Raw genomic sequence first — 62,925 nt, 5'->3', positions numbered from 1 at the left:
ATTTCCAGACGCTTTTACTTTGACAGAAGATTCAACATATTAAGTTCATATTTTTTCTGAAGAGAATTACATAAATTTGCTCCCAGACTCTTCTAGAATGTTACTGTTTAGTGAAAATTCTATAGATATAATTTGAAAACTTCTTAAATACAAGAAAAATACGCGAGCGTAAAATGCTTCTATTGGAAACATATTAATCCAAATGGAGACAAGGGAAATTTTCTAATTGGAGACAAACAGTGTAAGTGAAACCGCGACGAAAGGCTTCCAAAACCTTACTGAGTTCCTCCTGAGTGCAGGATTTGTTCTTATTCCTGGTCTTTTCTCCTTTCACATCTAAAACAATACGAAAATCTCTCCAAAAAATCATATTTTCGGAGTTCCCTATTGAAGCATTTGCAGACACTTCAGAAAAATCCTTTTTGTTTACGAAATAGGTAATTATTTCAGTTGAAAACTTCACGTACCGTTAACAATAAAGATTAGCACTTAATTTAACTAAAATTAGCCAGGAATGTGACATTAAATGTTAAATTAAACGAATAAACAAATGTCACCTTATTGCGTTTTTCATTGGAAAGCATGGTCGATCGATGAAAAATTCGACGGTGAAAAGGTACACTTTTAATTTTTCTGAGAAAGTAACAAATTAAAATTTGTGAATATGAATTGATTTTCGCTTTATTTGTAGCAAAATTAACTAAATAATGAAACTGTGGTATAAAAAATATATAAATATAATAATTTAGTACTGTATTAATCATGAAAACAATGACGTTTCCATTTGGAGTAGCGAAGAATTTCCATTTGGAGCAGATTTTGAATTAGCTTAATTTACCCTACTAACATCTTTTGAAAGTTTGAGCTCATTTTGACTGTTGATTTAGTTGCTATTCCCAGTTTTGTGTGACAGGTCAGAGAAAAATCAACAAAAAAATTTTTTGCAAAAAAACGCATTTCCAATTTCCACAAAAATACCGATTTACAGTTATCTGTCTAAAATAAATTTATTTTTTTCTGAAAGATATGTCGTTCTACTTTGTGTATTTTATTTAGAAAATTTGAGATTTTAACGCACTTAGAAAAAGAATTTAATAAGTTTTCGGATAATATAATTCACCAAAGGAGAATGGTCAAATCCGGTCCCGGAATCACCACGAACGGGACCTATGTCATTGGATAGACATTAGTATAGGTAACAACTTTTGTTCTGGGATCAATGTTCTAAACCATGGAGGAACAGTTCTAGAGCATAAAAACTATTAGGTGAGATTCTTAACAATCTCACCTACTATAATCCTAACAAAATTTCATGTCGTCCGATCGACCTCAAACTTGGCCAAAATGTGTTTCAGCACTTCCTGATCACGAATATATATGTGGCTATTTTACGTTCCCGGCCGGCCGGCCGCTCTTTGGAGCTTAATAGCTCCTAAACTAAAAAAGATATCGACTTGCGGTTTTCGGCAAAGGTTATATATCGCATGAAAATTGCAACTTGGTGCATTGACCCCCCACCCCCCACCCCTCCTTCCGTCATTTTGAAGACCCCCTTTTTTTGTTTTCTCAATAACTCAGCCCCTATGGCATTCAGCGGGCTCAAATTTTAGTATGTTATAGCTGGGCCTTAGAGCTTTTCATCAATACCAAACTTAAGGTCCCCCGACCCCCCTGACCCGAGCTATAAGGGTCCAAAAAAATTTCTTAAAATGGCCATAACTCCGGTTCTAATTGTCAGAATTTAAAAAGTGAGGGCTTTTTGGAAAGCTCTCGTGAAATGCCACTTCCCCTTCTAACATCGCAAGTTCATAAAATCACCGCTAGGGGCGCTATTATTAAAAAGAAAATTTTTAAATATAATAAGTTAAATAACTCAAAAATTCCATTGTGCATCGGGCTGAAATTTTAGTATGTTGTAGCCGTTGATTATACCTATCAAACAAAAAAACCTTAAGTCGATCCATAACCCCTGACCCGAGCTATAAGGGGTCAAAGTTCGAACATTGACCGGCCTCTATCTCCGGTTCTAATTAACATAGCGGCCTAAATTTTACCTTTTTGGTTTCGTCCCGATGAGAACTTTCAGATGGAAGTTCAAAAAGTCACCACAGGTGGCGCTGTGATAGCGTCAAAATTCATCGAAATTCAAAGTCACTTTTCTCAAAAACGGCATTGTGCAAGTTAATGAAATTTTAGTATGTTGTAGTCCAGTCTAAGACGTTTCCAAAATGGTGCAAATGTGCGCTGTGGTTTCAATAGAACCGGAGATATGAGGGGTCAAAGTTCACAAAATTCAAAAAATCATATCTCCGGTTCTATGTGACCGATTTTGATGAATGAGGGCTTAAACGAAAGATCTCACCAAATGCTACAACTTTCTAGAATATTTGAACTTCGTGGGACCAACACCAGGGGCGCCACAGTCGATAAACCAATTTCAATATCACATAACCTCAATTATCTCGACTGTCGCTGAACCGATTTTGATGATTACTTCAACATAATTGTAGAGCACATTTGTCTCTACATTTCGTCCATACATCATTTTCCGCTCAGACTACGCTATCACTACGATTTTGCCGTTTAAGTGTGAAAAAATTGATTTTTCCAATAATAACGCTTTGAAATCACTCAGATGCCAATTTGACTGCCTCTACTCCACCAAGACACTTAAAATAGGGTTTTAAATGGAAAGTCCCACAAAATACAACAATTCTTTGATATAGTTGAAGTTCAACAAATGACTACTTTTGGGTCACTCTGGATGAAAAAACGAGTTAAGAAACAAAAAACCTCGCTTATCTTGGCTTCTGAGTAATCGATGAGATCATGTTCTATGGGAAAATTATAGAGAACATTCTGGTCTACATTTCACCCATATATTACTTTTGTGCCAGTTCATCCAAATCCTTGACATTTTGGTTTAAATACAAAATTTGTATAATTTCACGAATTTGATTCAAAATAACTGAATGGCGACTCACAATTTCAGCTCCAAATCGAATTTGCATGCACTCCGAGTTAGCTCACGTTTTGAATCTCACCTACATAAGCCGGTTAGGATTATCTGTCCCTTTTTTGCAATGATGAAGAATGATCAAAAGTATATGGGCGCTGGTTCATCTTCATACAAAGATTAGAGTAGACGCATTTTGAAGATATTGATATAAGGTTGAGAAAAATGCCGGGACCCAGGACGATAAACGCTGGGAGTCCTTGTAAAAAGGGTCATTATCCTTCCGAAAAATTGTTGTTTTGACTATGAATTATACAAGAACTGCTTAACTGATCTTGATGAAATTCAGTATAGGGTCACTGCATATTTTAAACTTTTTATTTATGCATACCACCCCCTCCCTCCACCCTCCGTTCTGACAGCCCCCATACAAAATGGGGGAATTTTACCTTATAACTCCTTTCTAAGACGATGTAGAAAGCTTATATTCAACAAGGGAACAAAACTTGTGGAAAACTTTTCAACCATGCATGTTAACCCGCTCCTACACCATCCCTTCTAGTAATCCTATACAAAATGAGAGCATTTTTACCTCCTTTCTGAGAAGAAGTAGTTAGTTTGTAAAAGATTGAAAAGAAATGAATAACTAATAACGTTAACAATAATTTTCTAGATTTTATATGCATTTATAGACATCTAGTCGAATTACAACTTTCTTCTTCCTCTTAGAAAGGAATTATAAGGTAAAATAGTCTTATTTTGTATGGGGGCTACCAGAAGAGGTGATGGACGAAGAGTTTGGTCATTATGGTTAAAGAGTCTTCTTTAAGCCTTGTTCCCATGCTGTATTTCAACTTTCTATCTTTTCTCAGAAAGCAGTTACAAGGTGAAATGCTCTCATTTTGTATGAGGGCTACCAGAAAGGGGGACAGAGGAGGAAGATATTATATATGGTTTAAAAGTATTCCATAAGCTTTGTTCCCTTGTCGAATTTCAGCTTTCTACCTCCTCTTAGAAAGAAGTTATAAGGTAAAACGCCCCCATTTTGTATGGGGGCTATCAGAATGGAGGGTGGGGGGAGAGGATGGTATGCATGGATAAAAAGGTTAAGTCATACAGTGACCCTATACCGAATTTCATCAAGATCACTTTAGCCGTTCTTGCGTAATTCGTTGTCAAAACAGCGATTTTTTGAAAAGATAAAGACATTTTTACAAGGACTCCCAGCGTTTATCGTCCTGGGTCCCGGCAATTTTTCAATCTTATATTAGTACCTACAAAATGCGCCTACTCTCGTTTGTGGCGATTCCGGGACCAGCGCCCATATTGTTTTGACCATTCTCCGTTCATTATTAGAAATATTTTTCAAAATTTTATTCTTGTTGATTACTTGCGCAATTTTGTTTGAAGTAAAGGGGCACAAAATAGATAAATCGTTCAAATTTTTGTTAAACAAGGGACAAGCAAGTTAATCCCTTGTCATTCTAATTTCAGGAAAATTTGGGTATCGTTTAGAATGACAAGGAGTTAACTCATAAAAAACATATTTTGGAATGAAAAAAAAAAAGATAATAAAAATGTTTTATATTAATGCTCAGACCAATAGAGAACAAATAAATTGCTTTTGTTGAGTCAATAAATTAGGATAATTACTTATAATTATAACAAATTGAATCTTTCATGTTGTCTCCTGAAAAATGGCTTAGATTGATTTGACCCCTTGTAATTTCCAAGGAGCGATATGATCGTGTGATTATGAAGAAATCACACCTAAAACGCCTTCAATACCGGGATGATGAAATGGCAAAAGCCCTTCACGATGCCAAGGCGAAGACCTAGCATTAGAGAGGCAGCTTGGGTATACAACGTGCCGTACGCAACACTGATGGTAAGTTAAAGGGAACCACTCCGGAAGAAAGACGTATCGGCGCTTCCGCAGTCCTTTCAAGAAAATACAAGGAAGCGCTGGAAGCTTGGGTCCTTTCACGGGCTACTGTGGAACATCCAATAATCAAAGATCAATTTCTCGACAGTGTGTAAATTTTGTGCAAGATTTTTTTTGCAGGAGAAATTTTGTTCCTCCAGCTTACCGGACTGATATTCTGGATAAGCGTAATGTTGTCCCCTTTCAGCATTATCTTTCCGAATTGTCTGCGGTTCTTTTATTTTGATATTAACCTCCTCTGAGTCGTCCAGGACGAGATTCATGTACTTTTCGAAGCCCACAATGTGCCCCTCCAGCCGGGTGTTTATATTCTCAAAGAAATTTGTCCATTTGTTTTATTTCATAGGAAAATATAAAATTGTAATACATGTAAAACCTATTTTTTCCTTGATCGATATTCTGGAAATGGTCTTGAATTAGGACATTTACCCTACAGCTTTGCTCGTAAACATAAAATCCTACAATCTTCCAAGCATCTACCCGCCAAACAATGACGTCATAGTCGTTCATTTGTGCAGAAAAAAATCCCTCAAACTTTATTTAAAACATCACAGCATACCCTATATCTTCTTTATAAAAGAATAAAAGTACAACTTACCCTCAATTTAATAGTAAACAATATTAAAACGAAGGACCAAAACACAAAGCAATTACACAGTTCTTTTTGTTGCCAGCCACGCGTTGTATTTGCTTGTCAGCAAGTTAACCATGAAAATGTGATGTGACGCTCGCCAAATTTCCCACCAGAGGCACGGTATTACAGAAGTTCTAAATAAGAAATACTAAATTGAATTTCAAATAAAATACTGTTGCGACTTGCGACTGTTGCAATCGAGAGGAGGACTCAGTAGTTCCAACGGTAGAATAATTTGAACAAAAAGGGGTGGCAAAGCGTCCGAGGCTTTGCGAGCTGCTCGAACTCCCGAGAAAGAGCTCTGCCTTATATACCTTTTCGCAAGCATTCTGATGTATAGAAAATTATTGTCGAATTAAATTTGACTATAAATCACCACAAAACCATCTTGAAGTTGAAAATTGTTCAAGAAGACGGCTTCAGAAAATCATTAATCTTTTAATTAATTAATTGAACAAATCGGGTGAAAATTAATCTTCAACCTTGAATAATTCAAGATGGCGATTTTTCCGGTGATAGGTGTCTAAGGACGAAATGTTCAGATGGACTACCTCCATAACATATCCAAAAATGAAGGAAATCGTCAGGGCCAATTTTTTTTAAAATTAGAAAAACCTCATTTTTTGCCTATTTTTGGGGGATAGGGAACGCATGAAGGGGGAGGGGGTAAAACCAAAGAGATTACTTTCGAGATAATGTCATTTGAGGTGGGGTCACCGAAGACCGGAAGTTGATATCTCTTACCGTTGATTTTTTAAATGGGTCAAAAGACTGAAAATTGCGAAACACTGTTTTTTTTTTAAATAGGACTATTACCGTTACTTTCCCGATCCATCACCGGTTGTGACCGATGCAGTCGGGTTCAGAATTAAAAGATCTTTCAAAAATGTCCAAATTTGTCCAAATGCGTTGAAAATTAGGCCCTCCAGGGTAGTTGACCTTTGACCTTGAATAATTCAAGATGGCGATTTTTCCGGTGATAGGTGTCTAAGGACGAAATGCTCAGCTGGACTACCTCCATTACATATCCAAAAATGAAGAAAATCGTCAGAGCCAATTTTTTTTAAAATTAGTAAAACCTCATTTTTTGCCTATTTTTGGGGGATAGGGAGCGTATGAAAAGGGAGGGGGTAAAAACAAAAAATTACGTTCGAGATAATGTCATTTGAAGAGGGGTCACCGAAGACCGGAAGTTGATATCTCTTACCGTTGATTTTTTAAATGGGTCAAAAGACTGAAAAAGTGCGAAAAACAGTATTTTTAAAATAGGGCTATTACCGTTACTTTCCCGATAGATCACCGGTTGTGACCGATGTAGTCGGGTTCAGAATTAAAAGATCTTTCAAAAATGTCCAAATTTGTCCAAATGCGTTGAAAATTAGGCCCTCTAGGGTAGTTGACCTTTGACCTTGAATAATTCAAGATGGCGATTTTTCCGGTGATAGGTGTCTAAGGACGAAATGTTCAGCTAGACTACCTCCATAACATATCCAAAAATGAAGAAAATCGTCAGAGCCAATTATTTTTTAAAATTAGAAAAACCTCATTTTTTGCCTATTTTTGGGGGATAGGGAGCGCATGAAGGGGGAGGGGGTAAAAACAAAAAAAATACGTTCGAGATAATGTCATTGGGGGTGTGGTCACCGAAGACCGGAAGTTGATATTTCTTACCGTTTAAATTTTAAATGGGTCAAGAGACTGAAAATTGTGAAAAACAGTTCTTTTTTTAAATAGGACTATTACCGTTACTTTCCCGATCCATCACCGGTTGTAACCGATGCAGTCGGGTTCAGAATTAAAAGATCTTTCAAAAATGTCCAAATTTGTCCAAATCCGTTGAAAATTAGGCCTTCCAGGGTAGTTGACCTTTGACCTTGAATAATTCAAGATGGCGATTTTTCCGGTGATAGGTGTCTCAGGACGAAATGTCAAGCTGGACTACCTCCATAACATATCAAAAAATGAAGAAAATCGTCAGTGCCAATTATTTTTTTAAATTAGAAAAACCTCATTTTTTGCCTATTTTTGGGGGATAGGGAGCGCATGAAGGGGGAGGGGGTAAAAACAAAAAAAATACGTTGAAAAGATAATGTCATTGGGGGTGGGGTCACCGAAGACCGGAAGTTGAAATTTCTTACCGTTTAAATTTTAAATGGGTCAAAAGACTGAAAATTGTGAAAAACAGTTCTTTTTTTAAATAGGACTATTACCGTTACTTTCCCGATCCATCACCGATTGTGACCGATGCAGTCGGGTTCAGAATTAAAAGATCTTTCAAAAATGTCCAAATTTGTCCAAATCCGTTGAAAATTAGGCCCTCTAGGGTAGTTGACCTTTGACCTTGAATAATTCAAGATGGCGATTTTTCCGGTGATAGGTGTCTAAGGACGAAATGTTCAGCTGGACTACCTCCATAACATATACAAAAATGAAGATAATCTTCAGTGCCAATTATTTTTAAAATTAGAAAAACCTAATTTTTGCCTATTTTTGGGGGATAGGGAGTGCATGAAGGGGGAGGGGGTAAAAACAAAAAATTACGTTCGAGATAATGTCATTGGAGGTGGGGTCACCGAAGACCGGAAGTTGATATTTCTTACCGTTTAAATTTTATATGGGTCAAAAGACTGAAAATTGCGAAAAACTGTTTTTTTTTTAAATAGGACTATTACCGTTACTTTCCCGATCCATCACCGATTGTGACCGATGCGGTCGGGTTCAGAATTAAAAGATCTTTCAAAAATGTCCAAATTTGTCCAAATCCGTTGAAAATTAGGCCCTCCAGGGTAGTTGACCTTTGACCTTGAATAATTCAAGATGGCGATTTTTCCGGTGATAGGTGTCTCAGGACGAAATGTTCAGCTAGACTACCTCCATAACATATCCAAAAATGGAGAAAATCGTCAGGGCCAATTTTTTTTTTAAATTAGAAAAACCTCATTTTTTGCCTATTTTTTGGGGATAGGGAACGCATGAAGGGGGAGGGGGTAAAAACAAAAAAAAATCACGTTCGAGGTAATGTCATTGGGGGTGGGGTCACCGAAGACCAGAAGTTGATATCTCTTACCGTTTAAATTTTATATGGGTCAAAAGACTGAAAATTGCGAAAAACTGTTTTTTTTTTTAAATAGGACTATTACCGTTACTTTCCCGATCCATCACCGATTGTGACCGATGCGGTCGGGTTCAGAATTAAAAGATCTTTCAAAAATGTCCAAATTTGTCCAAATCCGTTGAAAATTAGGCCCTCCAGGGTAGTTGACCTTTGACCTTGAATGATGCAAGATGGCGATTTTTTTGGTGATAGGTGTCTAAGGACGAAATGTTCAGATGGACTACCTCCATAACATATCCAAAAATGAAGGAAATTGTCAGGGCCAATTATTTTTAAAATTAGAAAAACCTCATTTTTTGTCTATTTTTTGGGGATAGGGAGCGTATGAAGGGGAAGGGGGTAAAAACAAAAAAATTACGTTCGAGGTAATGTCATTTGAGGTGGGGTCACCGAAGACCGGAAGTTGATATCTCTTACCGTTGATTTTTTAAATGGGTCAAAAGACTGAAAAAGTGCGAAAAACAGTATTTTTAAAATAGGGCTATTACCGTTACTTTCCCGATCCATCACCGATTGTGACCGATGTAGTCGGGTTCAGAATTAAAAGATCTTTCAAAAATGTCCAAATTTGTCCAAATCCGCTGAAAATTAGGCCCTCCAGGGTAGTTGACCTTTGACCTTGAATGATGCAAGATGGCGATTTTTTTGGTGATAGGTGTCTAAGGACGAAATGTTCAGATGGACTACCTCCATAACATATCCAAAAATGAAGAAAATCGTCAGGGCCAATTTATTTTAAAATTAGAAAAACCTCATTATTTGTCTATTTTTTGGGGATAGGGAGCGTATGAAGGGGGAGGGGGTAAAAACAAAAAAATTACGTTCGAGATAATGTCATTTGAGGAGGGGTTACCGAAGACCGGAAGTTGATATCTCTTACCGTTGATTTTTGATATTGGTCAAAAGACTGAAAAAGTGCGAAAAACAGTATTTTTAAAATAGTGCTATTACCGTTACTTTCCCGATCCATAACCGGTTGTAACCGATGCAGTCGGGTTCAGAATTAAAAGATCTTTCAAAAATGTTCAAATTTGTCCAAATCCGTTGAAAATTAGGCCCTCCAGGGTAGTTGACCTTTGACCTTGAATAATTCAAGATGGCGATTTTTCCGGTGATAGGTGTCTCAGGACGAAATGTTCAGCTAGACTACCTCCATAACATATCCAAAAATGGAGAAAATCGTCAGGGCCAATTTTTTTTTTAAATTAGAAAAACCTCATTTTTTGCCTATTTTTTGGGGATAGGGAACGCATGAAGGGGGAGGGGGTAAAAACAAAAAAAAATCACGTTCGAGGTAATGTCATTGGGGGTGGGGTCACCGAAGACCAGAAGTTGATATCTCTTACCGTTTAAATTTTATATGGGTCAAAAGACTGAAAATTGCGAAAAACTGTTTTTTTTTTTAAATAGGACTATTACCGTTACTTTCCCGATCCATCACCGATTGTGACCGATGCGGTCGGGTTCAGAATTAAAAGATCTTTCAAAAATGTCCAAATTTGTCCAAATCCGTTGAAAATTAGGCCCTCCAGGGTAGTTGACCTTTGACCTTGAATAATTCAAGATGGCGATTTTTCTGGTGATAGGTGTCTAAGGACGAAATGTTCAGCTGGACTACCTCCATAACATATCCAAAAATGAAGGAAATTGTCAGGGCCAATTATTTTTAAAATTAGAAAAACCTCATTTTTTGTCTATTTTTTGGGGATAGGGAGCGTATGAAGGGGAAGGGGGTAAAAACAAAAAAATTACGTTCGAGGTAATGTCATTTGAGGTGGGGTCACCGAAGACCGGAAGTTGATATCTCTTACCGTTGATTTTTTAAATGGGTCAAAAGACTGAAAAAGTGCGAAAAACAGTATTTTTAAAATAGGGCTATTACCGTTACTTTCCCGATCCATCACCGATTGTGACCGATGTAGTCGGGTTCAGAATTAAAAGATCTTTCAAAAATGTCCAAATTTGTCCAAATCCGCTGAAAATTAGGCCCTCCAGGGTAGTTGACCTTTGACCTTGAATGATGCAAGATGGCGATTTTTTTGGTGATAGGTGTCTAAGGACGAAATGTTCAGATGGACTACCTCCATAACATATCCAAAAATGAAGAAAATCGTCAGGGCCAATTTATTTTAAAATTAGAAAAACCTCATTATTTGTCTATTTTTTGGGGATAGGGAGCGTATGAAGGGGGAGGGGGTAAAAACAAAAAAATTACGTTCGAGATAATGTCATTTGAGGAGGGGTTACCGAAGACCGGAAGTTGATATCTCTTACCGTTGATTTTTGATATTGGTCAAAAGACTGAAAAAGTGCGAAAAACAGTATTTTTAAAATAGTGCTATTACCGTTACTTTCCCGATCCATAACCGGTTGTAACCGATGCAGTCGGGTTCAGAATTAAAAGATCTTTCAAAAATGTTCAAATTTGTCCAAATCCGTTGAAAATTAGGCCCTCCAGGGTAGTTGACCTTTGACCTTGAATAATTCAAGATGGCGATTTTTCCGGTGATAGGTGTCTAAGAACGAAATGTTCAGCTGGACTACCTCCATAACATATCCAAAAATGAAGGAAATCGTCAGGGCCAATTTTTTTTTAAATTAGAAAAACCTCATTTTTTGCCTATTTTTGGGGGATAGGGAGCGCATGAAGTGGGAGGGGGTAAAACCAAAGAGATTACTTTCACGATAATATCATTTGAGGGGGGGTCACCGAAGACCGGAAGTTGATATCTTTTACCGTTTAAATTTTATATGGGTCAAAAGACTGAAAATTGCGAAAAAAAAGTATTTTTTAAAATAGGACTATTACCGTTACTTTCCCGATCCATCACCGGTTGTGACCGATGCAGTCGGGTTCAGAATTAAAAGATCTTTCAAAAATGTCCAAATTTGTCCAAATCCGTTGAAAATTAGGCCTTCCAGGGTAGTTGACCTTTGACCTTGAATAATTCAAGATGGCGATTTTTCTGGTGATAGGTGTCTAAGGACGAAATGTGCAGCTGGACTACCTCCATAACATATCCAAAAATGAAGAAAATCGTCAGTGCCAATTTTTTTTTAAATTAGAAAAACCTCATTTTTTGCCTATTTTTGGGGGATAGGGAACGCATGAAGGGGGAGGGGGTAAAAACAAAAAAAATTACGTTCGAGGTAATGTCATTTGAGGTGGGGTAACCGAAGACCGGAAGTTGATATCTCTTACCGTTGATTTTTTATATTGGTCAAAAGACTGAAAAAGTGCGAAAAACAGTATTTTTAAAATAGTGCTATTATCGTTACTTTCCCGATCCATCACCGATTGTGACCGATGCAGTCGGGTTCAGAATTAAAAGATCTTTTAAAAATGTCCAAATTTGTCCAAATCCGTTGAAAATTAGGCCCTCCAGGGTAGTTGACCTTTGACCTTGAATGATTCAAGATGGCGATTTTTCCGGTGATAAGATCAGTGGTCCTTCGAAGGAAAAGAGACCCCAACGAGGAGGCTTCAGTCACACGGTATCAGCCACGAGAACCTCGCAGTTTCGCCTGTTGACATTCGCACTCTGAAGACAATTGCCTTGTAGAAAAATCTTGGATATCTGCAGAAAATCTTTGGCCATTCACTGGGTATCCAGCAGAATTGAAAAGGAACTCCACGAAGAAGAGGACAAAGAAGCAGCTCCAAAGATGGCGAATATCAAGAGTCGAAGCGCATATAAAGGGCAACTTACCAGTGTAAAGACAGCCATATCCCGCTACCATGAAGATGAAAGTCTGTTGAGTAGTAACGGTGCTCGAGCGTACCTTGAGACGAATTTGGAGATTTGTGACAGAATCAGGGTTCGATACAATAGGGTACAGGATGAAATCATTAACCAAGCTGAATCAGAAGAAGAGCGCGAAAGGGAAATTGAGGAGCAAAATAATTTCCTATTGGAAATTGATGAAGCGGAAGAGAAACTGACTGAACTGATTGTCAATATCAAAGTCAATGAATCTGCAAAGAAAAATCTTTTCCATTCAACCGTCATTGAAGATGAACGAATTGACAAACTTCTCGATGGCTTCTCAAAACTCGTAGAGCGTATGGATGGTAGTGAGAATTCCAAGTATTCGAAACTCGAACCAGTGAAAATCCCCACATTCAACGGAGAGCATGCGCAGTGGCGTTCATTCAAAGAGATGTTCATCAATCTGGTGGACAGCAACAAGAAACTGTCAAAGACGCAAAAGCTGCACCATCTCAAGACGAAATTAACCGGAAAGGCCTTTGACGCCATTGATCATCTCGACATGTGTGATGAAAGCTACGACATAGCGTGGGAAACCATCACAAACCGATTTGAGTGCAAGAAAAAGGTCATAAACGGTCACATCGAACGCATCAAGAGCCTACCTACTCTGAAGAATCCTATCGTCGATGATCTCAGGAATATCTACGATGTCTCCACGACGACTATCAACGCAATGGACGCTTTGAAGGTCAACACTCGAGATCCGTGGATCATCTACGAAGTCCTGAGCAAACTCGATCACGAGACACAGATGCTATGGTCGCAGGAGCAGTCAGACGTGCCAACATGGGACGAGTTTAAGGTATTTCTAAATAAACGTTGTAAAGCTTCAGATTTATGTCCATCCACGTACACTAGTAATGTAAACAGTTCAGGTTCAAAGGTTCAAATTCAGAAACAAAAAATTGTAAAGTCCCTCACGATCTCTAAAGAAAATTCAAGTCAAAAGCATGAGTCATGTAGCGTTTGCAAGAAATCCGCACATAAGTTGTGGAAATGCGGTAAATTCAAGTCATTTCCTGCAGCCAAAAGGCTCGAAACTGTTAACAATTTAAATCTTTGCATGAATTGTATATCAGAAAGTAGATCCCAGCATGCTGTAGACAAATGCCCTTATCCTCCTTGCAAGCATTGCAATAAGTCTCATAATTATTGGGTTCACGATGCTCTCTCCCACCCCCCGCCAAAGGTTACTCAAGACAATCCTCAATCAGTTTCCGAGGATCAGAAGAAGCCAGCCGTGCTGAGTAGCTTTCTTCCGTCAAACAAGAGTGCCAATGGTGAGATTCATCGCTCTATTTTGAAGACAGCATGTGTAAGAATTCTGGATTCCCAACAAAATGTCCATGTGTGTCGCGCCCTTTTGGATTTTGGATCCGAGATTTCTGTGATGACAACCGAATTGTGCCAGAGATTGAGATTAAAGTTGCAAAAGTCCCCTTACACTCAAGTTGAAGGATTTCAAGGACAAGTAAGCAGCCGCAAGCATCAAGTGAATGCAATCCTCATCCCTCAGGAAGGAACGCAAATTTCTTTGCAATGTCAGGTTTCACAAAAGATCTCCACCAATTTGCCTACATCTCAGATAAACCCTCGGGATGTAAGGGTTCCCACGGGATTCGTGCTCGCTGACTCAGAGTGGCATGTGTCTAGGCCAATTGACCTACTCATCGGAGCAGCACACGAAGACGAAATTATGCTGGACGAAGTTTACAAAATGGGCCCAGGAATTCCATCACTCAGAAATACCGTCTTCGGTTGGGTAGTTTGCGGAAAATGGCAGCCTAATGGCGCACAATCAGCATACACTCCCCCCATTTGCCACACAATATCCCTGAAAACCATTGATGAGACCCTCAGGAAATTCTGGGAACTCGAAGAACTCTCAGAAGAATGTCCACAAACGGTCGAGTATAGGGAAGTGGAAGAATTATATTCAAGTACGACAAAAAGATCGGAAAACGGTCAGTACAATGTTCGTCTACCTTTGAAGGGAAACTTCGGTGAACTCGGATCTAACCGAAAGCGAGCTTCAAGGCAACTGAACTTCCTAGAGAGAAGGCTCTCACAGAATCCTCAACTATACAAGGAGTACTCTAATATCTTTGAAGAGTATCTGAGTTTGGGAATCATAGAGAGAGTGCCTCTGATCGAGCTTCAAGCTAAGTCATATTACATGACGCATCACTGTGTTGTTCGAGAAAACGCGTCATCTACCAAAGTCAGGATCGTTTTCAACTGCGGATCTGTTTCTGAGACCGGCATAAGTCTCAACGATGTTATCAAAGTGGGGCCTGTCGTTCAACCGGAGTTGATAGAGATCTTGTGGAGATTTAGACGATTCCCGATTGCACTATCCTGTGACATTGTCAAAATGTATTTGCAGATACAACTCAATGAGGATCACAGAGATTTGCAACGTTTTCTTTGGCGAACATCACCAAGTGAACCAATCATGGACTACAGGTTCAAGACCTTGTGTTTTGGCAATGCTGCGTCACCCTATCTTGCCACAAAGACGTTGATCAAACTTGCAGAAGATGAAGGAGAAAATTACCCACGAGCAGCAGAAGTTCTTCGGAACAATTTTTACGTGGATGACTGTCTATTGTCAGTGGAGACCACAAAGGAAGCGATCGAGTTGCAGAAAGATCTCATTAGTCTTCTCGGCAAAGCTCAAATGAAGCTATCCAAGTGGCAATCCAACTCTCCGACAGTACTTCAAACATTGCAAGAAAGCAACACAGAGGCAAAGGAAGTCTCAATCTCTGATGGCTGCGTGAAAGCGCTAGGATTGATGTGGAATCCGTCAAGCGACACCTTTTCATTTCAAGTCGATACAATGGTCGAGAATTTAGTTCCAACCAAGAGAAATATCCTGAGAGTGGTGGCAAGGATTTATGATCCGCTAGGACTACTAGCCCCCATCACAATCAACGCGAAATTAATCTTGCAGAATCTTTGGAAGAATGAGATTGACTGGGATACCGAGGTTGAGGGAGATATTTTGCGAGAGTGGAAAAAATTTATTGCCTCACTACAACACATTCCGTCTATGAGAATATCTCGATGGACATCGAAAAACGAAAATGTTTGTGAAGAGCAGCTCCACATGTTCTCGGATGCCTCCAACCTAGCCTACGGAGCCGCAGTGTACCATGTCACCAAGGATGTCTCAGGACGAATTTCAAGTCAGATGTTGACGGCGAAGTCGAAAGTTGCGCCAATCAAAACTAAGACAATCCCGAAGCTAGAACTTTGTGCAGCAACACTTGGGGCCAAACTGTTAGCAAAGGTCGCAAAAAGTCTGAAAATCAGCAAGGTTTATTGTTGGGTAGACGCCAAGGTAGTTCTTGCGCAAATTGCATCCGCTTCAAACAAACAAGACGTTTTTACCAAAAATAGAGTGACAACGATCAGAGAGTTGACAGCTGTTGAATGTTGGAGACACGTTCCCACAAAAGAAAACCCGGCAGACCTCATTTCAAGAGGAACCACAGCCATGGAGTTGGATAACTCATCATTGTATTGGGAAGGCCCTCATTGGTTAAAGGAGAGTGATTCAGCTTGGGAAAGCAAGGAAAGTGTTCCACCAGCAGTCGAGGAGTCACAAGACATTTCAGTCGCTACACTCACTGTCAACAAGTCAGAAGGAAATTACATTTTCACTACCCTCGTGTCAAAAATAAGCAACTTATCCAGAATGAAGAGAGTTCTTTTGGTAATTTGCAAAGTTGGCCAACTCTTGAGATTCAGAGCATTGAGGACTAAAGGTCATGCAGGAGCTCATCCGAATCAACCCACAAGTCATAGTGCAGCAGACTTAGTCTGGGCAGAGAATCAGTTGATAAAATGGGACCAAGAATCTCATTTTCCGGAGCTCATTCAGGATCTCATGAACAACAAAGCAGTGACCATCAACAGCGCAGCAATGAAAAAGTTGCACCCGTTTCTGGATGAGGAGAGAATTTTAAGGGTCGGTGGCAGATTGGGACATTTGGATGATGACTACAACACCAAATATCCAAAAATTCTCCCACGCAGTGATTTGACAAAGCTTATCATCCGAGAGATGCACTTATCACTATTGCACCCCGGGCCACAGCTATTGCTAGCTCATTGTCGAAGAAGGTACTGGCCAATATGTGGACGTCATATTACAAGAAACGTTGTCCACATGTGCAAGGCGTGCTTCGTGCACAAAACTTCTCGAGAAAACCAGATAATGGCAGACTTGCCTAAACACCGAACTTCGTTGGTAAGGGCATTTTCCAGCGTGGCCATTGATTGCTGCGGGCCATTCTTCATTAGAACAGGCGCCGAGTCCCGTGGACACACTCAAAGGATCGACATAGTTGTCTTTGTATGCACCTCAACCAAGGCAGTCCACCTGGAAATTGTAAGCAGTTTGTCATCAGAAGCATTCATGAGCAGCTTCAGACGATTCACTTCACGTAGAGGAGTTTGCAAAGAAGTGTTCTCAGATAACGGAAGGAATTTCCTAGGAGCATCACGTGAACTTCAACGTCTGTTAGCAGAAGAAGCTCAAACCATTCAAGACCAAACAATCAACCAGAACATTACCTGGCACTTTCAACCGGCTCGTTCTCCGCACTTCAACGGATTAGTCGAAGCAGCAGTGAAGTCAGCAAAGACTCATCTCAAGAAAGTTATTGGCGAGCAACGACTAAATTATGAGGAATTTTATACAATTCTCACACAGGTCGAAGCCGTGTTGAATAGTAGGCCGATCACCATTCTGTCGGACGATCCCAGAGATCCACAACCATTGACTCCGGGTCATTTTTTGCTTTTGGCACCACCGACTCAGCTGCCTGATGAAAATCTTGCATCCGTGAGGATGAACCACTTGACAAGATGGCAATTGTGTCAGCGGATTGTACAAGATTTTGTGAGAAAGTGGAGGCTATCCTACTTGCACACACTTCAAGAGCGTTCGAAATGGCACACGGAGAAAGTGAACCTGAAGGTGGACGACATTGTAATTCTGCACGATGCTTCCATAGGAAACACCAAATGGACGACAGGAAGAGTTGTTGGAGTTCATACTGGAGCGGACGGGAAGGTGAGAGTTATTGACATAAAAACCCCGACAGGCACCTATACCAGGTCAGTGACTAAAGTCGCCAAACTTCCAACATGTGAGAGTCACAATCTCCCCCGGGAGCATGTATAGAATTTCCATTCTATAGGACCTCTTAAAAATAAGAGACAAAAGACGGTTGGATTTTGAACATGCATGGAGGGAGAGAGAAAGAGGAAAAAGTGGTGATTGAGATCAGCTGGAAAGAAAGTAGGGGAATAAGGGGAACGAGTATGGGAGTTACGTAAGAGACTTGAAAATCAAAGAGACGTGAGGAGAAGTGTATTCGATTTATTTGTGAAATTATTATAAAAATATTAACTTTAAAATACAGAAAAACGACAGTGACGTAGAGTTAAACTGTGTTCAGTCTAGTAGTGGAGAGATTGGTGGAAGTGGGTGGTTGGTGAAGGTGGAAATTGTGTTTCACTGCCTCAGTGGATTTGGGGAAGGGCATTTGGCGGTCATCGAGGAAACGTCTTCTGGAAAATCCAGCCGCCTACGTTCCGGATCACTGTTGAAGACATTTAATAAAGGAATATATATTTCCAGGTAAACTGGGCAGGAAGAAGAGGGTATTAGATATCACAGAATCCTATCACAGAGAAATTATTGTTTACCACAGGTACGTGAATATCACAAACGGTAGAAGGAAGCCCAAGAAACACACAGTCCCTGACAGATTTATAACACCACAATATATTTATAGGTAATTCTCCACAGTGTCTAAGAACGAAATGTTCAGCTGGACTACCTCCATAACATATCCAAAAATGAAGGAAATCGTCAGTGCCAATTTTTTTTTTAAATTAGAAAAACCTCATTTTTTGCCTATTTTTGGGGGATAGGGAGCGCATGAAGTGGGAGGGGGTAAAACCAAAGAGATTACTTTCACGATAATGTCATTTGAGGGGGGGTCACCGAAGACCGGAAGTTGATATCTTTTACCGTTTAAATTTTATATGGGTCAAAAGACTGAAAATTGCGAAAAACAGTATTTTTTAAAATAGGACTATTACCGTTACTTTCCCGATCCATAACCGGTTGTGACTGATGCAGTCGGGTTCAGAATTAAAATATCTTTCAAAAATGTCCAAATTTGTCCAAATCCGTTGAAAATTAGGCCCTCCAGAGTAGTTGATCTTTGACCTTGAATAATTCAAGATGGCGATTTTTCTGGTGATAGGTGTCTAAGGACGAAATGTTCAGCTGGACTACCTCCATAACATATCCAAAAATGAAGAAAATCGTCAGTGCCAATTTATTTTAAAATTAGAAAAACCTCATTTTTTGCCTATTTTTGGGGGATAGGGAGTGCATGAAGTGGGAGGGGGTAAAACCAAAGGGATTACTTTCACGATAATGTCATTTGAGGGGGGGTCACCGAAGGCCGGAAGTTGATATCTTTTACCGTTTAAATTTTATATGGGTCAAAAGACTGAAAATTGCGAAAAAAAAGTTTTTTTTAAAATAGGACTATTACCGTTACTTTCCCGATCCATAACCGGTTGTGACCGATGCAGTCGGGTTCAGAATTAAAAGATCTTTCAAAAATGTCCAAATTTGTCCAAATCCGTTGAAAATTAGGCCCTCCAGGGTAGTTGACCTTTGACCTTGAATAATTCAAGATGGCGATTTTTCCGGTGATAGGTGTCTAAGAACGAAATGTTCAGCTGGACTACCTCCATAACATATCCAAAAATGAAGGAAATCGTCAGTGCCAATTTTTTTTCAAATTAGAAAAACCTCATTTTTTGCCTATTTTTGGGGGATAGGGAGCGCATGAAGTGGGAGGGGGTAAAACCAAAGAGATTACTTTCACGATAATGTCATTTGAGGGGGGGTCACCGAAGACCGGAAGTTGATATCTTTTACCGTTTAAATTTTATATGGGTCAAAAGACTGAAAATTGCGAAAAACAGTATTTTTTTAAATAGGACTATTACCGTTACTTTCCCGATCCATCACCGGTTGTGACCGATGCAGTCGGGTTCAGAATTAAAAGATCTTTCAAAAATGTCCAAATTCGTTGAAAATTAGGCCCTCCAGGGTAGTTGACCTTTGACCTTGAATAATTCAAGATGGCGATTTTTTTGGTGATAGGTGTCTAAGGACGAAATGTTCAGCTGGACTACCTCCATAACATATCCAAAAATGAAGAAAATCGTCAGGGCCAATTTATTTTAAAATTAGAAAAACCTTATTTTTTGTCTATTTTTTGGGGATAGGGAGCGTATGAAGGTGGAAGGGGTAAAAACAAAAAAATTACGTTCGAGATAATGTCATTTGAGGAGGGGTTACCGAAGACCAGAAGTTGATATCTCTTACCGTTGATTTTTTATATTGGTCAAAAGACTGAAAAAGTGCGAAAAACAGTATTTTTTAAAATAGGACTATTACCGTTACTTTCCCGATCCATAACCGGTTGTGACCGATGCGGTCGGGTTCAGAATTAAAAGATCTTTCAAAAATGTCCAAATTTGTCCAAATCCGTTGAAAATTAGGCCCTCCAGGGTAGTTGACCTTTGACCTTGAATAATTCAAGATGGCGATTTTTCTGGTGATAGGTGTCTAAGGACGAAATGTTTAGCTGGACTACCTCCATAACATATCCAAAAATGAAGAAAATTGTCATGGCCACTTTTTTTTTAAATTAGAAAAACCTCATTTTTTGCCTATTTTTGGGGGATAGGGAGCTTACGAAGGGGGAGGGGGTAAAAACAAAAAAATTACGTTCGAGATAATGTCATTTGAGGGGGGGTCACCGAAGACCGGAAGTTGATATCTTTTACCGTTTAAATTTTATATGGGTCAAAAGACTGAAAATTGCGAAAAACAGTATTTTTTTAAAATAGGACTATTACCGTTACTTTCCCGATCTATCACCGGTTGTGACCGATGCGGTCGGGTTCAGAATTAAAAGATCTTTCAAAAATGTCCAAATTTGTCCAAATCCGTTGAAAATTAGGCCCTCCAGGCTGGTTGACCTTTGACCTTTAATAATTCAAGATGGCGATTTTTCTGATAATAGGTGTCTAAGAACGAAATGTTCAGCTAGACTACCTCCATAACATATTCAAAAATGAAGATAATCTTCAGGGCCAATTTTTTTTTAAATTAGAAAAACCTCATTTTTTGCCTATTTTTGGGGGATAGGGAGCTTATGAAGGGGGAGGGGGTAAAAACCAAAAAATTACGTTCGAGATAATGTCATTTGAGGTGGGGTCACCGAAGACCGGAAGTTGATATCTCTTACCGTTGATTTTTTAAATGGGTCAAAAGACTGAAAATTGCGAAAAACTGTTTTTTTTTAAATAGGACTATTACCGTTACTTTCCCGATCCATCACCGGTTGTGACAGATGCAGTCGGGTTCAGAATTAAAAGATCTTTCAAAAATGTCCAAATTTGTCCAAATCCGTTGAAAATTAGGCCCTTCAGGCTGGTTGACCTTTGACCTTGAATAATTCAAGATGGCGATTTTTCCGGTGATAGGTGTCTAAGGACGAAATGTTCAGCTGGACTACCTCCATAACATATCCAAAAATGAAGAAAATCTTCAGTGCCAATTTATTTTTTAAATTAGAAAAACCTCATTTTTTGCCTATTTTTGGGGGATAGGGAGCGTATGAAGGGGGAGGGGGTAAAAACAGAAAAATTACGTTCGAGATAATGTCATTTGAGGAGGGGTTACCGAAGACCGGAAGTTGATATCTCTTACCGTTGATTTTTTATATTGGTCAAAAGACTGAAAAAGTGCGAAAAACAGTATTTTTAAAATAGTGCTATTACCGTTACTTTCCCGATCCATAACCGGTTGTGACCGATGCGGTCGGGTTCAGAATTAAAAGATCTTTCAAAAATGTCCAAATTTGTCCAAATCCGTTGAAAATTAGGCCCTCCAGGGTAGTTGACCTTTGACCTTGAATAATTCAAGATGGCGATTTTTCCGGTGATAGGTGTCTAAGAACGAAATGTTCAGCTGGACTACCTCCATAACATATCCAAAAATGAAGGAAATCGTCAGTGCCAATTTTTTTTAAAATTAGAAAAACCTCATTTTTTGCCTATTTTTGGGGGATAGGGAGCGCATGAAGTGGGAGGGGGTAAAACCAAAGAGATTACTTTCACGATAATGTCATTTGAGGGGGGGTCACCGAAGACCGGAAGTTGATATCTTTTACCGTTTAAATTTTATATGGGTCAAAAGACTGAAAATTGCGAAAAACTGTTTTTTTTTTAAATAAGACTATTACCGTTACTTTCCCGATCCATCACCGGTTGTGACCGATGCAGTCGGGTTCAGAATTAAAATATCTTTCAAAAATGTCCAAATTTGTCCAAATCCGTTGAAAATTAGGCCCTCCAGGCTGGTTGACCTTTGACCTTGAATAATTCAAGATGGCGATTTTTCTGATAATAGGTGTCTAAGGACGAAATGTTCAGCTAGACTACCTCCATAACATATCCAAAAATGAAGAAAATCGTCAGGGCCAATTTTTTTTTAAATTTTGGAAAACCTCATTTTTTGCCAATTTTTGGGGGATAGGGAGCTTATGAAGGGGGAGGGGGTAAAAACCAAAAAATTACGTTCGAGATAATGTCATTTGAGGTGGGGTCACCGAAGACCGGAAGTTGATATCTCTTACCGTTGATTTTTTAAATGGGTCAAAAGACTGAAAATTGCGAAAAACTGTTTTTTTTTTTTAAATAGGACTATTACCGTTACTTCCCGATCCATCACCGGTTGTGACCGATGCAGTCGGGTTCAGATTTAAAAGATCTTTCAAAAATGTCCAAATTTGTCCAAATCCGTTGAAAATTAGGCCCTCCAGTGTAGTTGACCTTTGACCTTGAATAATTCAAGATGGCGATTTTTCTGGTGATAGGTGTCTAAGGACGAAATGTGCAGCTGGACTACCTCCATAACATATCCAAAAATGAAGAAAATTGTCATGGCCACTTTTTTTTAAATTAGAAAAACCTCATTTTTTGCCTATTTTTGGGGGATAGGGAGCTTACGAAGGGGGAGGGGGTAAAAACAAAAAAATTACGTTCGAGATAATGTCATTTGAGGGGGGGTCACCGAAGACCGGAAGTTGATATCTTTTACCGTTTAAATTTTATATGGGTCAAAAGACTGAAAATTGCGAAAAACAGTATTTTTTAAAATAGGACTATTACCGTTACTTTCCCGATCTATCACCGGTTGTCACCGATGCGGTCGGGTTCAGAATTAAAAGATCTTTCAAAAATGTCCAAATTTGTCCAAATCCGTTGAAAATTAGGCCCTCCAGGCTGGTTGACCTTTGACCTTGAATAATTCAAGATGGCGATTTTTCTGATAATAGGTGTCTAAGAACGAAATGTTCAGCTAGACTACCTCCATAACATATTCAAAAATGAAGATAATCTTCAGTGCCAATTTTTTTTTAAATTAGAAAAACCTCATTTTTTGCCTATTTTTGGGGGATAGGGAGCTTATGAAGGGGTAGGGGGTAAAAACAAAAAAATACGTCCGAGATAATGTCATTTGAGGAGGGGTCACCAAAGACCGGAAGTTGATATCTCTTACCGTTGATTTTTTAAATGGGTCAAAAGACTGAAAATTGCGAAAAACTGTTTTTTTTTAAATAGGACTATTACCGTTACTTTCCCGATCCATCACCGGTTGTGACCGATGCAGTCGGGTTCAGAATTAAAAGATCTTTCAAAAATGTCCAAATTTGTCCAAATCCGTTGAAAATTAGGCCCTCCAGGGTAGTTGACCTTTGACCTTGAATAATTCAAGATGGCGATTTTTCCGGTGATAGGTGTCTAAAGGTGTCTACACATTGGAACTGATTTTATCAAGAATTATTTCAAGAATTTTTTAAAGAAAAATTCATATTTTTGAGGGAATTTTTGAAGAAAAAGCCTCCATACTGGGTTTTTTATTTTCCATCAAAAATTTTTTGACAGATTGCCATAATTTCCAAGTTTCTTGCTATTCTGACTGTTTTTCACGAAAATTTGTTTTTGGGGGATAGGGAGCGCAGGAAGGGGTGGGGGGTAATTTGGGTAAGTTAGTTCGATAGAATGTATTGACATTGTGGGGGGTCACCGAAGACCGGAAGTCAATATCTCTTACCGTTTAGCAGCTAGAATTTTGCAAAGTTGAAAAAGAAGTCGATTGTGAAAACTGCTCTCTCTTGGAGTTCGAGCAGTTAAAATTATTGCCTGTCAGCAAGTGAAAGAAACCTGTACTTGAACAGATTTATTTATTTTTTTTTTAATTTAAATAGAGTAATCTCTACTTGAACAGATTTTTTTTTAAAATTGAAATAGAGAAAAAATGGCACATTTTTATGAGTTTCACATCACGTTTCGTCTTCTAAAATTCGTTGAAAAACTAAATCTATCTAAAACAAGAATTTTTAAAAACTCTATTTTCTAAAATTTCTAAATCTAAGGAATTGAAACTCTGGTAATTTATTCTTCTTAAGTTATACAATTATACGAAAAGATTTTATTTTTCTAATTCCAAGACCCACGTAATCCATTAAAGGGTTAAATTAATTGTGTATTCAATTTTGTTTTCTATATTTACTTTTTCGCTGTCCTAGTATGAAATAACTTCTAACATGAAGCATGAATATTTCTTTAGTATCTTAAATGTTTAGCAAAAATTTTTAGAAATCGGAAAAGAACAAATTTTGACTTAGAAAACTCACAAAGAATACGTAAAAATACGAAAATAGTGCTGTAAATTAAACATTAAAATCTTGAATTCTTGTAAAATGAGACATAAAGAAACGTATGTTAATTTTTTTCTAGTACATTTTTTTATCTTTATATATATAACTAAATAAATAGTAGTAAATAAGTTCTGAAGCTTTTGGAGTTTTTTCCAAAATGTTGAAAAACAAAAAACAGAAATTCATAAAAATCGTCGCTGGCGTATTTAACGTATTTAATGAATTTTTACAAAATTACCACAAAAATTGCGATTAATTTTACATATATAAATATTAATATATGGATAACCTCAGAATTTTGTTGAAGCTCAGTTAAATAAGTGAAAATTTGATTTTTTTTTTAAGTAAATACTTGTCCTGGAATTTACGCCAATTTGGAATTTACATGATTTTTTCTTAGGGTTTTATGGGTTAAAATACCAAGAAAAAAATTTATGTTTTCTTTACGAGAGAGAAAATGATTTTGTAAGATATTTTTATTTAATTTTTTCTAAACATCGTGGGAAAAATGTCATATGGAAGTGTCTTATGGCTCTGCGGATAAAATATTTATTGGGATTTCAGGGAATTCTCCCGCCTATGAAATGATTTCGCGAAACATCGCAATTTCTCCTATTGTTAATGAATTTCTGACAATTTCCATAAGTTTATCAGGTCTTATGTAGACTTATTAATTGAACTTTAGATAATTTGATTCACCATATGGTTCTATTTCACAGAATTTAAGGATTTTAGCAAAATTTTCCACTACATTACTTACCCGTGGAATGACACATCCCGGCTAGGAATTTCTAACCACCAACAGCGAAAAGTAACAGAATGTTAACAGCCGATGTTAACAATTTCATGCAAATGGAAAGTACGTGACGGTTGGCATGAATTTCATGCCAGTTCTGTTAGGTTTTTTAGCTATTTTAGCGCACCAAGCGGCTAATCGCAAAAACTTTCGTTTTGACTTGGGTTCAGCTCTCACAGTGCGGTTGTGCAATACAAAAAGTGGATAAAACATCGTTCTATTCCAAAGTGTTCTTCAAAAATTTAATAAGGTAAGTATCCAAAAAGAAATACCTGAAGGAAAAGCTAAAAATACCATTGAAGCTAATGTGAATTATTGCTAAAAATGAAGAGAATCTTGGATTCATTATACTTTACGAAATCCTGGGCAGATTGGAACAGGAACTGTCCTCTGGTCTTAATAATCTTCCTAAGAATATTCTTGAGGGGATGATTACGAATAGTTTGTCCAGGAAATTTGAGTTAGAACGTCTGAAAAATTAGGATAATCTATAGAATCCCACTACTCAGAGTCTTCTGCGTGTCTTGCCTAATTTCTTAGTCAGAAGACGATCGGAAGTGAGTATTAGTGTCAAATCCCACTCTGTGCAATAGCTCCTCCTCATCCAATAACTTCCGTCCAGGAAATTTGAGCTGAAACGTTCAAAAATGAGGAAAATCTTCGGAATCCCACTACTCTCAGAGTCTTCTTCGTTTCTTGCAAATTTTCTTTGGAAGAAGACGATCGGGAGTGAGTATTAGTGTCAAAACCCACTCTGTGCAATAGCTCCTCCTCATCCATTAACTTCCGTCCAGGAAATTTGAGCTGAAACGTTCAAAAATGAGGAAAATCTTCGGAATCCCACTACTCTCAGAGTCTTCTTCGTTTCTTGCAAATTTTCTTTGGAAGAAGACGATCGGGAGTGAGTATTAGTGTTAAATCCCACTCTGTGAAATAGCTCCTCCTCATCCAATAACTTCCGTCCAGGAAATTTGAGCTGAAACGTTCAAAAATGAGGAAAATCTTCGGAATCCCACTACTCTCAGAGTCTTCTTCGTTTCTTGCAAATTTTCTTTGGAAGAAGACGATCGGGAGTGAGTATTAGTGTCAAAACCCACTCTGTGCAATAGCTCCTCCTCATCCAATAACTTCCGTCCAGGAAATTTGAGCTGAAACGTTCAAAAAATGAGGAAAATCTTCGGAATCCCACTACTCAGAGTCTTCTTCGTTTCTTGCAAATTTTCCTTGGGAAAAGACCATCGGAAGTGAATATTAGTGTCAATTATCACTCTCTACAATAGCTCCTCCTCATCCATTAACTTCCGTCCAGAAAATTTGAGCTGAAACGTTCAAAAATGAGGAAAATCTTCGGAATCCCCCTACTCATAGCCTTCTTCGTGTCTTGCCAAATTTCTAAGTCAGAAGACTAAGACTTCTGTCTAGAAGACTTCTGTCTAGAAATTTGAGCAGAAGCCCAAAAAAAAAAACAAAAAAAATCTATAGAATCCCAATACTCAGAGTCTTCTTCATGTCTTGTAAAATTTCTTGGTCACAAGATTATCGGAAGTTAATATTAGTCATAATTATTCCTGTCTACAATACCTTTTTTCTTCCAGTAACATTTTTCCAGGGAATTTATTCAAATTTTACAGAGCGTCCTTTTGCGAATTAAAACTTTTTGTTCGCTGTTTATTAAGTAATCTAATCAAGAAACTACAGCTGTGGAAATAAATATAATTCCATTATTTCCATCACTGCATTAAGAAAGACCTAATTTCCTCTTCATTCACGCCTTGATCCATGTATTATAATATTGTTTTTTCTTTATTTATTTTTTTTTTTTTGTAACAGATATGGCATCCAAGAAGCAGCATGAGTATTCCCAAAGGCACTACTCCAGAATTCTTAGTAATTTTCTCGCGCAAGAAGGATCAAGTAACAATGAAATTGTTGACATTCCTGGCAATATTACAACGGAATTTTCTCATGAAAATGATTTAAATGAAGAGCCCTCATCTTCTGAAACTGTCACTGCCCCACAACCTCTTAGTCTTTCAGACAAATTGCGAATTATTATCGATAAGTATAATTCAAGTCAGCAATGCACTACTGATTTACTCTTGGCTCTTCGCGACCATGTAGACGAAGATTTGAACATTGACAGGCGTACCTTAATGAAAACTCCTCGAGCTCCAATAAGCACGAAATCCGTTCCTCCTGGATCGTATTACCATATTGGCATAGAAAAAAGTCTCAAAGAATGCCCTGCAAACTTCTTTTTGAAAGACGTTGATGTGGTAATAATAAATATTGGAATTGACGGTACCCCAATATCCAAAAACGGAAATACAACTATCGTTCCTATTATGGGTCATTTTGCAGGAAGAAAAGACATCTCCCCTTTTCTTATAGGAATATATGAGGGGGAAAAGGACCCACACGATATAAATTTATACTTAAGCGATCTTATTGAAGAGCTCTTGAGACTAAATAATTTCGGAGTTCGGGTGACCGAATCGGAAATACTGAAACCATTTCGTGTCGAAGCAATTATTTGTGATTCTAAAGCGCGTGCATGGCTTGCAGGAGTTGTGGGGTACTCTGGACATCATGGTTGTGGGAAATGTGATCAAGTGGCACATACAGAAAATAGCAGGGTAGTATATTCTACCACTATTGGGCAATTGCGCTCAGATATTTCCTTTCGTGAGAGGCAAGATCCCCCGCACCACAAAAAAGATTTTCCGTTTGGGTTAGAGTTAGCCAATATAAATATGGTTTCTCAAATGCCACTTTGTCCAATGCATTTGGTGTATTTGGGTGTGGTGCGTACACTCGGAGTTATTTGGATGTTTCGCAAGAGCTCATCATTCAGACTTTCAAAACAACAAAGAGAGCAGCTCAATACTCAACATTTAAGTACGAGTTCGTTTTTCCCTTCAGAATTTTCAAGAAGACCTGATAGTATGTATTACGTAGGAAGGTGGAAGGCAACTCAATCAAGACAGTTCCTTCTATATTCTGGACCCGTTGTTTTGAAAAGTTTTCTAGATGAAGAGCATTATAATCATTTCATGCTCTTATCCCTAGCAATCAGAATTCTATCAACAGACATTTTCGGGCAGAATACCGAATGCATTGATCACGCGGATAATATGTTACGTGCCTTCGTAGAAGACTACCCAAGAATGTATGGCGCTGATCAAGTTACGTATAATGTCCATAATTTGCTCCACCTTGCAGAAGATGTCCGGAGGTACGGAAGTTTGGATAATTTTTCAACCTTCCCATTCGAAAACTTCCTACAGCCAATAAAAAAGAAAATTAATCCATGTGCCGCTGTAATTCCTCAAATTGTTAATCGACTTGAGGAACAAAAGGCAATGAGCAGACAAGTAAAAAGTACTACTCTGGAAATGACTCAGCAGTTTAAACTAAAAAGACCTATTTTGGGTTGTGCGTACATGTACAAGACATGCAAGTTTAACAAACTGCACTTCAAAACAAATGAAGGAGATCGATATTGTCTCTTAACAAATAATGACGTTGTCAAAATTATTGGATTTGGTTATCAAAATGAAGAACCAGGGTTTTTTGGAAAGATATTTAAAAGGAAGGAAAGATTATTCAACCAACCCACAAACTCGGACAGTTTGTCTATTTTCATTGTTAGTGATCTTTCTGAAAATCTTGAATTCTGGAGTTTTCAAAATATCCACTCAAAAGTGGTTAATATTCCATATCGCGATGGGCTGAGTGTTATTTTACCATATATCCATTAATTCACTTCACACAGAGCAAATCAACCTCCCAATTTCGTTCGCGGGAGCTCAACAAACAAAGCCTAGTTCCAGTGCCAGTGCCACCAGCAACAACAGCAAGGAATGTTGTCAGCATTGCAAAGAAAAATATCAAACCATTGCAAGTATGGCTAAGAAAGTTGAACAAATCCACAAATGGATGGGAAAAAAAGAGCTGTCGCGAAAACTCAATGACGAAATTTTTAAGCTTTTACCACTGCAATCTAATGAGGACCTCAAAGAATTCGAGAAGAATTTGGTACAGCAATCTTGGAAAAACGAATTTGTAAGTATGCCATATTGATTTTTTCCACTTCATCCAAGTAATGAACTTTTAATTTTTTTAATATTAAAATTTCTCAATGTTATTTTCCTCCTATAATATATTTTATTTTAATTTACTGGTACTTTTTATTTTTTCATATCGATCCTTGGAAATCACAAGGAACCAACTCATTTGTTTTGCGATTTTAAGAGTTTAACGCACTTAGAAAGAGAATTTAATAAATTTTCAGATGATAAAAGTCATTTAATTTCGTTATTTATAGAACGATTAGATAGATAGATATATTTAAAATAGATTTATCTTTCATATTCTTGCGAAACAAAGAACTAACTCAAGGAAGTTGATACCTTATCATTCTAATTTAAAGAAAATTTCTGCATAATTTAGAATGACAAGCAGATAACTCATGAAAAAAAAAACATATTTTGAAAAGTAAAAATTTGTTTCTATATTAATATTAATTCTCACACAAATAGAAAAGAAATAAATTGTTTTTGTTCGTGTTATTTAATTTAGATAATTATTTACACAAGGTAGAATCGTTCATGACTGAAAATGAGTTGGCAAATCAAGTCTAATAAAAAGTGATGCTATTTTTCGCTTTTTCTAAAAAAAAAAGCAGATATTGCATCGCGACTTCAATAAATTTGCTCACTTCTTGTATTATTTCGCCGAACATTATGAAATATATATTTTTATATAGCTTTTAATGCACTATTTCAATTCAATTCAATTTTAATTCAATTCAATTTATTCAATCTTTAGGAACGTACAGTTCAGAAAGAGTGTATTACATGGTGAGCCATTCAGGCTGTTTTATGTAACAAAAAGTAGGAGAAGAGATAAATAGAGCAAATCAGGATATTAATTATATCTCGATTTGAGAAGACTCCTGATAGTGTCTCCAGAAGCGCTGGACAGAAATAACTTGATATTGCTCCATGTAAATTCTGGGACGTGATCACGGAGATTATTGATCACTATTGGAGCAAGATAGATTAGTGACCTAGTGAATGCTGCAGTTGAGGGCTTAGGAACTTCAAGCATTTCACTTCTCCTCGTGGAGCGGGTGTTCTGCCTAAAGCGAAGTGAGTTGCTTCCTGCATCCTTGAAATAAAGACTAGCGACTCTCAACACATATAAGTGAAGTAGTGGCAAAATTTCCCATTGGGCAAAAAGAGGAGTAGTGTGCTCCCTCCACCCAGAAAATGACATAGCCCTTATTGCATATTTTTGGGCCGTGATAAGCGGCTTTAAATGGGTCTCATGAGCTCCTCCCCAAGAAATAAGGCCATAGCTCAGTCTGGACTGACCCAGAGCAAAGTAAAACGACCGCAACAAGTGCGGGGTGCAGGAGGATCGGAGGATGTAAATTTGTCGTGTTACCGCGCGCATGCTGTCCCGCACGCTCTCAATATGAGCGATCCATTTAAGAGAGGGTTCTAATGTTACCCCCAAGTACCTAAAGTGGTCCACACGCGAGACAACTACGCATTCTGCTGAACATCCGCCGGAGACCCGTGAGCACTGCCTTGTATGACAGGTATAGTTTGCAATATTCGAAGGCGAGCTGCCAAATTCCATAATAACTGTTTTTGGGCTCAGTATCATACCGTGGAGATCAAGCCAGTCCCTGATGCGAGAGAAGTCACTCCGAATGTTACATTCAACAATCTCTGGGGAGACGCTGGTGTATAAAATGGCAACATCGTCAGCGTAAGCAGTTGGCACCCCCAACAGCTCACCAGACAGCAAACTGTTCGCATAAATTAGGAATAGGAGTGGGCCCAAAACCGAGCCTTGGGGCACTCCAAGGGTGCATGTGGATGCCACACTGTTGCAGCCGGAGAGACTCACTCTCTGTGTTCGCCCAGTCAAGTAGGTGCCTAGCCAGTTCAAAGCCACTCCACGGAAACCCGCCCTCTCGCATTTCGACAAAAGGACGTCGTGTTTGACAGCATCAAAAGCCTTTGTGAGATCCAGGAACACAACCGTGACTGCCTTCCTGGGCACATCGTTGAGAGAGCACTGGATGCCATCCAAAACCCTGCAAATTGCATCTTCGCATCCTGTGTTCGGTCGGAAACCAAACTGAGCATCAGAGAAAAAACGGTGTGAGGACAGATATCCGGTGATCCGAGAATGCATGATTCTCTCAATAACTTTAGAGATGGAGGAAATCAGTGAGATTGGGCGATAGTTAGATGGGAGTCTTCTGTCGCCTTTTTTATATATAGGGATCACAATAGCAGTCTTCAAAACATCCGGAAAGACTCCCGATTGGAAAGAGCAATTGATAAGATGGGATAGGACATCGGCAATATTGAGCGAAACGGCCTTAAGAGTTCTGTTCGTGACCCGATCAGCGCCTGGAGCACACTGGCATTTCAGTCCAGAAATAGACATGTGTACTTCAAAGGAAGTTGTGGGACATAGGAAGAACGAGTCTTCAATATACCTATCCGGCCAGTGAGCGCTCCCGGTTCCATCAATGGCCGCAGTTAGTTCCCCAACAGCAGTAGTAAAATACTCATTTAGCTCATTACACATTCCAGCAGGGTCAGTTATGAGGGAGCCATCCTTAGCAGTGAGACATGCAATGTCAGTGGTTTTTCTTCCACGATTGGTCATTTCGTTCACAATGCGCCAGCACTGCCTCACATCGCTGCCAGCTGAGTGCAATCTGTCAGCGCAGTACGCGTCTTTAGCCGTTCTCACCTCATTGCGAATGTTCCGTGAAAACCTTCTGCTATACCCAGCCAATCTTCGGTCACTATGATGACGCCGAGCCAGAGCCAACAATCTATTTTTTTTGTGGATTTTTTCACACAGTGCTCGAGTGATCCATGGTTTTATTGGACAGTAGCGCCTGCCACTGGAAGAGTCTCACTTCGCGTGGCAGAGTCAATGTGGGTTCTGAATCTGTCGATGAACCTCCCAAAAGCGAGACTAACGTCTTCGCAGTCGAACACATCAGGCCATGTCTCAGCTCTCAAGCGACTGTTCAGAGCAGCATAATCTACTGATATTCTTGAATATCAGTAGATATTTAGATTCTAGATTTTATTTTTAGATTCTTATATTTTGAAATATATCAGGCTGATAAGTAAATTCACTTTAAGATAAAATTTTCCATTTATCTTCAATGCCTCTATGCAAAACCGTATGGAAAAATGAAATATCGAGAGGCCCCTGATTGGCCTCTTGTAAATTCAAAGGAACGATATATAACTTTTATAAAGTAAATCCAGTAAATGAAAATGTTATCTTCATTTTTTTTAATATTATTTTTAATCCGGCAGGCAGAGATTTCACGAAATGCAACCTTAAAGGACATTATGACTGATGACCTAATATTGGAATACAACTATTTAGGAACTTATGGAAAGAAGGCATTCAGCCAAACACGAATGTGTGCAATATGGAAAAGTAAGTAACTGAAAACTAATCTTGGTTCCTAATTTTAAATTTTAAATATTTATTTTAGCCGCGAGTGGCCTTCAAAAATCAAAATTTAAAAAGAAGAGGTGTCTAGAATTCACGGCTGCTCATAATCGTCTTTATGCAAAACGGTCAAAGGAAAAGATTAGGTCAAAAACTCCCTGCGAAAACAAAGTGCCAGGTCCAGCAGAATCAGAGACAACTGACGAGGAAATTTAAACATAACGTCATGAAGTAATAACGTTATTTTTTTTAATAAGTGAATTCGTCATTTCATTTTTCTTTTTTTTAATTTACAAAATTTTTAATTAAGGAAGTCCATAAATTTAATTTAATTTAATTAAGTAAATCCTTGAAGTCATTTTTTCATGTTTTATTCTTTAGAAGATTCCCGAATTTATTTATTTTCTACCTATTTTTTAAATGACGTTAAAATGTTAAAAGAATTTTTTAAATAATTCATGAAGTCAATAGCCGTACTCACTATGGCGTTGTTATCTCGTAATCTCCGTAATCTGTTATCTTGTTATAATTTTTCATTATAAAATACATTACGAGAACATAACGAGATAACGAGATAACGATATTACAAGATAACAGCGCCATAGTGAGTACGGCTAATATATTTTTTGAAGTACAAATCAAAATAAATGAAAATTACTAAACATTGTGATGAATGAAGTACAAATTAGGTTTAAATACCTTTGTAAATAATTTTTTTTGAAATCCTAATTCACGTTTTTTTTATTTTTGAAATAAAAAAAATGAGCCAATGGAAAGTAAAAAAGAATTAACAGAATTGTAACAACGCTGTTAGAATTCTGTTAGCTAGTTCATCTATCATCCACCAAGAGTGCTGCTCCTATGACATTTTCGTGTTAAAGTTGGTGATGTTTGTTCGGCAAATTAACAGCGCTGTTACTATTTCTGTTAACAACTAGCAGCTAGTTGTTAACACTGTGTTGGCCGGGATTTCGGGAGTCTCTCTCTGTCACTCCGCACACTATGCACCGCATTTTTTCACTCAAACTGAGTATTTACTTTTTATTCTACGATTTTTCAACAAATTTTATTTAAATTATTGCTTAAAAATTGATTTTTTTTAACAAAACCACGGAGAAGGCTTGACGTTATGCCCGCCATGCACACACACACACACACTAATGAAATGACAGCGGAGAATTTCAACTTTCCGAAGCAAGTCGGCGCTGCAATCGCCGCAAATCGGAATTTCGGAAGAGCTTCATTTGGCTCCATATAAAATGAACCGAACACCGAGGCCCTGATCTACACAGTCACATGTATAGATATACTCACCTATGGTAAACATTACAACATTAATTGTTAATATTTAGCAAACTATTGACAATTAATGAATGAAACTTCTTGTCCGTATATTTAAAAATAATAAAAATACTTTAGTTAGGAAATTATTATTTAAATATAAAGATCTTCCGCACAAGATCGGATTAAAAATAAGATAAATTAGCGAAAGCTATGTTCTGGTCTGAACAAGACTCCTGGCTAAAATGGTGGAAAACAGAAAATTTTAAAAAAAATTGGCATTTTCTTGAGGAAATTCAACGCAAAATCCTCAAGAAAATATGAAAATCTGGAAAATCTTTTTAATATGTTTTTAGTATTAAGACTCCCATAAAAAAACAACTCAAAATATCAAAATACGTTTTTTGTTGGGAAAATAAATTTACCAACATAAAAAAAAACATTTTCACTCAAGATATAGAAAAATAATTTTTGCCAAAGTTCATGAGGGAAACATTTTTGATAAGAATATGCAAATTCTCAATATTTTTATGCGTCCGTGAAAAAAATAAAATATATTTTTATTATTTTTTTTATTATTATTTTTATTAATTTGTTTCTTTTGGGTGTTTTTTATAAAATAAAAGAAGAAAAAAAATATTTAGAAATACTTTTGGATAAATAAATACCAGTATTAAAATAAATATTAAGGAATAAATATTTTAGAAATATTAAAAACAATATTTTGTAGGACACCGTTTTACCTAAAAATTGGTGAAATTTGCATTAATATACAATTTTTACAATTTTTTAAAATGTGGCATAAAAACTACGATCACCTTTAATTTGGAAAAATTGTAAAAAGCGAGAAAATGCAAAATATTAAAAATATTGACTGCAAGCAGAAAGTGAAATTCAAAGAATTGATTTCAATCTATTTTTAGAATCACATTTGAATCACATTTGAATTTATTGATAACCAATAGGGCATGCCCTCTTACATGAAAATTGTACAGAATAAAAGAATAAAAATTAGAACAAAAGAAAAGAAACGAAATTCAAATGAATAACAGAAATTAATTGAAAAGAAAAACAAAACAAAATGAGGTCAAAAATCACTCAATCAATGACGCAAAGCGATTCAAAAGCTCCCGCTTACGAGTTCGTGGGAGTTCATTCCAAGAAATGACTCCCCCAACGAATAAAGAACAGCGCAAGATGCGACCCACCGATCTCGGAATGAGCAGACACGAAGACCTCTCGGACGGCCCGCGCTCAATCAGCCCCGCAAGATATGCCGGTCGACCTGTCCACAACAGGCGACAGATAAACTCAACAGCCCGAAACTGAAGGTGGTCCAGGAATGGCCGTCCCAGAATCCTGGCGGCCCAAGAGGTGACATGATCAAAGCGACCAAGGTCAAATACATACCTTACAAGGGAGTTAAATGCTCTCTTCAGCATTTTTAAAGAAGTCTTGTCAGTGCCAAAAAAAAGTTCCGCCCCATACATGAAGTGTGGAACGAGCAAAGCTCTAGCCAAAAGTAGGCGAGTCTCGACCGGGGTAAAGGACTGGAATCGACGCAGAGTCCGAAGACCATAATAAACCCTCCTACACACCTCAGAAAAATGATTACTCCACGTGAGAGTATCATTAAATAATACCCCAAGATTCTTCACAGAATCAGTGAAAGGAATCACCTCATCTAGCAGAACAATAGGAGGTACAGCGGGGCACCGGAAACGACTATGAATGACAATAGCCTGCGACTTTTTAGGGTTTAATACAAGGTCATTATCAGACGACCATCCAGAGATTCTACAAAGGTCATCATTTAAAGCATCAGAACAGAATTCCGGATACCCATAGTCGCCAAAGCAGTAAATCTGAAGATCGTCTGCGTAGAGGTGATACGAGGAGTATAGGAGTTTTAAAGGAAGGTCGTTAATAAATAAAGAGAATAATATAGGACCCAAAATTGAACCCTGAGGCACCCCCGCGCTACGCGTCAACGGTAAGGAAAGTGATTCCCCAGACCTAACAACCTGAGAGCGGTTCCCAAGGTATGAGGCGATCATAGACACTGCCGTGTCAGTAAAACCGAAATAATATCGAAGCTTATCGAGCAGTAGCCCATGAGGAATCGAGTCGAACGCCTTCGAGAAGTCCAATAAAATTAAAATTGCAAACATGTCATTATCCAGACCAACCGCGATGTCATGCTGGATCTTGAGAAGGGCTGTCGTGGTGCTGTGACCCTTTCTGAAGCCAGACTGGAAAATACACAAATACACAATAGCTGATTTTGTTCTAGATACGACTGCATCTGGTCGAGAAGAAGCATCTCCAAAGGCTTCGACAACGCGGGTAGGATACTAATAGGTCTGTAGTCGGAGGGATCAGAGGGAGAGGCAACCTTTGGGATCGGAGTGACCATGGCAAGCTTCCAATCATCCGGAAAGCAAGAGCTAGTGATTGAGAAATTATATAAATCTGCAAGATGAGGCAGCAACACAGGGAGCAGAAGGCGGATAAACTCAATAGAGAATCAATCAACTCCAGCAGCATTCGATTTCACGCTATCAACGGCCAGCAAGACATCACCGGGAGTAACACAGGCAAAGCCGAAGCCACACTGCAGTGGGCCAGGCGGACCTGATTGAGGCTCCGGAACAGAAACAAAGGATGTAGTACAGAAAAAAGAGTTGAGAACATTGGGATCGAATGCGCAAGTACCGACATTGTCCCGCTCCGCTATTCCCATACGATTAATATTTCGCCATAGAGTGCGCGAGTCAAGATTAGGGTCAAGCTGAGACTGAAAGTACCCAGTTTTAGCCTCCCGAATCAGAGACACTACCCTGTTTCTGAGATTTTTAAATTCAGCGTGGTCCGCCTCAAGACCAGTTCTCTTCCACCTCCCATACGCGCCGTCGCGGGCACGCATAGCCGCAAGAATATCAGGCCTCATCCAGGGAGTCTCAGGATCGCGAACCAACACCCTCCTGCGAGGAACCCAAGTCTCGAACAACGATCCCAGTATGGAATTCAAGTAGAAAACCCTCTCATTAACCGTTGGGAAAGTATTCAGAACACTCCAGTCGTACTCCTCAGCTGCCGCGAGAAGAGCCGGAGAGTCAACATTTTTCAGAGCTTTAACAACGCGATATGAATTCCCCCGCCTTTTCGGTGAGAAACACAGCGTAGCATATATAAGGTCATGGTCCGATAACAAAGGCAGCGTTTCCTGACCGAAGGACCTCAGACGACCAACACAATCCTCAGGAATGATGAGAAGATCAAGAAGGGAGCCCTGTCGTGTAGCATTGTAAGGCACAGAATACAGATTAGATGAATACAAGAAACTCCTGAAGGAGCGAGCAACTGGAGAATGAGAAAACAAATTAATATTGAAATCCCCCGTCAGGAGAAAGAAATCATGACTCATGAGTGCCTCAATGTGAGAAACAAGGGGGTCGAAAGAAGTAACAGGGGGCGGAAAATAACACACCGACAGCACAATAGGCACTTGCGAGCATGCGATAGAGAATGAATGCAAAAAGACATCTGTCCCCATCCTTTTCACTCTTTCATAGTGCGAAGGGTGCAAAGCACAAGTATTTCCCCACGGTGTGTTTTTTCTACCCCTTTGATCGTGCTGATTGTAAAGGCGGGGGGCTTCTTTGAGTTATAGTGCTCCTCTGGAACGGATTAGATGTAGCTTGGCTGGGCACGTGCCTATTGCGAAGATCAAAACTCCTTCGACTGATAAAACCACTTCTGACACCACTGTTAGATTAAAAGTCCTGGTTACACTTGCACTAGCTTCTTTATTGTTGTTACTCCGTTGAAGTACAAAGCGACACTGACTCATTGACTCGATAATCAATATTATAATATACAATAATTATGCTTATTAAACAATATAGGCGATTCGCCACACGCCATTTTGAAGACCCTCATTTTTTTATTTTCTCAATAGCTCCGCCCCTATGGTATCGATTGGGCTCAAATTTTAGTATGTTATAGCCGGGCCTTAGGGCTTTCGAGGTGGGGGTTCCGGAAATCGTCGGGAAAACACTTCACTCACTCAGGGAAAACTCATCAACTTATCGCATTCCCTGAGTGAAGTATTTTTCCCGACGATTTCCGGAACCCCCACCTCGTTAACTATATTACGTCGGTTTGTGTTTTACTTAGGGCTTTCGTTCAATACCAAACTTAAGGTCCCCAGACCTTAGCTATAAGGGTCCAATAAAAGTTTCTTAAAATGGCCATAACTCCGATTCTAATTGTCAGAATTAAAAAAAAACACGTTTATAAAACTATAGACTTTTTCTCTAACAAATTTAATTTCTTGCCATATTAGGTGAGATTCTTAACAATCTCACCTACTATAATCCTAACAAAATTTCATGTCCTCCGATCGCGCTCAAACTTGGCCAAAATGTGTTTCAGCACTTCCTGATCACGAATATATGGGGGGCTAAGTTACGTTCCCGGCCGGCCGCTCTTTGGAGCTTAATAGCTCCTAAACTAAAAAAGATATCGACTTGCGGTTTTCGGCAAAGGTTAAATATCGTATGAAAATTGCAACATGGTGCATTGACCCCCCACCCCCCACCCCTCCTTCCGACATTTTGAAGACCCCCCTTTTTTTGTTTTCTCAATAGCTCCGCCCCTATGGCATCGAGCGGGCTCAAATTTTAGTATGTTATAGCTGGGCCTTAGAGCTTTCCATCAATACCAAACTTAAGGTCCCCCGACCCCCCTGACCCGAGCTATAAGGGTCCAAAAAAAATGTCTTAAAATGGCCATAACTCCGGTTCTAATTGTCAGAATTTAAAAAGTGAGGGCTTTTTGGAAAGCTCTCGTGAAATGCCACTTCCTCTTCTAACATCGCAAGTTCATAAAACCACCGCTAGGGGTGCTATTATTAAAAAGAAAATTTTTAAATCTTAAAAATTAAATAACTCAAAAATTCCTTATGCAATCGGGCTGAAATTTTAATATGTTGTAGCCGTTGATTATACCTATCAAACAAAAAAAACCTTAAGTCGATCCATAACCCCTGACCCGAGCTATAAGGGGTCAAAGTTCGAACATTGACCGGCCTCTATCTCCGGTTCTAATTAACATAGCGACCTAAATTTTACCTTTTTGGTTTCGTCTCGATGAGCACTTTCAGATGGAAGTTCAAAAAGTCACCACAGGTGGCGCTGTGATAGCGTCAAAATTCATCGAAATTCAAAGTCACTTTTCTCAAAAACGGCATTGTGCAAGTTAATGAAATTTTAATATGTTGTAGTCCAGTCTAGGACGTTTCCAAAATGGTGCGTATGTGCGCTGTGGTTTCAATAGAACCGGAGATATGAGGGGTCAAAGTTCACGAAATTCAAAAAATCATATCTCCGGTTCTATTTGACCGATTTTGATGAATGAGGGCTTAAACGAAAGATCTCACCAAATGCTACAACTTTCTAGAATATTTGAACTTCGTGGGACCAACACCAGGGGCGCCACAGTCGAAAAACCAATTTGAATATCACATAACCTCAATTATCTCGACTGTCGCTGAACCGATTTTGATGATTACTTCGACATAATTGTAGAGCATATTTGTCTCTACATTTCGTCCATACATCATTTTCCACTCAGACTACGCTATCACTCCGATTTTGCCGTTTAAGTGTGAAAAAAATGATTTTTCCCATAATAACGCTTTGAAGTCACTCAGATGCCAATTTGACTGCCTCTACTCCACCGAGACACTTAAAATAGGGGTTTAAATGGAAAGTCCCGCAAAATACAACAATTCTTTGATATAGTTGAAGTTCAACAAATGACTACTTGGGGAACTCTGGATGAAAAAACGAGTTAAGAAACAAAAAACCTCGATTATCTTGGCTTCTGAGTAATCGATGAGTTCAAGTTCTACGGCAAAATTATAGAGAACATTCTGGTCTACATTTCACCCATATAACACTTTTCTGTCAGTTCATCCAAATCCTTGATATTTTGGTTGAAATACAAAATTTGTATAATTTCACGAATTTGATTCAAGATAACTGAATGGCGTCTCCCAACTTCAGCTCTAAATCGAATTTGCATGCACTCCGAGTTAGCTCACGTTAAGAATCTCACCTACATAAGCCGGTTAGGATTATCTGTCCCTTTTTTGTTGTAGAGGGTGTTTTGAGAGATAACACAGCATTCTATCTGAGGCTATAGGCTTTTTGTACCACAGAGTGTCTAGTTGAGAGTCTGTCCTTGTTACATAAGTGCCCAGGTATGCGATGCCTCCGTCCTTCTCAATCTCCACCGTGAACTGGATTTTGAGATAAAATTCATTAAAGTGACCGAGTGTTTCATTTATTTTTGTCTTTGGTATTGGGCAGAAGATGTCATCTACATATTTCGTGAGACATAATAATTTCATCGGGAATCCTTTCAAGAATGGTTGTAATAGCGTGATCCATCCCAGGTCCGCGATAATGGGAGACAGTCAGTGGGCCACCCTTTGCCATTCCATAAATTTTGATGGTAGAATTGATCCTTATACACGAAATAACTTGTCTCCAGACAAAACTTGAGGATTTCCATGAAGAGACTTTTCCCAATCGTTGTATGTCGTTGTATCGACTCCCACATATTGTCAATTATCTCTATGGCTAAATTTCTCGGGATATTGGGAAAAAGTGCGACCACGTCGAAACTCACCATCACATACCCATCAGGCACCGATGTACTCCTCACCCTCTCCACAAACTCAAAAGAATCCTTCACGTTGTAACCACATGTGTTAGCCAGTGGTTTGAGGATGTTGCTAAGGAACTTCGAGAGCTCGTAGGTGGGCGCCATAATACATGATACAATGGGTCGTAATGGGATGCCTTGTTTGTGTATTTTTGGGAGCCCATATATCCGTGGGGGCAGTGAATTATGGGTAGTGAGTATTCTTCACGTGATGCCATCTATATGTCCTCCATCATGAAGGCTTTTTACGAGTGCATTATTTTTGGTTTCAGCGGGTAGTGTTCGGTCTGTAGGGATACGTTTATATGTTTCTTTATCCGAGACAATCTGTGCCATATTTCTCTCATATTCACTCCTTAGCATGCACACTGTTTTATTGCCTTTATATTAGGGCATTATAATAATGTCCTTATGATCACGGATAAATTTTCTAGTGACTTTTTCTAGGTAAATGAAGTATTTATCTTGAGTATTTCAATTTTTGAGTGGATAATTGAGAATTCAGTAGCTGTGCGACTTTTGATCTAAATACGTTCTTCTTTGTGGTGTTTCCATCTGGGATAAGCTCAAATATATCTTCAATCTACGAGAGGAGATGCAGGACAATACGGTTCGGTAATTTTTCATATGGGAAGGCAAATTTTGGAGTAAGACTCATAAGTAGTTTTACTTCGCTGGGTAGAGGTACATTCGTGGTATTGACCACCCAGTCAGAGGTTGACATATTTGTCACGTATCCCAGCTGTTTTGAAAATAAACGCTTGTACTTTATTTTGCGTGTGTCTTTTGTTCTGTGAAACTCCCGCCAAAAAACTTGTTGTTGAATGAAGAGGAAACACTCAATCGAACTGATTCCCGTTCTTCTCAATTGGAATGATTTCTTTTAATTATTTAGAACGTTTTCTATCTTCGTGCACGTGATTAATTTATTTTTTTCCCATTCTGTTTGTCTTCGGCTGGGATTTTGATCCCATCGACAATCGATTATTCGAATGCTTGTGTTTCGGGTGCACCGACAGCCGAGTGGAAAAGTTTTGAAAAAAAGTGTTCTAATGCTTTTTCTTACACAAAATAGCATTAGAATAATTTCTTTTGATTATTTACAACGTTTTCCGTTTTTGTGCACGGTATTAAATTATTTTTTTCCATTACATTTATCGTCGGCTGAGAATTCGTTAATTCGATGTTTAGAACTGACAGCATTTAATAAACATCGAAAAAGTTTTGGGTGTTGTCATGTGAGCATGGTGTGTTCGCTGTGGAAATCAGTCACATGGTTTCTGTTGTTAAGGTAAGTTGTAGTTTTTTTTCTTTTTTTTTTATATTTTTATGATTCTGGGCGTGGGGTAGAGCCCTACAAAGTCTCACAGCCATCCTCAATGGACTTGCGACCGAAGGGAAGTCGTGATAGGCCATTAGACCCTCAAAAAACACCACAATTGTAAATTTTTATATCACTTCAATAATCCTCGGAAAGGGGGGGGGGGGGGCTGCGTAGAGGCCGGAACAACCTCAATAACCCCCACACGATGCTGTACACATCGATTAGTGGTGATCGTCCATTAGTAGTGCTTTCGCAGGGGTCCTGTCCCAATGCAATCTAGTCCCTCTATCTGCAGAGGGACAACCAGCATCACTGGAAGTACCACGGAACTACGTAGAAGAGCCTCCAGTTGCCGATTTCACAGTAAAAAGATTCCTCCACTTCATCGATCCTCTTCCGACCCAATCCTTCACAAATCTCATCAAAAGCTCGTGCTCCATTCTCAATTTTCCTCGTAACGGCTATGCATGCCCGCGGATGTACGGGCACATTCTCAAGAATTGCCCGGGGATAACCAGGGCGAATTCTTAGCGAATCGCCCTCAGCCCACCTCACTCCCTCTCGCCCGTACTGCCGCTAGAGTCCAGCTTTCTTGATCGGCGTCCAAAACCCAATTCTGCTCGGCAGCCAGAGTCCAACTTTCTTAAAAGAGTTGTTTTTCCTCTCCCTTCTGCTCTACTCTGTGCCCACTTAGTGCGACTGTGTACGTGTGGGGCGCAGGGATTATCAACTATTTTCCTGCCCCTAGCGCCCACAAAATCGCAACAATTTGTTTTTCTTTCTCGTCCCTACTGATAAAAAACTTAACCAGCTCATTTTCACAAGCTTTGAAGACAGTTTTACACCATGAATAAAATTTTACCAGTGCTTGAATAGGTGATAATATTTTGGTGTCATGTCTAAGCTATACCGCGGGTGCGATGGAACCTCCAATTCAAGCTCTTGAAGCTTCTGGAGAGTCGTTAACCCTTTAAGGACGATAGGAACACCGGTATTACAAAAGCAAAATTTTTCCTATGGCCTTCTGCAGTAGTGTTTTGCTCTAAGAAGTCAGAAAAAGAGATTTTTTCTGACCCCCAATTTTTTACCTTCTCGTCCTTAAAGAGTTAAAAGTGTGCGGCTTGGCATTGTGATGATGAAACAAATCACCCTTCCTATTGTCCTGTTTTGAACGTTTTTGGTCTTTCGCCTGCTTCAATCTGGCCAGTTATTGACAAGAAAGATCTGAATTGAGACGTTTGGCCATTGGGCAGCAGCTCATAGTGGTTTATTCCGTTCCAATCTCACCAAACACACATTTTTTACGACAATTTGTACGACACCCATAAATTTATGTAACTTCTTCCTAAGATTAGCCTTTTCCAATTATTCTTCACAGCCTTTTACAATTTCAGATGGACGTGAAAATTTTAAATTTCGGAGTGAGACCACGCCGTGGGAAGATTTCTGGATGGGTAAGAGGAAGGGGTGGAAGAGGAAGGGGTGGAAAAGGAAGGGGTGGAGGAGGAAGGGGTGGAGGAGGAAGGGGTGGAGGAGGAAGGGGTGGAGGAGGAAAAGGTGGAGGAGGAAGAGGTGGAGGAGGAAGGGGAGGAGAAGGAAGGGGAGGAGGCGGAAGGGGAGCAGGACGCGGCGGAGGACGGGGAGGAAGGCGGGCCCCAGGAAGATGGCAGGGCCATTCTTCTCGCCATCCTGTGGTGAGACGTACAGTCCCACGAAGCTACCGGGATGTGTTGGTTGGTGGAGTTAGCACTCCAACCGGAGCCACCGGAGCTTCCGGAGCAGACGCTTACACTAGCATTCCAAGACCAGATGGTTGGGTAAGTTTTTTTTTTACTAATATTTTATATTTTTGCTATGTATGAAAAGGGGTGGTAAAGCGTCCGAGGCATTACGAGCTGCTCGAACATCCGAGAAGGAGATTTGCCTTATATTCTTTTTCGCAAAGTTTTTGGATGCATACTAACTCATCCACTCCATACTAATCTATCTCAGAATGACAACTTTTCAGGAGAGCCATTTAAAGTTGGCGATTTACTATGCTGTTTGTGTAAATTTTTTTTCGACAAAATTGAATACCGCGTTACCCGAACGCCGGATGACCACCAAAGTTTCACCAGTTGTAGATTTCAGTCCCAGGAATAACATATCTCTCGGGGTGATATAATTCTAAGTCGACTTAGGAATGGAATGGAACCGTCGAAATTATCATAAAATCATTACGAAATTGAAAATGGTTCAAGAAGAGGGTATTTTGAAAATTTGGTATTGAAAAAATTCATATTTTTACTTAATTATTTGACCAAATAAGTCTTTTGCGCTTAAATAATTCAGGATAGCGATTTTGCCTGTGAAAGGTGTGTGGTAACTGAGAACGCCACGATCTTTCTCCTTCCAACTCCATTTATTGACTGTCTTCAAAAGTACAAAGTGTAATTATAATAAATCCAATAAATGCTTATTCAAATAATAATGCATCAGCATTAGGGTTCATACCTTACCATACATCTCCCTCATTAAAAAATTAAAAAAAAAATATTTCAAATAATTTTTTTTTATATTATTTTTTTTCAAATATAACTTCCCAAATAATAAATGAATTATGAGATTAAAATATTGTAATATTACTTTAAAATAACTTTTTTTTTAGTTTTTTTTTCATTTTTCCCCAATTATTAGTATAATATTTTTATTAAATGGATATATGTATTTATACAAATTTATTCATAATAGTGTTTAGTCCTATTTTTATGAATAATGTATTCCTTATTTTTCTTTATTACTATAACATTAGGATTCTCTTCTCTTACTACAACAAAAGGACCATTAAAAATTGGTTGTAATTTACTTCCAATTTAATTTTTGATTAATAATTTATCTCCTGCTTTATAAGTTACATTTCTTGAATTTATATTTAATTTTTCTTTTCTTGTATATTTTTGTTTCAATAAATTTTCTCTAGCTTCTACATGAGCTTTTTGCAATCTGTATTTTAATTCTAATGGGTAGTTATCAAAATTATACAACGGATCCACAGAATTTTGTAAATTCGATGGTAATTTGTAGGGCTTTCCAAAAACTAATTCGAAAGGCGTAAAATTTGTAGCAGAATGTACTGTAGTATTGTAACAAAAACTCCAGAATGGAACCCAAGAACTCCAATTTGTTGGATTGTCCTGGCATTGTATTCTTAAATACGATCCTAAAGTTTTATGTGCATTTTCGAGAGCACCAATAGATTCATGATGGTAGGCAGTAGACGTCATTGGCGTAACACCAAGAATTTTACATGTGTCTCTAACAATATTTGAAATGAACTCCGTACCGCGATCAGTAGCTATTTCACGAGGAGTACCATAACGGAGAATAAAATTATTAACAAAACTTCGAGCAACAGTTTCCGATTCTTTATCTTCGATAGGATAGGCTTCAACGAATTTACTTAATTCGCATTGCAGTGTTAAAATATATATTTTACCATATTGATCTTTTTCAAGAGGTCCTACAATATCGAGATATATTTTATGAAATGCTGAGGTTGCTGTTGAAGTTATTGTTAAATCTTGCCGAACGGGTTTAACATGTTTGTGTCTCTAGCAAGAATCACATGTTCTTATAAATTTTTCGACATCTGTTTTCAACCCTGGCCAAAAATAATATTTTTTTATATTATTATAAGTTCTATTGATTCCTGCATGGCCACTAGTAGGTAATATATGAAAATCGTTAAGGATTAATTTCTTCGTCTCATTGTCAGTAATTTTCCTGACTGCATTTACTATGCATATTCTTGGACCGGTTTTTAATATATCTTTATTTGAAATAGACAGCTGTCTTAATGAATTTAAAAATTCTGTGCTCTTTTCATCTTTCATCATTATTAATTCCTTTATATTCATTTTAGAACATAAATCAAACAATACTCTCAAATGTGCATCTGGTGCGATATCTGATCGAGTAAATTGTTTAAAAAGCACTATTTTCTGAGACGGAATGAATAAAATGCGATCGCGATCATTAGATATAAGATCTATACCCTTAACTTTTTCTTTTTCAATATTTTCAACGATGACTAATTGAATACTGTCTTTTGAAGCTTTTAAAATTTCTAAGATTTTCGGATCCTCCTCACTTTGTGCAATTGTTGCATCTGATAATGAAGATTGATCTTGAAGCCTTTGTTGTGCACGAGTAGTTACATAAACATTTGCACAATTTACTTGATTTGCTAGACTTTTTAAATCATTTGAATGAATTTCTATCCGAGAAAGCGCGTCTGCCGTCACGTTTGAAGATCCTTTGACATAAACTATTGTGAAATCATATTCCTCCAATAATAAGCGAAATTTTGTTAATCTTGAATTTAGGTTTTTTAATGAAAATAAATACATGAGTGGTCTATGATCAGTGTAAACAATAAATTTCCTGCCAAACACATAGGGTCGAAAATAATTAATAGACCAAACAATTGCTAACAGCTCCTTTTCTATAACAGGATAGTTTCTTTCTGCGGCACTTAGTGTCCGACTCGCATAGGCAACGGGCCTATCGTCTGCATTAGATAGAACAGCGCCCATTGCTAATCCGGATGCGTCTGTACGAAGCGAGAAAACATTATCTTTAGCAAAATTTGGATATTGAAGAACTGGAGGATTCAACAATGCTGAACGAAGTGTATTAAATGAATTTTGACAACCTTCCGACCATATAAAATCAACATGTTTACGACTTAATTTATTCAAAGGGGCGGCAATTTGAGCAAAATTTTTGATATACTTCCTGTAGTAGTTTGCAAAAGCTACAAACCTTTTAGTTTCATCCTTATTTTTCGGAACAGGGTAATTTTTGAGTGCTTCCGTTTTCCTTGGATCTGGTTTTATGCCTTCACTCGAAATGACGTGACCTAAGTACAGTAACTCTTTTTTTAGAAATTCACATTTTCTTGGATTGAGCTTTAAATTTACGTTTCTTAACCTCTCAAATACTTTGATTAAATTTTTGTTATGATTTTCAAGATTTCGCCCAAAAACAATTAAATCATCCAAGTAAATTAAACATTTTTCGTAATTTAATTCCGTCATTGCAAGTGTCATTACTCTAGAAAAGGCACTAGGACTAATCTTTAATCCCATAGGAAGTCTTTTCATTCTGTATTGTCCTCGATCCGTACTAAAGGAAGTACATGCTCTACTTTCTGGCTTTAATTCAACTTGGTAATAACCTTGGGAAAGGTCAAGATGGCTAAAGTAAATTGCATCGGAAAGAGAATCATGAATTTCTGTTATTGAAGGCAAAGGGAATTTATCGTCACGGATTTGCTTATTTAATAACCGATAATCTATTACAACATGCCATAATTTTTTCCCATCTGCGTCAGATTTTTTCGGTACTAATAGTAGAGGTGATGACCATTCTGACACAGTTTCCTCAATAATGTCGTCTTTCAGCATTGCATCAACTTGATGATGAATCTCTTCTTTCTGACTATACGGTAATCTATATGGTTTTACGTATACTGGTGCCACATTTGGTTTGACTTCAATTGTCTGTTGACAAATATTCGTAAAAGATAATTTATCTCCATTCATGTGGAAAATATCTGCATATTTTCTACAAATACTTTCAATCGTAGATTTTTCTTGTCCTTCTAGATAATTTAAATTTAGCTCTTCTAACAAGGAATTAACTCTTGTTGGTGTGATTTTAGTCAAGTCGAAATTACAATAATCAAAATTCGTAAGGTCATGAATTTTTGGAGTATAGTTTGTCAATTTTGCACAATCATCACTCGCATTCAAAATCTTCACAGGTATAACACCTTCTCTTGGTTTTACAATCATTCCAGCAATAAACACTTTTCCACATAATTCTTGAGATTCTATCACACAATCATTCTTTGCATTCACCTTGAAATACTTTATCACTTCACACCTTGGGGGAACGATAGTTGTTACCGATTCGTTAGTTTGCAATGGTAAAATAAATTTCCTTTGGCCGGCCTTAAAAGAAAAAATAAATTTACCAAAATCTATCACTGCGTTGTATCTGGTGAAAAAATCGGAACCTATAATCCCATCAAATTCGCTTGAAAAATCATTCAACACAACAAAATTATGTTTTAAGCATAAATCTTCCACTATCAAATCAATATTCACAGATTTATTTGCATACATTGAGCCACCTATTCCATCTATTCTTAACGATCTATTCATTTGCAAAGTTTGATTCACACATCTTTCTTTCAGAACACTAATACTCGCTCCTGAATCTAACAAAAATTTCATTCGTCCATAGTTTGTTTCTAACTCCAAAAAATTCATCCCATTTGCTTGTAGTATATCTAATTTGTTCATACCGAAAAAAGTTTACAGCAGGACTTGAATTCTGTCCTTGGCTATTATTTTCAGTTTCTTGACTGTAATATTGGATAGGATTCGAAGTAGTAGGGCATGCATGACAACAACCATGATTAGAAGCGTAATGAACATTAGCTGTATTGCTCGAGTTATTATGAACACCGCGATTTTGATTGCGATAGTTATTACGACCTCAATGTCCTCTGAAATTTCCACGATTTCCACCACGAAATCCGCCACGAGAAGACATCTGAGAATTTTGAGATCCTCCTCTTGAGTTTCCCGTGAACCTATTATTTTGATTTTGGTCTTGAGAGTGATTGGAATATGAATTTCGTGACCCGCGACCATTTCTTTGATAATAATTTTTACCACGTGAATTTCCACGACCACGACCTTTAAAAGAATAAACTTTTGCTTCTGATGGAGATTTTTCTGTTTCTTTTGCTATAACTATAGCTTCAGAAAGAGTTTTAGGACGAGCAGCCTGCACAATAGTCTTCATTGGATTGTTCAGACCATTTTGGAATGCAGATATTCCAAGCTGATCGTTGAGTGTTTTAATAGTTCTCGCATTATCAGATCCTTAATTGATAATTTGGATATTATTGAGTTCTGCAACTAATTCCTCAATAACAGTTGAAAATTCATTCACCGAAGAATTATTTTGTCGGGCTATGTTTAACTCTTGATGAATTTTTAAAGCAGTTTTCCCAGATTTAAAATTCGTTTCAAGCAATGATTTCAGTTCACCGACAGTTTTTGGTTCATCGTTACTAATTATTTTATTTTTAACTTTTTGTGACAATCGGGTTCTGAAAACAAATTTTACTAACTTTGCCTTTTCTGTAGCATTTTGGCAATCATCGGCAATTAGTTCAACTAATTCAATAAAATTCGATAGTTTATCGATTGAGCCATCATATTCAGGAATGACTTTTATTGCCGAAATTACATTAAATTCTGTCATTTTTGTTTGTTCAAGATGTCCTGGTAATAGAGAAATTTTATCTTCTTCTTCTTCTTCTTCAGATATTAAATCATTTTCTTCATCAGTATCAGTTCCAGCAGGTTTAATTTTAATATTTTTTACTAATAAAGCAGCAATTTTAAAATCTTTTTCAAACTCTAATGCTTCAAAATTTAATTTTAATTTTTCGGTTTCACTTGCACTTGCTAATTTATTATTATACTCTGTTATATATTTACTTTTCAAATCCTCTAACTTATTTTTCTTTAATTGTACATAATCACATCGAACAGACTGGGATTTTTTACATGGTCATTGCTTTTTTACTCTTTCATTGCTTTTTTACACATGGAAAAAATATCCAAAAAATTGAGTCATTAAACCAATTTTTGCATCAATTTGATCTTTTTCCGTTCTCTGATTCAATATTCTGTAAAAAGAAAATGATATTTTAGTAAAATTAGCCAAATTTAAATACCTTGAACAAAAAGCAAAAAGCAATTGCCCGGTCAATTGCTTTTCCTTGACAATTCCATATCACATAGTCCGTTAACATTCTCTGTTTAAATTTACTGTTCGAAATTTCATCGACCACCATCGAAATCATCTGATGCCAGAAAAAACCAAAACAAAGGAAATTTTATTCATAAAACTCTTGTGAAAACTTTTGAAATGTATTTAAAATGAGTCTAGGCATTAGTGAAATTAAAGTTTAATATAAAATACATGTGAATAATGTGTTTTGAACAACTTAAAATATTTCCCGCCTTGGACATTTTACTTACACTGGATGGCGCTGTTCTCAGTAAGTTTTCTAATCGAAACCAATGAAGGTGTCATATCACTTCTCCATTGCTTCTTTGAAAATCGATTAAAAGAGCAATGGCCCAGTCTGTTCGATGCTAATCCGTACTAAGCTCTCTGTTTGGCCCATTTCTCTTTAAATTTGCAATAATTCTCTTTAATTCTTGATGAAACATTTAAATTTGACTTAAATTTCTGACCTATATTTATCAAATTTCTTTGTTGATTATTATTGTTATGTGCAAAGTAAAGAAATCATGAAGACAAAAAAAAATTCTACATAAGTAAAATGCATGAAAGCGTCTCAGCTTACGGTTGAACTCCACGCAGCCAAAGTCCACCGGTCGCTGCTTCCCTTGACGTCAATCGATCGAGTTGAGGTGCTGATCATCCAAAAACTGCATTTCCCTTGACGTCAATATTTGGTTCGATGATCGAAGTTTACTGCTGAGGACTGCATTTTCCGTTTGTCTGGTTTTTTCCCACTTAACGAATTTTAGTTTTTGTGCTTTAACAATATTCAATTTTTCCGGTTCTTCTTCTTCTTCTACTTTAATTAGGCAAATGCCTGTTTTTCCCACAGTAGGGATACGGATTATTTATCGTGATTGAGTGTTTGAAGGTGTCATGGTACTGAGCATCAACCGGAGTTGTGATTCTGATGTCCAAGACTCGTACCATCTTTTCGGTGGTCTTCCTCTTGGTCTTGTATTCGATGCTGGGAGATTTTTTTGGACTCTTTTTGCAAGTCTAGTGTCGTCCATTCGGTTCACATGATCTCTCCAGTATCGCCTTCTTGACCTTGACCATCGCACAATGTCCTGAACTTCACACTCCTCGCGAATATCTGAACTCCTCTTTTTATCGCGTAATGAGTAGCCGCATATTGTTCTTAGAGTTTTCATTTCGGTAGTCCTGAGCGTGCGTTTGGTTCTTGTATTGTCCGCCCTTGTCTCTGCTGCGTATGTCATTATGGGTCGGACGCAAGTTTTATAGATTCGAATTTTGTTCTTAATATTCATATATTTATTCTTCCAAACCACGTCTCTCAGACACCCGGATATTGCGGCTGCTCTTGCGGCTTGATGACGCACCTCTGCATGCAGATCCCTATGGCTAGTTGTTTCAACTCCCAAGTATTTAAACTCCATGACTTGCTCAATGGGAGCATTGTTGAGGTACAACTTACAGCGGATAGGTTCCTTTGAGACTGTAAGGGCTTTGGTCTTCGAAGTTGAGATGCTCATGTTGTATTTCAATGCGCTGATATTGAATTTTTGAAGTAGGCGCTGTAGGTCATCTTCGTTCTCAGCCATTAGCACTGCATCATCTGCGTAGCAGACTATGTTGTACTGGTCTGAGCTCATTCTGTACCCTATTCGGGTGCTTTTCACTTTATGTATTATTTTGTCCATTTTGAGGTTAAACAGTGTTGGGCTAAGGCTGTCTCCTTGTCTCACACCTACCACCATAGGAATTTCCCTTGAAAGCCTTCCATTGATCCTGATACGCGTCCGATTATTGATATTCAGGTCTTTAACGACATTGATGATGTCTACGTTCAAATTGTGTTCTTGGAGAATTGTCAAAACATCTTCCAGTCTAACCCGATCAAATGCTTGTGTTAAGTCAACAAAGCACATAAATAATGGCTTGTCAAATTCAATTGACTTTTCCACAAGTTGTCTTACTATAAAAATAGCATCGGTTGTGGATCGGTTGTGCCGGAAACCATTTTGTTCCTCAGACATAGGTATCTGCTGTACGATAATCCGACCCATTAACTTAGTTAACAGCTTTTGCACCATGCTCAGGAGGGTAATACCCCTGTAGTTTTTTGGCTCTGTTTTGCTGCCCTTCTTAAAGATGGGAATGGTTATGCACGTTTTCCAGTCGGTCGGAATCTCTCCCCTCGTGAAAATTTTGTTGAATAAGACCGTCAGTTCTGTCGTCAATTTGTACCCCCCATATTTCAGGTGTTCATTTGTGATTCCATCGAGTCCTGGTGATTTTCTATTTTTTAACTTCTTTATTTCTAATTCGACATCGTCTTCATTTATTGTCGTCCTGGAAAGCACTTGTGAATTGTGAAAGCTGTTAGGAATGGCCCGAGCTTGTTCTGTACCCTGGTACAAATCTTCGAAATATGACTCCCAAGTCGAGATTGGAATGGAGGTCGTTTGAGTGTACTCATTTATGGGCTTCTTTCTATCTCTCAAATAATTCCAAATTTTTTTCTGAGCTCCATACAAGTCATGTTCCATATCTTTTGTGAATCTCTCCCAGTAGTCTGTCTTAATCTCTCTCAACCTCGCCTGCACTCTGTTCCTTGTTGTAATGTACTGTCTGTATGACGCTAGGGTTTTAGTGCTTCGATAATTTAGGTAAGCCCGTTTCTTCTCTGCTGCGAGCACTTTTACCTCTTCAGTAAACCATGGTTTATTGTTTCGAGGTGCATTAATGTTTACTGTTTTTGTCCCTAGAGCCTCATTGGCCGCCTTGGTGATATTATATTTTATGGTATACCAGGCTTCGTTTATAGCGTCTGAGGACAGAATGGGATTTTCTTCTATGGCTTGCGACAGTCTCCTTTCATATAGATCACGCGTACTAGAGTCCATAATTTTTCCGGTTAATTTACGAATTTATTTTGGTGTTTTTTTTAACGGTTTTTTTTTGGTCTGTTTATCAAGTCATTTTTTTTCTGAATTTTCCACATAAAACTCCATTTACACCACACTTGGAACTTGAGGGTTAATTTCTCTCTGCAAATGTCGATTTAGTTCTTTCACTATGTCTTTTTTCATCTTTTTCTATAAGTAATACAAGGCAACGCAGATCATTGCTATGACCACGAAAACGAGTAGAGTTTCTAACATTCTGATTGAATTTCCGAACATCTGGTCTCCTGAAGCACTTCCACTCGCTTGATCATTATTAATTACGACAGTTTCTTTGTCTAATAACACAGTCGGTTGGCTCGCACTACCTCCCGTTTTTGCTTAATTGTTTATAATTCGCTTGTTTTACAACAAATTTTCTGTTTAATAACTAAAATTGTTAAAATTATCAGAAAAATCACTGCTGTGGTGCAAAAGCATCCTACGATACAGTTTTCAATAAACACTCTTTCTTCGCTCTTTGCGTTAATGATTTCCATAATTAAAAACTGCAAAACCACTGTGATTCACTAATAAAATTTGTCTACGCAACTTCTACATACACACTGGCAAGGATTACCATGTGGTAACTGAGAACGCCACGATCTTTCTCCTTCCAACTCCATTTATTGACTGTCTTCAAAAGCACAAAGTGTAATTATAATAAATCCAATAAATGCTTATTCAAGTAATAATGCATTTGCATTAGGGTTCATACCTTACCATACATATTATTTTAATATAATTTTTATTTAATAAGTAACTTCAACTTTGAAATTCAACATGATATGGGATTAAATTCATATACATACCATAGGTGAAGAACATATTCTTGAAAACTGATTTTTTCGCAAACGAGAATTTTTTTTAATGAATTTTAGTAAAGGATTATGGAAATAATCAACAAACTAAATGAAGCAAAATTATATTATCTTCACGAAAGCATTAATTTGAAATTTGTGATCCTTTAGTTTAGTTCATCTCAATAAAATCGTCCACAGAGTCATGACCAGGTTTTTTGCTTTCTCGGCTACAAAATCAGCGAATTTGCTGATTATAGCCTTGGTTTCTGGTGGAATTTGTGTGTTGTTTTGAGACGATGGAATAGAGTATAACGTAGGGTTCTCTTGATTTAAAATAATATCATCTGATGGCGCAGAGCTCGTGCTTGGACCAAATTGATCGAAGTTAAGTTTTTCTCCGTGTTCGACTTTATGATTATTTGATGACTGAACAAAAGTCCTTAAGAGTTCGTCGTTCTTTTCCACTGATTTCATGATCGCTTTGGCAACCATTTGCACATCGGAGTCTCTTTCGGACTGCTTCTGACGCCTTGTATTTATTAGGTGAGATTCTTAACAATCTCACCTACTATAATCCTAACAAAATTTCATGTCCTCCGATCGACCCCAAACTTTGCCAAAATATGTTTCAGCACTTCCTGATCACGAATATATATGTGGCTAATTTACGTTCCCGGCCGGCCGGCCGGCCGCTCTTTGGAGCTTAATAGCTCCTAAACTAAAAAAGATATCGACTTGCGGTTTTCGGCAAAGGTTATATATCGGGTGAAAATTGCAACTTGGTGCATTGACCCCCCACCCCATACCCCTCCTTCCAACATTTTGAATACCACAATTTTTCTGTTTTCTTAATGGTTCCGCCCCTATGGCATCGATCGGGCTCAAATTTTAGTATGTTATAGCTGGGCCTTAGGGCTTTCCATCAATACCAAACTTAAGGTCTCCCGACCCCCCTGACCCGAGCAATAAGGGTCCAAAAAACAATTCTTAAAATGGCCATAACTCCGAATTCAGAATTTAAAAAATGAGGGCGTTTTGGAAAGCTCTCGTGAAATGCCACTTCCCCTTCTAACATCACAAGTTCATAAAACCACCGCTAGAGGCGCTATTTTTAAAAAAAGATTTTCAATTTTCTAAGTTAAATAACTCAGAAATTCCTTATGCATCGGGCTGAAATCTTAGTATGTTGTAGCACTTGATTATACCTAGCAAACAAAAAAAAACTTAAGTCGATCCATAACCCCTGACCCGAGCTATAAGGGGTCAAAGTTTGAATATTGATCGGCCTCTATCTCCGGTTCTAAATTAACATATCGACCTAAATTTTGGCTATATGGAATCCGGCCGATAACTTGATGCAATAGAGAAAACACGGAATTTCGACCTGGTTCTTCTCCTCCTTTATTCTCTAGCGAACGTTTCGGAGCTGAATGGCTCCTTCCTCAGGTCTACAATATACATATAAACATAGATTTAAAAAATAACTCATTTACAAAATCATAAAATTCCTACATGAAAATTGGTGGGAAAAGGGTGTCAGGGAATTCTTTCACTATCACTTTTACATATATGGACGATGTGCACATGAAGGTGGTCAGACTGGGAATCGGAAGCCACAGATCTCTACATCTCCTCACAGCTGTGATAAGTCTCCTCATCTCCTCTACTTGTCTCCCATCTCATTTTAACTCGTTGCAACAGGGCTGCGTAAGTGGAACTTATTCCCTGGCAATCCAGTTTTTTGTTCACGTTAGTATTTTTTGTCAAGTAAATGTGGAGACTCTCTAGTATTTCCAGTTTTTTGTTTTGGGAGCATCGGTCAATGATCTCTGTACGATCAAACAAAAAGTGATGTCCGTGTTGTTTTGAATGCGTGACAAGGGCTGTGACGTCGTGTTCCTGATTCATGTTAATTTGTTTTGTGCTTCTTCTATGCTGCGCTACCCGGTCCTTTAAACGCTGAATGGTTTTTCCGATATATTTCTTTCCACACTCGCATGGTATAGAATACACCACACCGCTTTGTAGCCATGGATCAATTTTTTGTTTTGTGTTGGAGAACATTTTCGATATGTTGTTAGAGCTTTTAAATGCTATTTTAGTATCATTGATCTCTGATTCCAACAATCGACGGATTAGATCACTTAATTTAGGTATATAAGTGATTGTTTTGTAGGTTTTGTTTATGTTCTCATTGGTGTTGTTGTGTATTTCTGTGCTAGTGGGATTTGTTGTTGAGTGTATGTTCCATAATGAATTTATTAATGTTGATGGGAACCCATTCATCCTCAGTCTGCAGAATACTGTATTTTTAATGTTGTGGCTTTCCATTGTTGTGAGTTTTTGGACCCGTTTGATGTATCCTATAGCAGTACTTATCTTTTGATTCAGTGGATGTTTGGAAAAGTAGCTCAACATTCTGTCTGAGGCTATTTCCTTTTTATACCACAATGTCTCTAGTTTATTGTCTGATCTTATTATGTATGTGTCTAGGTATGCTATTCCACCCTCATTTTCCACCTCCACCGTAAATTGCAATTTGTTGTGAAAACTGTTAAATGCACAGAGAATTTCCTCAATTTTGTCCCTCGGAACCAAACAAAAATTATCATCAACATATTTGGTTAAACAGATGATATTCACTGATATTGTTGTCAATATTTTATCAATAGCATGGTCCATCACGATGTCGGCTATGATCGGTGATAACGGTCCTCCCATTGGCATACCATCCATTTGTGTGTAACACTGCCCATCATATGCAAAGTAACTGGTCTCCAGGCAGAATTTTACGATGCTCATGAACAGAGCTCATGAACAAAAATTCTCGATTTTATTTAAGAAACAATTGGGATACGTAACTGATTTACCGTCTGCGGGCTGGGCGATAAATCTTACGGATGTTCAAATACCCAATGAGGTCAAATTATTGATGGGACTGAGCCCCAAATTCTCACTATCGCACAGAGACATCCCAAACAGGACTGTTTTGCACCTCATCACGGAAGTCGAAGACACCCTACGTCTAATTCCCGGAGACGATGCCAGAACAAAGAGAAATGTCATTAGATGCCACATAGCACAATTGATCAATGGACATTTATCTCATCAAAGACTGAGCGCAGAGGACAAATATTTTCTACACCTCGAGACCATAACACAAAGATTCATGAAGGAGCATAGAGACATCATTATTGTACCATCGGATAAAGGGAACAAGACAGTACTAATGTGGAAAAGTGATTATGAGACAAAAATGGCTGAAATGGAAAAATGGCGAATGAAGAAATGTACCAAAAAGTCACAAGAGACAACACCTTGGCAATCGAAACAAAAAACAACCAACTAGTAAAAAGATTAAATGATTGCGGATACATTGATGGGATTACAAAACAATGCCTAACAACTCAAAATTCACGCATACCACGCATGTATGGTCTCCCAAAAATCCACAAAACAGGAATCCCACTAAGGCCAATTGTCTCATGTGTGATGTCGCCTACATATTCACTGTCCAAGTTCCTTAACAACATCTTAAAACCAGTTACAAATCTTAGAGGGTATAATGTCAAAGATTCCTTCCAATTTGTTAAGAAACTCAAAGACACTGTGGTTCCTGATAACTACATAATGATCAGCTTAGATGTTGTTTCTCTCTTCCCTAACATACCACGAGAGCTGGCTCTACAAATCATTAATGAAATGTGGGATACGATAAGCAACCACACAAACATCAATAAAGCCCTGTTCATGAGCATCGTAAAATTCTACCTGGAGACCAGTTACTTTGCATATGATGGGCAGTGTTACACACAAATGGATGGTATGCCAATGGGAGGACCGTTATCACCGATCATAGCCGACATCGTGATGGACCATGCTATTGATAAAATATTGACAACAATATCAGTGAATATCATCTGTTTAACCAAATATGTTGATGATATTTTTTATTTGACAAAGTTGAGGAAATTCTCTGTGCATTTAACAGTTTTCACAACAAATTGCAATTTACGGTGGAGGTGGAAAATGAGGGTGGAATAGCATATCTAGACACATACATAATAAGATCAGACAATAAACTAGAGACATTGTGGTATAAAAAGGAAATAGCCTCAGACAGAATGTTGAGCTACTTTTCCAAACATCCACTGAATCAAAAGATAAGTACTGCTATAGGATACATCAAACGGGTCCAAAAACTCACAACAATGGAAAGCCACAACATTAAAAATACAGTATTCTGCAGACTGAGGATGAATGGGTTCCCATCAACATTAATAAATTCATTATGGAACATACACTCAACAACAAATCCCACTAGCACAGAAATACACAACAACACCAATGAGAACATAAACAAAACCTACAAAACAATCACTTATATACCTAAATTAAGTGATCTAATCCGTCGATTGTTGGAATCAGAGATCAATGATACTAAAATAGCATTTAAAAGCTCTAACAACATATCGAAAATGTTCTCCAACACAAAACAAAAAATTGATCCATGGCTACAAAGCGGTGTGGTGTATTCTATACCATGCGAGTGTGGAAAGAAATATATCGGAAAAACCATTCAGCGTTTAAAGGACCGGGTAGCGCAGCATAGAAGAAGCACAAAACAAAGGGACAGATAATCCTAACCGGCTTATGTAGGTGAGATTCTTAACGTGAGCTAACTCGGAGTGCATGCAAATTCGATTTAGAGCTGAAGTTGGGAGACGCCATTCAGTTATCTTGAATCAAATTCGTGAAATTATGCAAATTTTGTATTTAAACAAAAATATCAAGGATTTGGATGAACTGACACAAAAGTAATATATGGGTGAAATGTAGACCAGAATGTTCTCTATAATTTTTCCATAGAACATGATCTCATCGATTACTCAGAAGCCAAGATAAGCGAGGTTTTTTGTTTCTTAACTCGTTTTTTCATCCAGAGTTCCCCAAGTAGTCATTTGTTGAGCTTCAACTATTTCAAAGAATTGTTGTATTTTGTGGGACTTTCCATTTAAAACCCTATTTTAAGTGTCTTTGTGGAGTAGAGGCAGTCAAATTGGCATCTGAGTGATTTCAAAGCGTTATTATTGGAAAAATCAATTTTTTCACACTTAAACGGCAAAATCGGAGTGATAGCGTAGTCTGAGTGGAAAATGATGTATGGACGAAATGTAGAGACAAATGTGCTCTACAATTATGTTGAAGTAATCATCAAAATCGGTTCAGCGACAGTCGAGATAATTGAGGTTATGTGATATTGAAATTGGTTTTTCGACTGTGGCGCCCCTGGTGTTGGTCCCACGAAGTTCAAGTGTTCTAGAAAGTTGTAGCATTTGGTGAGATCTTTCGTTTAAGCCCTCATTCATCAAAATCGGTCACATAGAACCGGAGATATGATTTTTTGAATTTCGTGAATTTTGACCCCTCATATCTCCGGTTCTATTGAAACCACAGCGCACATTTGCACCATTTTGGAAACGTCCTAGACTGGACTACAACGTACTAAAATTTCATTAACTTGCACAATGCCGTTTTTGAGAAAACTGACTTTGAATTTCGATTAATTTTGACGTTATCACAGCGCCACCTATGGTGACTTTTTGAACTTCCATCTGAAAGTGCTCATCGAGACGAAACCAAAAAGGTAAAATTTAGGTCGCTATGTTAATTAGAACCGGAGATAGAGGCCGGTCAATGTTCGAACTTTGACCCCTTATAGCTCGGGTCAGGGGTTTTAGATCGACTTAAGGTTTTTTTTGTTTGATAGGTATAATCAACGGCTACAACATACTAAATTTTCAGCCCGATGCACAATGGAATTTTTGAGTTATTTAACTTTTAAGATCTAAAAATTTTCTTTTTAAAAAAAGCGCCCCTAGCGGTGGTTTTATGAACTTGCGATGTTAGAAGGGGAAGTGGCATTTCACGAGAGCTTTCCAAAAAGCCCTCACTTTTTAAATTCTGACAATTAGAACCGGAGTTATGGCCATTTTAAGAAATTTTTTTTGGACCCTTATAGCTCGGGTCAGGGGGGTCGGGGAACCTTAAGTTTGGTATTGATGGAAAGCTCTAAGGCCCAGCTATAACATACTAAAATTTGAGTCCGCTGAATGCCATAGGGGCGGAGCTATTGAGAAAACAAAAAAAGGCGGGTCTTCAAAATGGCGGAAGGAGGGGTGGGGGGTGGAGGGTCTATGCACCAAGTTGCAATTTTCACCCGATATATAACCTTTGCCGAAAACCGCAAGTCGATATCTTTTTTAGTTTATCAGTAAGTGGCGAAACACATTTTGGCCAAATTTGAGGTCGATCGGACGACATGAAATTTTGTTAGGATTATAGTAGGTGAGATTGTTAAGAATCTCACCTAATAAACATGAATCAGGAACACGACGTCACAGCCCTTGTCACGCATTCAAAACAACACGGACATCACTTTTTGTTTGATCGTACAGAGATCATTGACCGATGCTCCCAAAACAAAAAACTGGAAATACTAGAGAGTCTCCACATTTACTTGACAAAAAATACTAACGTGAACAAAAAACTGGATTGCCAGGGAATAAGTTCCACTTACGCAGCCCTGTTGCAACGAGTTAAAATGAGATGGAAGACAAGTAGAGGAGATGAGGAGACTTATCACAGCTGTGAGGAGATGTAGAGATCTGTGGCTTCCCATTCCCAGTCTGACCACCTTCATGTGCACATCGTCCATATATGTAAAAGTGATAGTGAAAGAATTCCCTGACACCCTTTTCCCACCAATTTTCATGTAGGAATTTTATGATTTTGTAAATGAGTTATTTTTTAAATCTATGTTTATATGTATATTGTAGACCTGAGGAAGGAGCCATTCAGCTCCGAAACGTTCGCTAGAGAATAAAGGAGGAGAAGAACCAGGTCGAAATTCCATGTTTTCTCTATTGCATTAAATTTTGGCTTTTTGGTTTCGTCTCAATGAGCACTTTCAGATGGAAGTACAAAAAGTCACCACATGTGGCGCTGCGATAGCGTCAAAATTTATCGAAATTCAAACTCGTTTTTAAAAAAAAATCCTTTGTGCAAGTTAATGAAATTTTAGAGTGTTATAGTCCAGTCAAGGACGTTTCCAAAATGGGGCGCAAGTGCGCTGTGGTTTCAATAGAACCGGAGATATGAGGGTCAAAGTTCACGAAATTCAAAAAATCATATCTCCGGTTCTATGTGACCGATTGTGACGTGTGAGGGATTAAACGAAAGATCTCACCAAATGCTACGACTTTTTAGAACATTTGAACTTCGTGGAACAAACACCAGAGGCGCCACAGTCGAAAAACCAATTTCAATATCACATAACCTCAATTATATCGACTGTCGCTAAACCGATTTTGATGATTACTTTGACATGATTGTAGAGGACATTTGTGTCTATATTTCGTCCATACATAATTTTTCGCTCAAATAATGCAATCTGTCCGATTTTGCCGTTTAAGTGTGAAAAAATTGATTTTTCCCATAAAACCGCTTTGAAATCACTCAGATGCCAATTTGACTGCCTCTACTCGACCAAGACATTTAAAATAGGGTTTCAAATGGAAAGTCTCACAAAATACAACAATTCTTTAATACAGTTGAAGTTCATCAAATGAATACCTGGGGCGCTCTGGTCGAAAAAACGAGTTCATAAACAAACAAAGTTGATTATCTCGGCTTCTGATTAATCGATGAGATCAAGTTCTACAGCAAAATTATAGATAACATTCTGGTCTACATTTCACCCATATATCACTTTTCTGTCACTCCATCCAAATATTTGATATTTTGCAAGATAATTGAATGGCGTCCCACAACTTCAGCTCCAAATCGAATTTGTATGCATTTCGAGTTAGCTCACATTAAGAATCTCACCTACAAAAGTCGGTTAGGATTATCTGTCCCTTATACCATCAGAGTCTAGTTTCTTGTGCCGAATGTGGAAACAAGTGTGGAAAAACCATTTCCGAAAAGCTGAAGATAAGGTTATGTCGACTGATAATCTTATTTTTGCAGATCTACTTCTGATGCTAGCCAGACTCCTAAGATAAGAATTACGACCAAGAAGACAATGCTGGTAAGCTGCTATTGCGGATTTTAAAATTCTGGGATCTCTTCTAGCTGCAAATCCAAGAGAGAGAGAGAATGAAAAGGAATGATTGATCTGCATCCCCATCGAACATCGTCAAGCAGTTTACAAAGTGATAGAGGTAACCAATGCCGGAACTTAAGAAGGTTTCCTGTCCAATCTCGGAAAGAGACAAGCTGACGCAGGATGATGGTTCGGGTGGAGTTCTTCTCAGGTAGTCCTGCAATTGTCCAATTGTGACTCAGGAAAAATTTCTGGTCAACGAAATTTCCTAAAATTTAGGTGAACTAAAATAAAATTTAATTAAATAAAAGTGAGAAAGAAAACTGTAGAGGGAATCTCGCTACCTTCCCACGATTTATGTTTCGCACAAATCATTTTTTTAATGTGTTATAAATGAATGTGGCCCATTATAATATTATGTTTCAATAGATAGTCTAATGCCTCAAATTTTCAGAAAAGATATAGGGGCAGGTTTTGAAGGTTCGTATTAAAAAAGGAGTCCAAGATTTAAGATTTTTTGCTGAATACCACACATATCCAATCAATTATATCACTATATAAAAAGAAAATCTTACTTATTGTATTCATAATTTTGCCTCACAAAATTCCTGGGAGTAATTGGAATTTTCTGTACAGGGAAATGAAAATGTAGCGGCATTTTTTACGAAGGTGCCCTGATTAACTCAGCTTCGTACCACTTTTTCCCACCTCTGTAGGCCTCATTTTCCCCGAAAACATTCCATTGGACACAAAAATTTGGGCAACACTACTTAGATGGAACTTTCATCTACTTGTTTTCACCATTTGTAGGAGGTATCACGCATTAAAAATCAATTTTACGCTATTTTTCCAACACATGTTTTTTGACACTCGGAAAATCATTTTACTGCTCGAACTCAAAAAGAGAGCAGTTATATAATCGACTTTTTTTTGAACTTTGCACTGTTCTGGAGCTTAAACGGTAAGAGATATCGACTTCCGGTCTTCCACGACCTTTCCTCAAATGACATTTTCTCGTGCCCCACCTCTTTATTTTTCCTCCCTCCCCGTTCATATGTTCCCTATCCCTCAAAAATAGGTCAAAAATGAGGTTTTTCCAATTTTGCAAGAAATAGCCCAAGCTTTTTTAATGATTTTTTGATATGTCTTAGAGCTAGTCCTGGCGAACATTTCGTCCAAACATATTGTATAGAATTTCCATTGATTGGAGATCTTTTAAAAATAAGAGACAAAAGACGGTTGGATTTTGAACATGCATGGAGGGAGAGAGAAAGAGGAAAAAGTGGTGAATGAGATCAGCTGGAAAGAAAGTAGGGGAAT

General features: G+C 38.0%; 3 protein-coding genes across 3 annotated transcripts; 2 read left to right on the top strand and 1 right to left on the bottom strand.

Annotated features, from left to right (window-relative positions):
* The first annotated feature begins 12,068 nt into the window (after positions 1–12,068).
* On the top strand, positions 12,069–16,778 carry LOC129808564 (uncharacterized). The gene is made up of 4 exons (XM_055858343.1): positions 12,069–12,145; positions 12,235–13,225; positions 13,613–16,681; positions 16,740–16,778. Exons 1-4 carry the CDS (start codon positions 12,069–12,071, stop codon positions 16,776–16,778), a joined length of 4,176 nt encoding a protein of 1,391 aa, XP_055714318.1.
* LOC129808623 (uncharacterized) lies at positions 16,777–17,746 on the top strand. Its single transcript, XM_055858410.1, has one exon. The coding sequence runs from the start codon at positions 16,850–16,852 to the stop codon at positions 17,618–17,620; it is 771 nt and encodes a 256-aa protein (XP_055714385.1). The 5' UTR covers positions 16,777–16,849; the 3' UTR covers positions 17,621–17,746.
* A 32,888-nt stretch (positions 17,747–50,634) lies between these two features.
* LOC129808563 (uncharacterized) lies at positions 50,635–51,402 on the bottom strand. Its single transcript, XM_055858342.1, has one exon. The coding sequence runs from the start codon at positions 51,400–51,402 to the stop codon at positions 50,635–50,637; it is 768 nt and encodes a 255-aa protein (XP_055714317.1).
* Between the last annotated feature and the right edge of the window lie 11,523 nt (positions 51,403–62,925).

Source organism: Phlebotomus papatasi, chromosome 4, assembly GCF_024763615.1.
Source record: "Phlebotomus papatasi isolate M1 chromosome 4, Ppap_2.1, whole genome shotgun sequence".
In the NCBI taxonomy this organism is placed as follows: domain Eukaryota; kingdom Metazoa; phylum Arthropoda; class Insecta; order Diptera; family Psychodidae; genus Phlebotomus; species Phlebotomus papatasi.
The sequence above is the reverse complement of the archived record's forward strand: the minus strand, read 5'-3'. Positions and strand labels throughout refer to the sequence as shown.

Excerpts from the sequence above, each read along its gene's own strand:
- LOC129808564 (XM_055858343.1), top strand. The coding sequence starts at position 12,069 with ATGGCGATTTTTCCGGTGATAAGATCAGTGGTCCTTCGAAGGAAAAGA. Across the intron at positions 12,146-12,234 it reads GAGGAGGCTTCAGTCACACG|AAAATCTTTGGCCATTCACT; the intron begins GTATCAGCCACG and ends GGATATCTGCAG. Across the intron at positions 16,682-16,739 it reads CTAAACACCGAACTTCGTTG|GCGCCGAGTCCCGTGGACAC; the intron begins GTAAGGGCATTT and ends TCATTAGAACAG.
- LOC129808623 (XM_055858410.1), top strand. The coding sequence starts at position 16,850 with ATGAGCAGCTTCAGACGATTCACTTCACGTAGAGGAGTTTGCAAAGAA.
- LOC129808563 (XM_055858342.1), bottom strand. The coding sequence starts at position 51,402 with ATGAGCTCAGACCAGTACAACATAGTCTGCTACGCAGATGATGCAGTG.